The 72,089-nt window shown below is 33.3% G+C and overlaps 1 long non-coding RNA gene across 1 annotated transcript; it reads right to left on the minus strand.

Moving 5' to 3' along the window:
* Positions 1 to 18,568: 18,568 nt before the first annotated feature.
* LOC145303546 (uncharacterized) lies at positions 18,569 to 54,758 on the minus strand. Its single transcript, XR_013873733.1, has 2 exons — positions 54,565 to 54,758; positions 18,569 to 18,809 (listed from the first exon to the last, which is right to left on the minus strand). It is a non-coding gene; the product is annotated as an uncharacterized LOC145303546 (long non-coding RNA).
* Positions 54,759 to 72,089: the final 17,331 nt, after the last annotated feature.

Consider the following 72,089-nt stretch of genomic DNA (forward strand, 5'->3'; position numbering starts at 1 on the left):
AACATTGTGTCTGTTAATCGAAACAAAGTGACGACAAAGCAGTACTGTTGGAAAACAAAAAGATTTAGAGTAACAGACTTAAAATTGACAAAGTTATTGCGTAGGGAAATGTACACAGACACACAGACATGTTCACTTTTATAGATAGATTGGACGAAATACGTAGTAATGATTGAAAAAGTTTCTAATAAAAAAAAAAGACCCTTGCGCCACCACCGAGAATCAAAACCAAAACATTCAGCTCACGATTTATTCTTGCCTCGTTCGTCAATGACTGGGCTATGAAAACATTTATAATGCAAGGCTAAAAATTAAAACATGAACCAATATCAACTACATTATGCATTCGTAATGCTGGCGTTCGACCTTCACCTGGCAAATTTTTTTTTTTTTTTAATTTTCACACTTTTGCACCGATTTTTCCCGGTTAAAACCCAAATATAAAGTTTTGCATGGATTCAAATACTTTATATATGAAGTTTCATGTCTGTAGACCAAAAACTCTAGGAGGAGTTTGGTAGGCAAAATTTGTTAAACAAAAATATATACATATACATGAGTATATATGGAAACAATTTTGTGTTTACTATAAACTTTTTACGCAAATATTATGCAAGTATAAATCATGTAGAATATCTGCATGGATATAATTACACATAATAGTTTACTAAAGATGATTATCCCATTAGAAAACCGAAGCAATTAATAGGGAATTAATTAAAATGAATGTTTAAAAGAATATGCAAATTAGCTTGATCTTCTGCAGATGAATGCAATTCCACAACCCATATATTAGAAAAAAAATTGTATTTTCTTTTTAAATAATTAGAAAAGAGGGTTTTTAATATGAATATCAATACACACAAAAGAAAAACGAATTTATAGGAGTAATGTACATATATATAAACCCTCTTTTCTAATTATTTAAAAAGAAAATACAATTTTCTTATATATATATATATATGTTTATTAGAGACCGTTAGAATCTTAAAAATAGATCTCAGAGTGTCTGTAATAACGTGTCAATGTCTGACATCCAGTAGCATGTTCCATTCTCAGCAAAAGCAAAATAAAAAAATAAAAAAAAACTAGCTGGCTGTATACCTATTCAGCAATGCCTGTGCAAGGGTCTGAAGTCACGTGTAACTTACACAACATCCAGTTAATTTCACTCACACCATGTGTACATAACTACATATATTTACTTATTGAGATCTATGCATGTGTATAGGTGACCTCTTTTGTCCAGTATAGTGACTTGCTAAATAAAAAATATGAACCGTTTGGGCCCTCCATCGATTCTCAAGATTACATAATATGCGTATATTGTATGTGTATATATGTGTATATTGCTTCATGTTTTACCAAGTTATTTACCATTAGATCTACATGTGGAGATTTTGCTTGGTTTTGAGGATGCTTTTTATTGACATTGTTACTGTTTTCCTGGCTACACGTCAGATCGATCCTGAATCCTATTCTGAAGAAAGATGCTGTGATATTTTGTATAACTAAAAATAAATATCGTCTGGAAACAGCTGTAAAGGACATGTACATTATTTTTGTGTACTTTTCATTTGGAATATGATTTGAAAATAATTTAATATATAATGTAGACATGTTTTGTTAATGAGTGCATCCACTCTGTGTCAATTCAGTCTCTTTTATATGCTTTGAAAATGAATGCCAAAATAAGCTTCTTAATGTCAGATTAGAACTGGTTAAGTCAGACTGATGGCGTTGACTGTTTACTTTAGTACTTTTCAAATCAAGAAACCCTCTTGGCGTGCAGCTTATTAATAAGATGTGCGTGAATTGTAAAAAATAAAAAAATAGTGCCGGGGGGGGCATTGCCCGGTCGTAAAATATACTTTAATATGATATTTTAATTTATGCAGATTATGCAGATGTATCTATTATTATAGAGTCAATTTTCTATCGATTATTATATATTTTGAAAAGTAAAAACAAATAACTTAGGTGCCATCAGTTAGAACCGAAACCAAAACTTATAGCACTCCAGCCTGAGTTGTTACCATTTGAGCTATTGTTGGTTGGACAACCTTAATATATATATATATATATATATATATATATATATATATATATATATGCATGCAAGAGAACTTCAACTTATCTGCCAGATTCCAATTTCTTTCTGTTTTTTGTTTGACCCCTTAGCAGCTAATTTTACCTACTGAAGTACCCATAAAACATAGTCCACAAAAAATGTGATCATTTGACCTGCCCATCACTGCTCTGTGATCTTTCATCTTGGAGGAGATGCAGTTTGAAAATATGGAGACACAGACATAGTGAGTTTTATAAATGAAATTTTATAGTAAAGCAGGTAAAGGGAAAATGTACCAAGTCTAATAGATAAATAATATTAGCAATAGTATTAGTATAAATAGTTAAAGGAATTTTAGTATACTATTGCTGTGCATACTTTATTGCGTAATCTTAAGAGGCTCTTGCACATTTTCTGGATACATAATTTTTTTTAATGGAAATCATCCCAGATAAGGTAGGAAGCCACTTGCTGTTAGGATCTAAAAAAATTACAGTTTCAAGGTCAAAAATTAGCCAAGGATAAGTGTTAAATGGATAGATTCTGACTCAGGAAACAGCAATATTTCCCCTTTGTCAGAAATATCACTAGTGGAATATGAGGACTAAAAGGCAAAATAAAGGGAACAAGAGTTATGAGGTTGCTGAAAGTAAACCCAATGTCTATTTTATACTTTCTTTCCATATTGGAGGTCTACTGTAAGGTCTTTTATCAAGAATTCTTCCTTGAATGTTTGGTATATATATTGCTTTCAGGACATGTTCTGATGAGGTGGCCAAACCAGTTTATTCTTTTCTTGTTGACAAAAATTATAGTTTGAAAATAAAAAGTTCTTCTGCTTTGGGTTATCCTATAGCAATCCAAATTGGTTTTGCTGACGACGGTTCTTTATAATGCTGAAACACAGACAATCTGCATTCATCCTCTGCATTTAACGTTCAAACTGAAAACACAAATGAAAGAATCATTTATTCATATATACTTGAAAATGGATGACGTCATCAGAGATGAATGGTGTGTATGATGTCCTCCATTCCCCCTCTCTCTCACTCATTCTCTTTCTCTCCACTTTCTCTCTCTTTTCATTATTTACATCATTCACATTCACCCACTATTTCTCTTATCGTTTGCTCGTTATTTACGTTTTTTGGCCTTCTATGACATCATCCAGTGTGCAAGGTGTCCACATACAAGCAAGATTAACAAAGCTTTCATAGTATTTTAATATGCATATGTATATGTGCATAAATGCCCACTAGATGCTATCCTCGAATATCTGTCTATCTGTACAGGGGTTTGTCAGGACTACCTGGCATAGGGATACTTTTTCCCTTACAAGTAAACGCTGGCTAAATATTCCAAATCACATTTCGTATTCATGGCCAAAATAAGATTTCCTCCGTATCCCTCACCTGCACTAGCTTTAGCGAGAAATGGTGCGCCTTCTCCAAGCGATGTTACCTCAACTAACAGCATGAAGCTGGATACTCCACCAGACTAGATGAATTCTTGTCCTGGAATTCGATAAGACCAAAAGGCCACAAGAAAGATATGCTATAACCTATTTAAATGGTCTGTTAAGGAGAGAAAAATGATGTTCTGAACTTCTTTATTAACTCACTGTTTGAGATCTAGAGGAGAATTTTAACGGAATATCACTCAGAAATCAAGTGTTAGTCCATGGATGAAGCCCCTTCATTTCTGAGAACTTCGAAATAAACTGAAACCAAAGTATATGTATATAGAGGGAACTTGAATGCCTACTAGACACTATCCGTGAGTGTCTAATGTCTCTCTTTATAGAAGCTTGTCAGGACAGCCTGGCATGACGATACTTTTTCCTACAAATAAACTCTGACTAAATATTAAAAATCACATAGTCCCAAATAAGATCTCGGTATAGCTAACCCACATTGGCTTTTATGAGGAATGATACACCTTCTTCAAGTGATGCTACCTTAAGTAACAGCACAAAACTGGATACTCCATTAGACTAGATGAATTCTTGTCCTGGAATCCAGTAAAACCAATAGACCACAAAGAAACATATACAATGACATTTGATTAGGGAGAGGAAAATAATGTTTTCAACGTTTTTTTCTTTTTTTTTTTCTAATTTGTTTGAGAGTTAAAGGATAACTTAAGTGGAATATTAATGTATCTGATATATATATATATATATATATATATATATATATATATATATATATATATATATATATATATATATATAATTATATCTGATATATATATATATATATATAATTATATCTGATATATATATATATATATATAATTATATCTGATATATATATATATATATAATTATATCTGATATATATATATATATATAATTATATCTGATATATATATATATATATATATATATAATTATATCTGATATATATATATATATAATTATATCTGATATATATATATATATATATATATAATTATATCTGATATATATATATATATATATATATATATATATAATTATATCTGATATATATATAATTATATCTGATATATATATATATATATCTGATATATATATATATATATAATTATATCTGATATATATATAATTATATCTGATATATATATATATATATATATATATATCTGATATATATATAATTATATCTGATATATATATATATATATCTGATATATATATATAATTATATCTGATATATATATATATATATCTGATATATATATATAATTATATCTGATATATATATATATATCTGATATATATATATCTGATATATATATATATATATATATATCTGATATATATATATAATTATATCTGATATATATATATATATCTGATATATATATATCTGATATATATATATATATATATATATCTGATATATATATATATATATATCTGATATATATATATATATATCTGATATATATATATATATATATATATATCTGATATATATATCAGATATATATATATATATATATATATCAGATATATATATATATATATATATATATATATATCTGATATATATATATATATATATATATATATATATCTGATATATATATATATATATATATATCTGATATATATATATATATATATATATATCTGATATATATATATATATATATATATATATATATATATCTGATATATATATATATATATCTGATATATATATATGTATATATATATATCTGATATATATATATGTATATATATATATCTGATATATATATATATATATATATATCTGATATATATATATATATATATATCTGATATATATATATATATCTGATATATATATATATCTGATATATATATATATATCTGATATATATATATATATATATCTGATATATATATATCTGATATATATATATATATATATATATATATATCTGATATATATATATATATATATATATATATATATATATATATCTGATATATATATATATATATCTGATATATATATATATATATCTGATATATATATATCTGATATATATATATCTGATATATATATATATCTGATATATATATATATCTGATATATATATATATCTTATATATATATATCTGATATATATATATCTGATATATATATATATCTTATATATATATATCTGATATATATATATATCTGATATATATATATATCTGATATATATATATATCTTATATATATATATCTGATATATATATATATCTTATATATATATATCTGATATATATATATATCTTATATATATATATCTGATATATATATATATATATATACTAGACCACCCGTGACCCGTTGGGTCAGTACGTTATATTAGCTATGGAATTCATGTATGAGCGTGACACTTGTGGCATAAAGAAAATGGTTTTTTTTTACATAACAGAAGCATTTCTATGAAAGTATATTAAAATGAAAAAAGAATATAGATAGATTTCTATGAGTCGTTCTGTTTATTATAATTGTTATTTTTTTTTAAATTACAGTTACTGAATTATAAGTGGTTGGTCATACTTATAGGTAAATATGCACTGAACAGGTATCATAATCCTTATTATAGTTAAATTCAAATTTTGATATATCATCTTTTAAATGAAATTGTTAGTTGAAAGTACAGAATAATAAAAAAAACACTCTCCACATGTTAATAATGGCTTTTTAAATAGAAAATGAAAATAAAATATAACTTTTTTCATTTAATTTAAGCAAACATTCAGTACCCATTGTGTAAAATATTTAATTTGTATGTTAATAATAAGGTCAATAAAATTAAGACAATTCTTTTCTATTTACATTTTTTGTACAATTAATTTTTTTTAAAGAAAACTTTTGTTATCCTTTTGCTTAATTGAGACTTCTTATCAGGTTCTAACTCTCTTATATCCAGATTAATTATATTAATCAATTTATTTTATTGAATATGTATCGCTGAAAAGCACGGGTGCTTAAGCACTTATTGTACAGAAAATAAATATTGTATTCATATGCTAATAATAAGGTCACTAAAACTAAGACAATACTTTTCTATTTACAACATTTTTTGTACAATTTGAGTGTTTTAAAAAAACTTTTATGTTTTCCTTTCGCTTAACTCTACTGAGTGCAACATATAGTTGACCATGTTGAAAGACAGGTTTGTCTAGATAAACTAAAACTTTATGTAAGGTCTGTCCTTGAGACTTATGAATAGTCATAGCAAATGCTAATTGTATAGGAAACTGGACTCTGGCAAACGGAATATTGTCACCTTCAGATAAGACCATTTTCAATCTTGGAATTAAAACGATTTCTCCTTCAAACTGTGATGCAATAATTTTAGCAACAATCAAATTATTATACAGCTCCTCTATTATTAGTCTTGTACCATTACATAAGCGTGGTGGATCAATATTCCTCATACATATGATTGGAGCTCCTTTCTTGAGTTCAAGTTTATGTGGAGGTAATCCTGATAACTCTATCGAATCAAGAAATTCTGTTGGGTAATGTGTAGCTTCTGTTCCTTCAAGAACAGAATTAAATGACAAATATTCTTTGACTTGTCCAGGAAATTTTTCAATACAATTATGATTTATTGCTCTAACTGTATCATTAAATGGTACTAATATGCAATTTTCCGCGAACATTTCTAGATTGTCAAACGAAGGATAAATGTATTCAATGCATTGGTCAACATTATCTGCACGGATTATCAAATCTTCAGGCAGTTCAATCTCACCATTTTCATTTTTTTCAAGTTTGTCTTCACCAATCTTTATAATAAATTTAGAGTATTCATCATCATCATCATCTTGAACTCTCATGTTTTGTTTTAAATAAAATTTCTTAAATTTACACCACAAAAACGACTCTTTGATGCAAGCATTGTAAATGTCAGCATCATTTCCTCTTTTTATGACTGGTAGTAGTTGCCTGAAGTCACCACTGCACACCGTCAATATCCCTCCGAATGTTTCATTGTTTCCACATATATCCTTGAGAGTCCTATCGAACGTCTCTAAACTCTCCCTTCTTATCATTGGACATTCGTCCCAAATAATAAGTTTTGCTGCCCTTATCAAGTTGGCTGTTTCTGATTGTTTATCAAAATTACAAACATCATTTTCTCTTACATTGAGAGGAAGCTTGAATCTGGAATGAGCAGTGCGACCACCAGGCATCAATGTTGCAGCAATACCTGATGATGCTACAGCCAGTGCAATTTGTCCTAAGCTCCTTACTTTTGAAAGAACAAGTTTTATTAAGAAGGTCTTTCCTGTGCCTCCTGGAGCATCGACGAAAATCAATGAAGAAGAGTCTGTGTTTAAGCAACTGCATATAAAGTTGTAGATGATCGATTGTTCGTCATTTAATAAATGTTGATGCGTCTTTACATATGTCATTTGCTCTGCTATATTGTAACTTTGCTCATCCATTATGGCTCTATTTATGTGAATCACATTAGGTAAATTCTGAGGCAAAGGCAATCCAAAATCTTGCAGTGATTTGTCAGCAGCACAAAGTTTATCATTTATGTACCTCAACGTGTTGTTGATGGCATTTTTATTGACCATGTTCTGATTGTTGACTTGGATTTGCATTGCATTGTAGTAATCCATTGCCATGGAGTTGGAAAATCTTTCCCACAACTCAAGAGGATTTGAACATTCTGTGTTTAAAAGTATCACAATGAACAGATCCCTTATCGCTCTTGGCATTCTCGTTTTATCTGCATCCTCCATTGTTTGTATCCAGTGGTTGTCATGAAGCAGTAATCCTCTTTCTTTGCAAGCAGTTTTAAATAATGGACATATATGACCTGCTACAGTTCGCAGAGATTCAAAAGAATTAGGTCCTTTTACATGGTGAAGTAGTAGCCGCAAAAAGTACAATTCACCACTATTTGGTGAGACTGTGTACATACGACCAAGAATATTTGCTTCAAAAACTCCTGGGTGGTCAACTATTCTTCTACCCATTTTTCTTCTTTGCCATTTCTTATTTTGCCACACATAGTATTTTGGGACATCCGAGTAATAGAGTGTTCTGGCAAATTCATTCTGGCAAATATTGAAAAACTCTGTTAGAGTTGTGCAAGAAGCATTTCTATTAAGGTCTCTGTTGCTTGTCCTTTGAATATAGATCATATGTTGATCAGGGAGATGTATCTGAAGACGAACAACTGCAGGTTCTCTAACATGAATTGGAAATCCCAGTATCATCGAAACTGCTTCTGATGGTCCAATATATCTTCCTGTCAAGTATTGCTTAATTTCGTCTTTGCTTACACTGAAAACTGCCTGATCGCTTCCCTTTAATGTATATTTAATTACATATTTAATGGATTTTACAGAAGTGCATATTTCTACATTTAAGTGACAATTAAATAACTTCAAGAGAGTCATGTTGTAAGGTACAACCCATTTGGAAGTTATAGGTTCATTTCTACCTTCTTTATAGCCTTGATGACCTCCCATTTCTGGTGACCTTCGCCTATAAATAGGGTAGGAATCATATCCACATCTTGTTTCATCACTATATGGTTTTGGGTACCTCTTTGAACAGCTCTCATTTTTCCAGCACAGAGATGTACTGTTGCAGTTTGGTCCATGTATCATATGCGTCAATACCAATTCATGTTCTTCTGGATGTTCGACTTTATTTGGTATTTCAGCTTGAACAAAATCATCATAATTCTGGGGTCTGGGTTTAGATTCTTCTTCCATCCATAGCAGGCAATGTAGGTGTGGTAAACCTCTTTTCTGGTATTCAACACTTATAACGTAGGCAATACAATTACCCAACAGACCTTGTGTTCCTGTTAAATATTTAATGAAAAGTTTTCTTTTTAAATCAAAAATTCTTGCAATTATGTCTGGTCGATCGTGAGGAAATTGGTTCTCAATGAGATTATCCTTAATCTCAGGCCAATTTGGATTGCATGTCATTGTGATGAAGTAAGTTGCAGTCCCATATTTTCTAACATACATCATAGCATCTTGACATCTTTCCATCATATATCGTGGACCACCAACAAATGTTGATGACAAAATAACTTTTCTGCCTATGTTACTAAGATCATCATTATCATGTAACGCATCGACAAAACCTCTGTATGTTGTAGATCTAAGAGAGGATTGATTCAATCTAATGTAGTTCAAACGATCTACTTCAATTTTTCCTGCCATATCCACAACATACTGCTGAAACAATCTCCCACCTCTTAATATTTGGTTAAATTCATCATCACGGATCATAATGCGGTAGGCATAATAACGCATAGCAGTTAATTTCCGGTTATTTGTCATTGTCATCTCGGGATGCCAGCCATCCTCACCATCAGGGAAAAACAGTACATACTGTAGTGGATCATATGATCGATGATATTCCGATATTGTTTGAAGCTGACCACCTTTTTCTCTCAATATTATGTGGCGTGATGTTGTTTGCTGTTCATTGTTATTTTGAATAATAATTCCTACTTCATTAAAAATCTGATTATTGTATCGCCTTTCATACTCATTAATCGGTTTCCTCGTAGGATCTATAACAATAACTGCATTAGGTATGTTGTATATCATGTCCTTAGTTTGTTGAAATGCAGTCACATAGATATTAGCACGTCTTAGAATATACTCAATATTTTCTATGATATTCCGACGTAACTCAATGTTCGGGTACATATTCATCCGAACATCAATACTATATTCTTTGTCAAGAAAGTATATCTGAATAAACTGAGCTTGATTGTCTGGCTCAGGTAATAATGATCCAATATAGTGATGAATCTGCCCTTGAATAACTATAGATGGATTCCATCCGTGTTGTGGCTTGATTTCTTTGCAACCAAAAGATGTCATTTGAAACAGGCTATTATATTGTCTCAGGTGTCTTCTGAAGTGGCGAGCTTCTTCACCTTGATCAGCATACAAATAATAGAGTTCATGTGGCAACTTGTGCAACTTTGGCAATCTAACCTTGCCATTCATGCAACAAAAATGTGCAGTTTCTCCAACAAAAAGTTTTGCTTTACAATGAGAACATAGCTTATTCAAATTTCCAACATTTCCCTGTAAGTTTGCTCTGCGCTGTAAATTATATTGACTATTTCGCAAAGCAAGTATGTTGTTTATTTCCACAACATTCTCGTCACCTCGGTTTCGTTCATCTCTTATTCTTTGGCTACTCAGTCTCTCTTCTCTTTGTTGTGCTGTCTCGCTAGCTCGTCTTTGCTCAGCTCTAATTCTCTGCCTGTTCAGTCTCTCTTCTCTCCTCTCTGTTGTTTCATTATTTCTTGTCTCTTGTGTTCGCATTCTTTGCATGCTCAGTCGGTATTCTCTTCGCTGCGGCGTTTCTAAATTTCGATATCTATAATCTTTTTCCCTTTGTTTTTTCAAGCGAATTTCTCTTTGTTCACTTGTTTCAGAAGCTCTTTGAAGTTTATACGTTTCTCTAGAAGGAATCAGTCCAGTTCGTCTTTGTTGTTCAGTTTCAGTAAGTTGTGGCATGCCAGAGGGACCAGCTTGTTGCTGATCCACATTGGTTTCGTCGTTGATTTTGGGTTTTTTACTTTTTATTTGGTTGTGTGACATATTAGTAAAGTTCTACAAAGAATGTAAAATAATTTGTTACAGCTTTGTGTAACAACTTCTGAAAAATTTAAAATATTAAATGTGTTAAAAAATGGATGTAATATGTGTAAAACATATGATTCAAGTATTTGTTGTTAAAAAAACAACAAAAGGAAACACTATTTAATGTAATAGAAACGTGTGCATTTAGCAATGCGGCTTTCCGTTTTTGTGTAAAAACTTCTGATGAATTTAAAATATTGGATTTAAAAAATATATTGGATTTAAAAAATGGATTTAATATGTATAAAACATATGATTCAAGTATTTGCTGTTTAAAAACAACAAAGGAAAACACTATTTAATGTAATAGAAATGTGTGCATTTACCGATTCAGCTTTCCGTTTGGAAATGTAAGCAAACGACTTTAAAAAACATGGGAAGAAGAAAAAGAAATTTTTTTGTAATAACGCCCTCTAGTAAAAAGGTCTGCATTAGTTAAGGGGGATAACTCTATCCAGTTTTACATCGCTCCCTTTTTCTCTCTCTCACACATACACGTAACTATTTCTCGCGTACGTAACGAAAACAGAGGGAGTAGGAGTGTTGAAATCTATGAGAGTGAAAGTGAGAGGTGTTTTCTTTCACCGCCGCTGCTTCTATTAATAATGAGTGTTGTTTTTCTTGTTTGTTTACTTTTGTTTTTTAAAAGGGAGAAGTTTTTTTGAAACTGCGACAGACTTTACGAAGTTGAATGTTTTTAGTCGCTAAAAAAAAACAAAAAACTATTTGATCAAATTAAATGAAATTGTTTGTATTAAAAGCGATATAAAAATTCCGAAATTGGAATAACGGATTGAAGACGTTGCTATTTACGCATGCGCAACCGGATGTTGAAAACCGGAAATCTGATTGCAAACATACAAGATCCATAGAGTTTTAGTATTATATAGATATATATATCTGATATATATATATATCTGATATATATATGTATCTAATATATATATATATATATCTGATATATATATATATATCTGATATATATATATATATATATATATATATATATCTGATATATATATATATATCTGATATATATATATATATATATATATATCTGATATATATATATATATATATCTGATATATATATATATATATATCTGATATATATATATATATATATATCTGATATATATATATATATATATATATATATCTGATATATATCTGATATATATATATATATATATATATCTGATATATATATATATATATCTGATATATATATATATATATATCTGATATATATATATATATATATATATATATATATCTGATATATATATATATATATCTGATATATATATATATATATATCTGATATATATATATATATATCTGATATATATATATATATATCTGATATATATATATATATCTGATATATATATATATATATCTGATATATATATATATATATCTGATATATATATATGTATCTGATATATATATATGTATCTGATATATATATATATGTATCTGATATATATATATATGTATCTGATATATATATATATGTATCTGATATATATATATATATGTATCTGATATATATATATATATGTATCTGATATATATATATATATGTATCTGATATATATATATGTATCTGATATATATATATGTATCTGATATATATATATATGTATCTGATATATATATATATATGTATCTGATATATATATATATATGTATCTGATATATATATATATATATGTATGTATCTGATATATATATATGTATCTGATATATATATATATGTATCTGATATATATATATATATATATATATATGTATCTGATATATATATATGTATCTGATATATATATATATGTATCTGATATATATATATATGTATCTGATATATATATATATGTATCTGATATATATATATATATATGTGTGTATCTGATATATATATGTGTATCTGATATATATATATCTGATATATTTATATATAAATATGTATCTGATATATATATATGTATCTGATATATATATATGTATCTGATATATATATATATGTATCTGATATATATATATGTATCTGATATATATATATATGTATCTGATATATATATATATGTATCTGATATATATTTATGTATCTGATATATATATATATGTATCTGCATCTGATATATATATATATGTATCTGCATCTGATATATATATGTATCTGTATCTGATATATATGTATCTGTATCTGATATATATATATATGTATCTGTATCTGATATATATATATGTATCTGTATCTGATATATATATATGTATCTGTATCTGATATATATATATGTATATGTATCTGTATCTGATATATATATATATGTATCTGTATCTGATATATATATATATGTATCTGTATCTGATATATATATATGTATCTGTATCTGATATATATATATGTATCTGATATATATATGTATCTGATATATATATATATATGTATCTGATATATAAATATGTGTATCTGATATATATATATATGTGTGTGTGTGTATCTGATATATATATATGTATCGTATATATATATATATATATATATATATATGTGTGTGTATCTGATATATATGTGTATCTGATATATATGTGTATCTGATATATATATATATATGTATCGTATATATATATGTATCTGATATATATATATATATATATGTATCTGATATATATATATGTATCTGATATATATATCTGAAATATATATATATATATATGTATCTGATATATATGTATCTGATATATATATATATATATATCTGATATATATATATGTATCTGATATATATATATATATATCTGATATATATATATGTATCTGATATATATATATGTATCTGATATATATATATATATATGTATCTGATATATATATATATATATGTATCTGATATATATATATATGTATCTGATATATATATATATGTATCTGATATATATATATATGTATCTGATATATATATATATATGTATCTGATATATATATATATGTATCTGATATATATATATATATGTATCTGATATATATATATATGTATCTGATATATATATATATATGTATCTGATATATATATATATATGTATCTGATATATATATATATATATATATGTATCTGATATATATATATATGTATCTGATATATATATATATGTATCTGATATATATATATATGTATCTGATATATATATATATGTATCTGATATATATATATATGTATCTGATATATATATATATGTATCTGATATATATATATATGTATCTGATATATATATATATGTATCTGATATATATATATGTATCTGATATATATATATGTATCTGAAATATATATATATATATATCTGATATATATATATATGTATCTGATATATATATATATATATTTATGTATCTGATAATATATATATGTATCTGATATATATATATATGTATCTGATATATATATATGTATCTGATATATATATATGTGTATCGGATATATATATATATGTATCTGATATATTTATTAATGTATCTTATATATATATATATGTATCTTATATATATATGTATCTGATATATATATATATGTATCTGATATATATGTATGTATCTTATATATGTATGTATCTTATATATGTATGTATCTTATATATATATATGTATCTGATATATATATATATATATGTATCTGATATATATATATATGTATCTGATATATATATATGTATCTTAAATATATATCTTATATATATATATGTATCTTATATAGATATATATATGTGTATCTTATATATATATGTATCTTATATATATATGTATCTGATATATATATATATACGTATCTGATATATATATATGTATCTGATATATATATATATATATATATGTATCTGATATATATATATATACGTATCTGATATATATATATGTATCTGATATGTATATATGTATCTGATATATATACATATTTATGTATCTGATATGTATATATGTATCTGATATATATATATATGTGTATCTGATATATATATGCATCTGATATATATAAATATCTGATATAGAAATCATGTGTTAGCCTCATGAAAGGCCTCCCCCTTGATTTCTGAGAACTTTGACTAAAGTATAATGAAGCAAAATATATTGTGCCGCAATGTTTAACACACGCGACTATAATACATATGGTCTGAGGTCCGAATCCTAGAATTGTCAAGCTTCGCTGACGAGAGGTAATACCTGTAAACAGGTGTTTGTAGAATACTGTTTAGTAAGTAAAATGATAAATAAATAATATTTGTTTATTTGTTTACGCCAAAAAAGAAAAAAATATGGGCGTTTTTTTTTCTAAGGAAATTTTTTTTTATTATCTCCAAGGTTGGAGATGCTATTAACTGTATTATTCAAAACGTCGACATAAGTTTAAAGGTGATAAAAATAACACACACCGTCATCTAGGATTTTGTGGTGTAACGGATAACGCACGCGACCATAATGCATATGATCTGAGGTTCGAATCTTAAAACAGTCAAGCTACGCTGGCTGACGAGATGTAGTACCTTGAAACACGTGTTGTGTTTGTAGATTACTGCTTTATATTTTAATTTTTTATTTTATTTTATTTTTTTTTTAGAGAGAGAGGGAAGAATGTGATGTTTATGTTCTGCTCAGCTACTGGTGCCTTGATAATTCAATACCCCCTCTCCTCTGCAACAAATACTTAATATTTAGCTTCAATTGTACAAACCGGATATTCAACAAGTGATCTATGTCCACAACAAATATAGAAAGCATAAACTCTTTTTTTTTCTTTTTGATGTTTCCTGTTGATAACTTCGGACTCTTCAATTAATGAGTCTCACTCTAAGATGTCAAGAAAGATTTTCATTTATATAAAAGAGGATGAGAAGAAAAACGAATATTTAAAAATGTAATAAATTAGAAAATGATCCTTATTCGATTTATGTATGAAGAAATATCAAAAATATATATTAAGATGAATAAATGTGAATAAAATCATCACTTGATCAGAATTTAAGAATTTACTTTCCAAAGAATGATTGTGCCTACGAAGCTGCTCTTGGTGTTTCGCGGTGAAAGGGAAAATAAGATTTTGAGATGAGAATCCTTGTTTTTAACCAACAGTATGTAGAGCCAGTACATTTATTTCCTTGATCCTTGACATAAAATTAAATAGACTAGTTACAAAGAAATCTGTAGGTATGTTAGGGTGTCTACCCTTATAGTTAGTTTGAAATAATTGTGAAAAAAAAGAAAGAAAAAGAAATGGAAGTTAAACAAAAACCCACATCCATATTTCTTGTACCGTTTTTCTTTTGTTTTTATTTAAAAACTAAAAAAATCATTGCATCCTGAGTAAGATTTGACTGCTACCTTAGATCTTTATACGTCACTGACGTAGGATGTGTAGCTGTCAGCATCACTGTCTGTCTGTCTGTCTGTCTGTCTGTCTGTCTGTCTCTCTCTCTCTCTCTCTCTCTCTCTCTCTCTATATATATATATATATATATATATATATATATATATATACTAGCAAAAGTACCCGTCGTTGACTGGGTTCAAAAACAGCCTACAGAAAATGGACTCTGACTTATGAAAGCATGATAGGTTATGAAAAGGAAGGGTTGTAAAGAGATAGCTTCGAATTTGGGGGCATCAAAACCAAAGCAAAATATGATGAAAGTAAAAATAAAATACATAAACCCCATAATTTATTATACCATACCTGTTCACACTGAAACACTTATCACAATATTCTGTGGATCTACATTAAAAAACCTTCTTAAACCAGGCGCGAACACAGACCCCAAAATTTTAATGAACCCCCGTTCTGCCAGATCAAACATACCCATTCCTATCTCGATACATCTTCTATCATTATATGTAATCAGGTTTTTAAAATAGTCAAACTTATAGGAACCTATTCGTGACCAGACACGGTATTTATTTGCTCCCCCACCGAGCAAATTAGGCACAAGGCCGATTTTTAATGTGAGGAGTGAAGGGGAAATGAGGACCAACTCCCCGGGGAGTAGGGGAGCTGGATAGTGACAATTAGTATGAAGGGTTGCCCCTACATTGACCAAGGTCTTATCTGTGAGGTCGCCCCCACGTAGGGTCTTTGCTTGCAGTATCTGTTGGAACAGATACTACACTTTGATCTTGGCCCGAAAGCCACGAAAGTGGCCTATTCGTGACCAGAGACACACACACACACACACACACACACACACACAGCTTTATATGATATATATATATATATATATATATATATATAATTTCCTCAAAACCTCTGACCTTGATGGAGAGGAGACTAAAATTTGCTGCTATGGTTTCAGATGATTTGAAATAACAGCAAGAGGTAACTTGCTTCCAAATATTTCTCATATGTTTTAGCTCCCCTCTTTTGAAATAGGGTACAATTATGAATATCTCCAATATCAAATAATCCTATAAACTGTGAAGTTTTCTCTATGTATGAAAAACAAAAGTGTTTCATGTATTGCCACAGCTTTCTTTGCAATTGTACAGACAGTAGATTGCAGTTTCTTTCTGTCCGAGCAGTGCCCATACTGGGTAATTGTTCTGACCATTATATTCAGAAGGATCTGCTCGGCACGACGAAATACAAAATCATGACCAGAATTATTCCTGATGGCTTCCGTATTACATCAGTCACCTGCTTTCTATGATCTCATGTTACTCTGATCGGGGGTGGGGGCACTCAATCTTATTGATCAATAAAAGATGTTATTTGTATGCAGTGGTGTCGGGTGTTATTTCATTGGCTACATTTTTCATATGGGCACTATCTTGGTTAGGAGATTAAGCAAAAGTAAAGTCGTATGAAAAAGTTATTTGACCTGATTACAGTGATTTTATTTTTATATATATATATATATATATATATATATATATATATATATATATATATATATATATATATATAAATAAACGAAAAAATGGTAGGAATGACAATAGATTCAAGTTTAAAATTTAGCAAAAATAAATATATATATACATGTGTGTGTGTGTATATATATATATATATATATATATATATATATACAGGGTGGCCCCCCCAAAAAAAAGAAAAGCTAAATGGAGGCCATCTAGAACATATGCTGTAGAACGGAGAAAAAAAAGGCTAAAGACCTTAGTGTTTTGATGTGATGTTTTGAATATAATAAACTAGTTATGACCAAAGTTTCATTTCATTCAGACAAAACACTAAGAAACAGGGCCTAATTAGAGTTGGGGCCCCGTTTTTTTGGGTCACCCTGTATATTTATAAAATATTTTCTTAAACAGATTCAATGTTTATTATTATTACTCACAAAGAGTTCTCACATGTCATCATCAGAAATTGCTCACTGACAACAATCAGTAGTGTTACCTGTAATATGGGTAACAACAAGTTTTCCCAGATTTCTAGTGTGACCTCTGGATCTCATCGGAGTTACTATTCTGATCAACAATGATCAGATGTGACCTTTTCCATGCAGTAGGGCCCATTAGTTGCGTTGGTCAATCTTTCATTCATGGTCAGTGCTTATTAGTTTCTCTTGCGTCAGGGCTGATATGTTGTCTCGTTGGTCAGTCGCCTGTTAAAGAAAAGAAACAATAATTCACAATTCACTTTCTGGTAGGAAGGCACTCGATGTACAGAGGAAAGAAAACCAACTCAGCTTCTGCTAGTCTACTGAAAAATTTTCAAACAAACAGATATATATATATATATATATACAATTCACAAATATTGAGTTCATATAGTCGACAATTAGCCTTTAGGCCTTTCCCTTTCTTTCTTTATTTATTAATAGTGCGGTGTTAGTGATATAGGGCGTCGTGGAGATGAGGGGTAAGCGATCACTCTCAACTGAATCACTGTCTGACTGAATGAATAATTCTTTTTTCGGCTTTGCACATGATTAAATAGTGCGTAGCAGGGTAGCGTGGGGTGTTTTCCCCCAACCAATCAACCATGACAGCATCACTTCTCCATGTTTAGATTGGTCCCTTTTTAGAATTCCCCACAATCGCACCTGGAAAGGTTGCGAGCTGTTTATCAAACTTTTGGGGTCACACTCGTGATCTCTAGGTCAGATGACTGTCTTTGAGGTGTAAACATTCATTCTCCAATATATGGATTCACATGATTTGCACCAGTTCACCGCATATGTTTTCGCTCAACCTTTAAAGTGACATTGTTGTTGACGGATAAACCCAAGATGAATATAACACAATCATTTATTATATTCTGATTTTCTCTCAGCAGGGATTTTTGCTGTCGTCTGGGCACACCATATTTAATAAAGTGAATTTTAAGTTTTTGCTCCCTTCCTTGGGGAGCTGAACTGCCCTTCAGGTTATGTCATACTAGTACTCTTTGCCTCTTATAGTGACCTTGTAAATGAATATGCATCATCGCAACAGCTGCTTGCCATTGACTTCTTGCTGGCAATGATCATTAGTCATCACTGGAATTTGGGTAGCAATAAACCTCTCCAAGGTTCTAGTTCTTTTTCTCACTCATCCAATGGGAGTCTGTTTGGTGCTTTCTTTCTTTTGTCTTTCTATCCTCCTCGACCCTTTTGTACTATTTGGTGTGGTTTCAGTTAATGCTGGCTTCCACAGTTTTTTTTTTGGGGGGGGGGGATGGAGATAATGTACAAGTATACAGTTTCAATTTCCTTGGTTCCATGTGACGTTTCTCCATTTTTCTGTTTCACTTCCATTGCTATTTTCATGTTTTTAGTCTCCACATTCAAGGATATTCCTTAATATTCAGCCTTTTTCATTGCTATCTGTTGTATCTTCCCAGTCATCCTTCCGATTCCCATTTCTCCCATTCTTTTTTTTTTTTCGGGATTGTTCCTAGTGCTTCTACGATTATTGGTGTTATCTTGACTTTTTCATCTTCCTTATTCTTTTCAGCTCTCTAGCCAGTTCAGTATTTGCTTTACTTTTCAGTCTCTTTGATATTCACCTTTTGGACTAATGAAACGGCCAAATTTATGATCTAGCAAGACTTTTCCTTCTTGTTAACTATTATGGCATCGTGTCTCCTTGCTTGGATGGGTTTATCTGTTTGTACGTCCATATCTTATGAGTTTCTGCTTTCAAATACTGCTTGGTGTTCAAAGCCCAGTTATTTGCATAATTCTTAGTGTACTTCTTTCCCCATCTGGTCATGTCTGTTTTTATATTCTTTTTGGATTAGCTTGCTGCATTCACTTATGTGGTTTATTTTTTTGTATCTTGTCGATCTTTGCTTTGATGTAGTTAGTTCTAATTGTATTATCTTGTGTGACTGTTATTAGAGGTTCAGTTTATCTGGTTAGGTATCTTATTATTATTATTATTATTATTATTATTATTATAAAATTTTGTTAATCAACTTTTGTTCCTGTAAGTTTTTTTGTATTTATTTTAATTGCACAAAATACATGTTAAAATCTTCGTTTTTGTGATTAAATTATGTTTGAAATAAAAAAAATCCATGTTCTAATTTGCTGCAATTTGTAATTAATTCATCAAGTTACGAAGTTACTATCTATCATTTTCACCCTTTCTCACTGCATGTTGTTTGAACCTATCTCTGCTCTTATTTTTATCACTCTCACTCCGTCTCTCTCTCTCTCTCTCTCTCTCTCTCTCTCTCTCTCTCTCTGCTTAGATAAAATGAAAGAATGAAAAGATTGGAATAGTCCATTATAAACAAAAGGAAATATCACCAGAAGAAGTAATATTATCTAATCTGTCGAGACAGAGACTAGTTTTGTATTTTATGTTATGTCTTTTTTATTTTTATCTCTACCTGACTTATTAACTCACTTTTCTACATATAAACAATCTAATCTGAACTTAATGGTTGACCCAAGAGATCACATTATTATTATTATTATTTTTATTGGTGTGTGTGTGTGTGTGCGTGCGTGTGTGTGTGTGTGGAAACAGCTTTCACATAAATTTATTTCAAAAGAGCTGATTCATAAAGAAGGAAATTGCCATAGAATATAACGACGTCGACGACAATGATGGCGGCGGTGGTGGTTGTGATGGTGATGGTGGTGGTGTTAAAAAAGAGGCTGACATTTAGTTCTATCAAGTTGTTATGCTCTGGGAGAAGTAACCAGATCTATCATGGAGGACTTAAATACAGGAAGTGGGGTTGCTGAAAAGATTTTCATTGGCTGAAGTTCAGCATCCATTTTACACTTTGTTGTTTGGGACAATTTTATTTGCAATGTTCTATGTAGTGTATAACATGGCATAGCATTTGAGGGGGAGCCATTTTTTTTTTTTTTTTTTTTTTTGTAAGCTAATTAATCGGTTATCATGAATTTTGCAACACAGATGCTAGGAATAAGATTGGATAATATGGGCTATGTTCAATTTAATTTAATTTATGCAAAAGGGGCAAAAAAAAAACTTAATTTCAGTGAATCTTGCTAAATAGTGTCTAATGACTATGGATAAAATTTAATTCAAATCTGAAATATTTATTTTAACTGATGTCTCATGCTTATTTTTAAAATTTCATAAAAATCAGAGGTATCTAAATTTTTACAAAGGTTTTCCACGCCCTCTTTATTCCATTTGTAGAAAACTGAATTAAACTAAATATAGTTCGTCCTTACTACTTGCAACTGTGTTCCAAAATTCACAATCTGTTTAGGAGTGAATCCTTGTATGCAAATTGTTCGGGTGGCACTCCTACAGATTCTAACGATGGACTATTCCTGTTGTCATTTCTGGTAAGCAGGTTCTGTTTTCCAGTCAGTCTGGACCAAAGACTCAAAGGGAGAGAGTCATAACTTGTCCTTCAGTCGAGTGGAGTTTCCCACTCAGCTAACGTACTTGCCTTTATGTCTGTTAATATATTATTCATTTCATTGTTTTCGAGTCTTCTCATTATTCCTTTCAACATTTACCCCACAACACAAATATATAAGCATATATACATACCTAACACTATATTAAAATATACAGGTTGTTTTGCAGCAAAATCCGACACTTGGCAAAAAGTAAACAAAATACCAGGAGTTGATGAGGAATATAGTTGAAGCTCCAGATGGATAGGATTGCTGCCGGATTCCTATATATATCTTCCAGTATGGTTTTGCTCCGACACAGAACTGAGCCATCATTGAGGTCAAGACCAACAAGCATACCCACAACAAGGTCTACTTTAAAGGTTACCTTCATGGTGGCGTTTGCCGCTTATAGATAAACATGATCACTAAAACAAACGACTCATTTTGTACCTGCCGTAAGATGGTCATCTTTGTCGGTGGGGATTATATTGAAAAGCAATGTAATAACTCTTAACGGTTTAAAAAAATCTATCGGGTCTCTGCATATACATATATATAAATGTTTATTTGTTTTTGCCAAGTATTGAATTTTGCCGTAACACCTTTGGTATTGATTTATTGTATTTATTTGCTTCCCCACCAAAGCAAATTAGGCACAAGGCCGTTTTTAATGTGGGGTAAAAACCAGCTCCCCTAAAAGTAGGCAAAAAGGGGGCACTCTGGTTACCAAAAATAATAATTGTCCCAGTATAGAGGGTTCCCCCTCCATTGACTGGTACAAATTATCTTAAGTGCAGCATCTGCAGAACAGATACTACACTTTGATCCTGGCCCAAAGGCCAAGAACAACAGGGTATTTATTTGCTCCCCCACCGAGCAAATTAGGCACAAGGCCGATTTTTGAATGTGAGGAATGAAGGGGAAATGGGGACCAACTCCCCGGGGAGTAGGGGAGCTGGATAGTGACAATTGGTATGAAGGGTTGCCCCTACATTGACCAAGGTCTTATATGTGGGATTTCCCCCACATATGGTCTTTGCTTGCAGTATCTTTGACCCCGGCCCGAAGGCCAAGAACAACAGAAAAAAGGGAAGCCTCTTTTTTATTTATTTAAAAAGAAAATACAACCTTTGGTATTGATTTATGAATCATGTCTAATAATGAGAATCTTGCATTCACTACCAATGGTTTCCCATATTGTTGCAGAGTCCAATTTGTGATTATGCATTCCTTGAGCGCTTGTTGACAGAGCCGGTAACCAGATGTCTTTGAGTGGGCTTGCATTAAGACTGCATTTTTATATGAGTCCTTAACTGATCTTTATAGTGTTTACACATATATATATGTTTACACATATATGTTTATGGGGAAAAAATGCTTATTCAATTATATTTCACCCTTTATTTGTACCAATCTTTTTATTTATGAAGCTCGATGTATGTTAGGTATAACTACAAAGTATATACTAACCGGTTGCGATAGGAGCAACTGCCTAATAAAAAAGAACCTTCAGAAATACTTAGAAGCATCATTGGAAGACCAAGCTGCAAGGAAATACATATAGCAGCCATAAAGGAAACAGTGTTTATTCTTAAAAGAGCCCTCGGATATAAATTTAAATTGAAACAGAATCAAGTGTTGGCCCCTTTATCTCTTCAAACTAACAAAAGTAAAATAAAAAAATAAAAAATAAATGACAAAAAGTCTACATTCCAAATTCCAAGATGTTGTTCAGCTTAATTGCTTATTTCCTTCAGTGTTCAATTCTTGACAGCACCTATTTCGTAGCACAGAAACAATCATATAACTATTATGTAAAATTTTGAATATTTTCAACTCAGACTAATCAGAAGAATAAGAACTCATTAACTTTAAAAGAAAATAAAATGAATATGGGCATGAGTACATAAATCTGAAAAAAAATCCAAACAGTAGTTACAATTGTGTTTTTTTATTATAATAATACTTGCACCATCTTTGATTATATATATATATATATATATATATAAATTGCAATAAGTTTACCAAGGTAATCAAAATGGTAAACTTAAAATATATTATAAATATTAAAGAGTTAATATTTACAAGTAAAGTAATCTCAACCATATGTAAAAGCTCAATAAAACCGAAAAGGAAATAGAGCTTATAATATGAACAAATGATTAATAAAATATGTTAAAAGACATCTTGAAAAAGAGTTAAAAACATATTTAATTTTAAAAAGGAAGCACAAGATAAGTGGATAGCCTTGATTCCTTCGGCCTTGGCAGATGTGTTTTTAAATATTCTCTCCAGTGCTTTTTCTGTGCACATTTGAACTTTTCTTTTAATGATTTGGAACTCATTCGATTTGTGATTTTTTCCAAGGAATTCTGCCTTTTGGATCATTTTGGACCATTTGGAACTTACCTGTTGGATTGGAAATTTTTAATTCTACCGTGTTTGGATTTTACCATTCTTGGATTTTTTACCCTTCACCGGACTATCCATTCATGTGAAATCTTTTTATCATTTTTCTTTTACTTCCTACTCCCCTTACCTCACCCTTTTTTTAACCAAGTAAGATCTGTGACTTACTTGTAGTTTTACTAAATACTTTTACATGCAAAATCCGATCCCGCATTTTGCTAATTCCTGCCCTCTGATGAGAAGGAGAGTATTTCTTCGAAACTCCGCGGATTAAGGACTATCCACTTATCTTGTGCTTCCTTTTTAAAATTAAATATGTTTTTAACTCTTTTTCAAGATGTCTTTTAACATGTTTTATTAATCATTTGTTCATATATATATATATATATATATATATATATATATATGTGTGTATTCTTGTATTTTGATTATTCAGACTACTGTTCTCATCTTGAGTGTTATTTTCACGTTTCAATTACTGTAAACTCTGACTCCACGTGGTATTGAATAATAAAGTAGTTGGTAAAATTCAGATGTATGTTACACTCTTCTGGAGGTTGAAGGTTCAATCCTCAGTGTGGTTAACACTTAAAATACAATTGCAAATTACTTAAAGCTTTCTACCCAGTCATGGCTGACAGAATTACAGCATTCTGACCCTGTAGATTAAATAAAGAGCTCCGTTAGATATTTTTTTGCAGATTCCCGAATTTGACAAGATACACCTAAAGAAAGTTGGAGATAACATCGACTAAAATGTGATAATAACACTCAAGATGAGAACAGTAGTTTGGAGAATCTGGTCGAAATAATAAAAAATTATATATATTCTAGCAGGGGGATGCCCGGCTTTGCCCGATTGTAAAATATGTTTAAATATGATATTTGAATTTGTCCAGATTTCATATATATTATTATGGAGTCGTGATTTCAAAAGTAAAAAAAAATGTATTTGGGTGCCATCAGTTAGAATCGAAACCGAAAACAAAACTGTAGCATTCAAAGCTGGTGATGTTACCACTGTACTAACGTGATATGCATACAAACTGATTAAAAAAAATAAACTAAGAGGAATGTACAAAATGTATAATAATTTTTTCAAGTTTGACTCCTTTTTGAACCCTTATAACTATTTTAATCAGCTAAAAACCTATAAAAGAATGGTCCATAAAAAAAATCCAATCATTTGAGGCTCCTAGTGCCGCTCTGCAATTTTAGCTTCAGAAGAGATAGTATGAAAATATATATATATATATATATATATATATACTAGCTGGGCATCTGACGTTGCCCGGTCATACAATAAGCTTAAATATGATATTTTAATTTATGCAGATTACGCATGTATTATTATAGAATCAATCCTCTATTGAATATTATATATTATGAAGAATAATTTGCCCGGTGAACTAATTCACAAAAAAAATAAAAAACGATAACGATAATTTCGTTCATCAAATTCTGTCTGTGTTTGTTTACAATATCAGATCAGCTAATATTTGGGCTTGACGATGAATGCCCTGGAAAAGTCATTCTGATTAATGTTTAGTTTTAAAATATGCAAACAAAGAAATGATTTGCATCGATTTTAAATGGTACCTCTTCTTTTATCGTAAATTGAACTCATTAATAAGAAAAAATTAAAATATAATGGTGAGGTACATCTGGGCTATTCCCCTGTAAAAATTCTTCTTTTTTATCTATAAGAGAGAAGGACTATTTTTTAGATCGGATTTTGTTTCAATTTTGATACTTATCGGATGAATTTCTGGACAAAACGTATCTAAGAACACTGCCAGACATATAAATTAGCTTTCTGTGAAATTTGCAAAAGATAGGCTTAGCCATTTCGAAACCTATGAGGAAGGAACTCTCTCTCACACACACACACACACACACACACACACACACACACACACACACACACACACACACACACACACACACATTGACTTTTATATAATAGTAAAGATAGAGATATATATACATACACACATAAAGATGCAACGTAAAATATTCCCCTGTAAAACTTTTTTCTTTTTTTATCTCTCTCTCTCTCTCTCTCTCTCTCTCTCTCTATATATATATATATATATATATATATATATATATATATATATAATCTATTTATCTATCTATATATTTTTTAAATCTCTCTCTCTCCGTACACACACACACACACACACACACACACACATTATAATCAATCCAGCCAGAGAAACTTTGGGGAATCAGATTGGGAAGTCCATCTTAATTTCACCTTTTTTTTTTCTCTCCATTAGCCAATTACATAATCATAAACCTTGCAACAGTGAAAATTATACAGATTGACATAAAAAGCACCATGGAATTTCCTCGGATTCTGCTAGTAATTATTGTTATTCTTTTACTCTGTATTTTACTTTCGAGTTGAATTTGCTTCAGTATAAAAAACACAAAAGAAAACTTTTTTTAAAGTTGAAATAAATTGTATTAACCTCTGATCCATAACCTTCTCTAAGCTTTACTTTCCAAGCAAATGACAATATAATCATTTGAAAGATATAGTTAACTTGTCATATCCAGTCAGCTGTCTTGTTTTTATCTCCATTGTAACTAATAGCAACCAGACGGTCTTAGTTGCTATGGTGATGTCTTTCTTTTTTTTTCTTTTTCTTTTTTTTTTCCTTTTTTTTTTTTTTTTTTGCCGGTTACTCATCCTCATCATTTGCTTCCTCCTCCTTCAAACTTATGTAGGAATATTATAATCAACCAGAATTATACTATATTGATCTGTGTTCTCCGCACATTTCTCATTAGCATTCATGATATGGTGTGTCTGTCTGGTTTCCCAGATGTAGTTACTATAACAACCAGTCAGAAGATATGATGAGGATGCTGGTTATTGGGGTGGTGGTGGTGGTGGTGGTGTTAACAACAGTGATCGACATTGTTACGTAATGTCCATGTAAAGGGGATAAAGCTTTCTTCAATCATTTTTTCTTTCTATTTTTCCTACACACACACACACACACACACACATACACACAATTATTTCATGTATCTGTTTTCGGTATTTACTTTGACAATGCTCAATGGATAACCTCACGCGGATGAAGTGTGGAATATTCTCAAAAAAAAAAAAAAAAAATCACGACAGTAAAAGACACCCAAGACTAATGATAATTTGATGTATCCAATGGAAAATGCTCACAAAAAAAAAAAAAAAAAAAAAAAAAAAAAAAAAACGAAAAATGGAACAAAAAACCGCCTGAACACATATATACCATTTTGACGGAAATAATAAATAAATTATTCAAAAATTGACAAAATAAAAGAAAATCTAATCAAGCAAAAATACCATGTTATTTAAAAACGTTTGGCTAAATAAAAATATGCCTGTTAAATACACTGTGGTCGTGTGTATATATATATGTTTATATATATGTGTGTACTTATGTATGTATACATGTTTGTATATAATCTGTATATATGTATATACATGTATAATGTATATACTAGCGGAACCTGTGTAAATTTCACAGGGGACTCATTCATATGTAATATATTGATGTTGGCATTCTGTAGATGTTCAGTGTAAATGGACACGCCCTGATATTATTGTAGATTTTTTGTTAAAATTGCAAAAGTATTTATCTAAGCTAGCAAGAACGCCCGACAAAGCCCAGTCATTATGCTTAAATATGATATTTTAATTCTTGCAGATTTCGTAAATATTATTATAAAGTTAATTTTCTATCGCTTTTTTATATTATAAAGTTGCGATTTCAAAAATAAAAAAATATATATCCACATGACTTGGGTGCATTAGTTTGAATCGAAACCGAAATAAAAACTTATGAAAAAAAAAAATATATATATATATATATATATATATATATATATATATATATATATAACTTGAGTTCCTTCAGCCGTAATCGAAACCAAAACTTATGAAGAATTCTTGATAAAATTATTTATAAAAAAAAATAGATTACTGGAGTGCCATCAGCTATAATCGAAACCAAAACCCAATCTTATGAAGAATTCTTGATAAAATTATTTATGACAAGAAATGGAAGTACATAACAATTAAATGACCCGGATGTAAGTGCGGCACAGAAAATAACACACACACAGACTAATCAGAAGAATAAGAACTCATTAACTTTAAAAGAAAATAAAAAGAATATGGGCATGAGTACATAAATCTGAAAAAAATCCAAACAGTAGTTACAATTGTAGGTTTTTTTTTAATGATATTTGCACCATCTTTGATTATATATATATATATATATATATATATATATATATATATATATATATATATATATATTGCATATTACATTAAGAAAAATCGATTTTACTAAATAGCTGTATGTTAGTTACTGTTTATAGCGAGAAAATTGTTTTAAGTGTTCTATTTGAGATTGTAACTTAAAGTTGATAATATATTAAATTTATCTTGAATTATTATTACCGACATGAATTTTTTTTAAGGAACAGGTTTAGAATTAATTCCCCTGTGTCTTATCTATTATCTAAATCTCAAACGTTGGTTTGTGTGCATATGTTCGTATATCTGCTAAAAACTTTCGTCAGCCGCATCAGACCGAGTCGAAACCAGTACCATCTGAAAGAGCGATCCCATAGGCGCATAATATCTTAAAATTAGAAAAAATGATTAATTCTGTGGTGGTCAACTGGACTATTTCTTGCACGCCATTTTTTTTTTGCAAGTCACGTACACGTTTATGTTTATAAACATTATTTTTTTAGGGTCATAACATCGTAAGTCGTCATGGTACGGTTGACAAAATCGTTTGCCACTTACCCTTTTCCCTTCTTTTCCCTCTTTTGCATTTCAGGTTCTTTTGCATTTCAGGCACTCACTATTTTTATTGAAACAAAAGTTGTTTTGATTCATTTTTTTTTTTTTTGGTGGTGGGGGGGGGGGCTAAATTGTCACCTACTTCTTCCGTTCTTTTCCGGAGAGGGGGGCGTTGCTTAATATCCTTATTATAGCAGCTCTACCCAAACCAATTTCATGTCCATCCAGGTAACGTCGGGTATCCATGCTAGTATATATATATATATATATATATATATATATATATATATAAATTAGTGGTCTGAAAAGACCACAGGGGAGACAACCAAGCATAAAAACCCTTAGCAAAATTCATCCCAAACCAGGGCACTATATATACAAATTTAGGAAAATTTGGGCATATTTTATTGGTTTGAAAAATATAGTTTCTTTTTTACAATTATTTATGATTTGTTACCACTGTAGGCTTAAAGCTAATTCATCAAACAAGTTTGAAAGAGATACAGTTTTAATTTCACTTTGATCTTGACTCTCAACAAAACTTGGAGAAATGTACCCTACTGATTCTGCTTCATTATCATTAGTAGAAAGTAGATGTAGAATCCAATTCTTAGTGTTTCCCATGTCAGTCTTTTATAATTTAAATTTGAATCTTGGATCTAAGAAAGTAGAAAGTTTTTATCATTTAGGTATGATGAAAATCTTGTTTCCATTGATTCATTTAATTGTCCAACAGTGGTAAGGTTCCACTAAAGCCAGAAATACCAGAATTAGATTGGATAGCTTTTGAAAGAAATAACCTCAAAGCGAAAATTGTAGGTATTATCATTGATATGGTTCAAGTTCAGTGACTTGCTTCTTGGGTGATTTCTTTAACTGAATAATTTTTTGAACAAATTCCCATTGGTAAATTGTTAAGGTACGAATCTTATAGTGTCCCAAATTATTGTATGAAAAAATAAATAAATCTCTTATTAAAAAGTTCCGGTTTGTGTGAATCATTCTGCTTCACATATATGCCATAAAAAAGTCCTTTCTGATTAATGTTGTCCAGATCAAAAAATATACTATTATTCAAGTTCGTTTGCTTATTTTAAATCCGGTAAACATTAACCAGAAGGGACTTTTTCTGGCCATTCAATGTAAATCAGAACAGTTTGCACCAACCGGAAATAAATCATTTTAAATAATCACAGCGTTAACTTAAACAATGCCAATCTATCTATATATCTATAAAAGTGAACATGTCTGTGTCTGTCTGTGTACATTTCTCTACGCAATATCTCTGTCAATTTTAAGTCTACAGACTCGAAATTTGATATGCAGGGTACTGAGATTTGGGAAAATCTTTGTGATCAGTTTTCGGTCAGAAATTTGGCTGTTAAGGGGTCAAAGTTCAACGATTTGACCTTTAAGAACTCTACCAAACTCCTCCGACAATTTTGGGTCTAAACACTTGAAATTTTAGATATAGGTTCCTTGGACATGGATCTAACTTAATAACTTGATTTGAGCCCAAAACAATAAATGTTAAGGGGTCATAATAGGGGTAAAAGTTAAAAAAAAAATTGACCGTTTTTTTTTTTCTTTTTGTTTTTTTCTTTTTTTTGCTCAGCATACACCTCCAAACACCCAGGCATCGCCGGGCACTCATGGTAGTCTATTATATATATAAAAGTGAACGTGTGTCTGTGTCTGTGTACATTTTCCCACGCAATAACTCTGTCAATTTTTAATCTACAGACTCGAAATTTGATATACAGGGTATTTAGATTTGGGAAAATCTTTGTAATCAGTTTTCGGCCAGAAATTTGGCTGTTAAGGGGTCAAAGTTCAACGATTTGACCTTTGAGAACTCTACCAAACTCCTCTACCAATTTTGGGTCTAAACACTTGAAATTTTTTATATAGGTTCCTTGGACATGGCTCTAACTTAATAACTTTATTTGAGCCCAAAACAATAAATGTTAAGGAGTCATAATAGGGGTCAAAGTTAAAAAAATTGACCGTATTTATTTATTTATTTTTTTTTTTGCTCAGCATACACCTCCAAACACCCGGGCAACGCCGGGCTGAAATGCTAGTACAAAAAATAAAATAAAGATGTTAAAACAAAAAAGAAAAAAACAATAGTACTTATGCAGATAACTTTTTTGAAACCCATTTCTTAACATATGGGGGAGAGGGTGTTTTTCTAACTAGTCTGTACTTTCTCCTAACAATTTAATAAACAATACAAAGCAAGTGATTTATGCCACAAGCATTTAAGAACAACTGAAGTTTTTTTTCTCTGTATATGTTTGACTGTCGAAGGGGTTGAGGGAACCATCCCAAATGGACGAATGTAATCTGTGCCAAGCGAAGAATTTAACAGAATCACAAAGAAATACCAATTGTATAAATAACTATCCTGATACATGCAGCTCTTTCTTTTATTAAAGTTAAATTGATGTTGAACATGTACGTTTGCTTGATTAAATCGCCATGATAAACAAAGTGAAAAACACTACATAAAATTATTACATTTTCTTGCTTTTTATTTTTAGGTAAGTACTTTCATGGAACTAAATCAAGCCTATAAGCCACAGTTGTCATACTTTTGTTAAGCCATCCTGAGAACCAATCAAAATCTCTCTTCATTTTGCTAAGCAATTTGCTTCTAAATTATCGTAAGTAACCAAAAGCAATTGAGTTTTTTTTTTTTTTTTTTTTTCAGATTGAAAAAAAAATTGTCTGAAACAAAAGTGTTTTAATCATTTAAAAAATGTTTTTCTTTTTTGGTTAGATTATATTGTGACTATGTTTGACTGGGGCTGTTTAGTGCTGATGAGATAGGAAAATATCAAATGAAAATGAAGTAGGTTTAGTAAGTAATAAAAAAGACTTATAAATAGACAATGGATAGAAATTTGTTCTTAACGCAGACAAAGAGAAATAAGGATAGGGTTTAAATTATAGTGTGATGAATGGCGATAGCAAAAGGATTGAATAATGAACTAATGATCGAACAATAGGAACAACACTTGATGGGGTGTAGTCGGACGTTTAGTTAATTGAGGCCTGAATACTGAGGTGAACAATTCGATTTTGGATACGGCCGAGGACAGTTGATCACTTGGAGATTCATGAAGGAAATGGGAAGATGAACTGACGGCAACAGACGCACTCAGCCTCAACAGGTCGTAGATGTTAGTTCTAGCATGTAGAAAACACACACACACACACACACACACACATAGTCTAACAAACATGAAGCATTGGCGTCTGTGTTTTTCTTGTGTTTGTTTTATTTTATTTTTATACTTGTGGACCCATGCATCCTCATCAACAGTTGCCAGTGAGAAAATGGCAATACGGCCAAAACTAGAAGATGAAGGAAAATGCCATGACACATAACGTTTGGGGTCGGCAGCCTGTCGGTGAGGTTACAATATCAAAACTCCTTGAGTGTTGATCTTACATAGAATCAAGTTTTAGACATCTTAGAATGTAACTATCTAAATGAGAATAAAACATTTTTGACCCATCTGCATGTTGGTTAATCATGGACTCTAAAACCATTTTACAGAACCAAATTTGGTATGAAACATCCTCCTTTTTTTTTTTTTCTTTTATAGATGAAAGAAAAAATGAAGACAGATATTTGTAAAAATAAATTTGAAAATAGCTAACAGAAATATATTCTTAATTAAAATAGATTAAGACAGATGGTTCATTTTTAACCAAATAGCAAACATTTAAATTTTGTAAGAAAACAAAACGATTTTTGAAATGAATCGAATGATTTATTGTTGCAAATTACATTGAAAAGAATTTTTTTTTTAAATTCAACATTTCACCTACCACTCCTTGATTGAAGATTGTCTGTTTCTTTCCAAAAAATTTATTGCCGATTTTTACAAAACATTTTTTTCATAAGATTAAAATACCAATTTTGTGAATATCTGTTTATGGTTTGAAGAAAAAAAAAAATCGGTAATACCTTGTGTGGTATTAGCTCTAGGTAGACTATGCTGGCTTCCTCCAGAGGAAGAAGTTCACAGGAAATATCAAAATCACAAGAGGCCCCATATATATATATATATATATATATATATATATATATATATATATATATATATATATATATATACTAGCAGGCTGCCTGGCATTGCCCAGTCATAAAATAGTCCTGGATATGACCTAAAACTATATCCGATGGTGAGGCCCCACCTTGCGGGCTTTTGGGAGTGTGGAGCCACCCTTTAATTGCCATTGCTCCCAGGTCCACTCTGACCCAGAGTGGTAGTACCTGTTAGGGTCCCAACTATGGGTTAAATAGAATATGACGTAAAAAAATATATATATACTCCATTAAAAATCATTTCTCAAAATAACTAGATTCGGCATCAAATAACCTGAAAAAGGTTGATATGCCGTAAAACAAAAACAACCAACCAACCAGTCATAAAATACGCTTTAATATGATATTTTGATTAGAGCAGATTTCATATTTATTATTATATTATATTGGACCCAATTTATAGTAATGATTAATGATGAGTAAAGTTTAAAAAAAAAAAAAAAAATGACTTGTGCGCCACTACTGAGAATCAAAACCAAAACATTTAGCTTACGATTTACTTTTTCTTTTGACGTTAATGCGAGAGCTATGAAGACATGTTTGCTGCAAGGCTAAAAATTAAAACATGAACCAATAGCTACTAAATTACGTATGCATATTCGTAATGCTGTCATTTGACCTTCACTTGGCAAATTCCATTTTTTAATTTTCACACTTTTGCACCGATTTTCTCCCTGGCTAAAACTCAAATACAAAGTTTCACATGGGTTCGAATACCCTATATATTAAGTTTCATGTCTGTGGACCAAACATTGACTGAGGAGTTTGGTAGGCAAAACTTTTTAAACAAATATATATACATATACTAAAATGTATATAGAAAGAGGTTTGTGTTTACTATAACCTTTTTATGCAAATATTATGCAAGTGTAACTCATGTAGAATATCTGCATGAATATAATTATATGTAATAGTTAACTAAAGATGAGTAACCCATAAGAAAACTGAAAAAACTAATGAAGAATTAAAATGAATGTTTAAAAGAATATGCAAATTAGCTAGATCTTCTGCAGATGAATGCGTTCCATGTTTAAAAAGGATGTGTCCTCCATAGTATCAGACCTGACAGAATGGTTAATTGTAGGTATAGACCGTTTCATACCCTCGAAAAAGTTTCAGCAAAAACCTAACAGCCATTCATGGTTCTCTCCAGAATGTGCTGCTGCCATTGCGCACAGAAATCACTTTTTCTATTGCTTCCAACGTAATAGATGTATGGAGACTAAAGCCGCTTTCAGGACCGCCAGCAACCATTGTAAGAAAGTAATAAAGAACGCAAGAGAGTTGTATGCTCAATCCATTAAGTCCAAACTAGCTGAGAGCGGCTTGGTTCCCACCAGTTTTGGCAAATAGCAAACAGAATCCTGAACAGAAGTGTGTGCTCTATCCCAATTATCATTAATGGATCTGAAGTAATCTCGTCAGCATCAGACAAAGCCAAACTCTTAGCCAAGAACTTTGCAGCTAATTCTACCCTTTGCGATATAGGCCGCCAACCCCCAATATTTCCTCCTGTATCAGAAAACACGCTATATATATAATATACAAATATCTGTACATGATGTTGCCAAGCTAATCAAAAACCTTGATTCCAGTAAAGCAACCGGCCCTGACGGTATTCCAATTATAGTACTCAAAAAACTTCAAACAGAACTAGCGCCCATACTTACAAAACTGTTTAAACGTTGTCTTAAGGAGAATTGCTTCCCATCACCCTGGAAAATCTCATCAGTATGCCCTGTAATTAAGAATTCAGGTGATCACTCATGTTTTCCTGATCTACATTAATGATCTTTCGAATCACATCCTTACATCATTCATAGACATTTATGCTGATGACCCTACCATCTATGGTAGCACATCTAAGACCATAAGCCACCTCTGATCTTGAGCACGTGGTACAATGGGGAAAGGAGTGGCTGGTTACTTTTAATGCATCTAAAACCAAGCTCCTATCTTTACATACTCAACGTTCTGATCCCCATCTGGCATCAATTGAAATGAATGGCTCTCGTCTTGGGGAGGCTTCATGTTTTGACAAGCTTCTGGGTTTGACCTTTACTCCTGATCTTAAATGGAACACATACATCAAATCTGTTGCCAAGGCCGTTGGAAAAATGGTAGGATCCTTCTATCGATCCAGTAAATATCTCACTACTGATGCAATTCTTTATCTATATAAGAACCAGGTATGTCCAAGGATGGAGTACTGTTGCCACATCTGGCCAGGAGCTGCTAGAAAGGATTTGTCCTGCCTTGATAGAGTTCAAAATAGAGTTCGTAGCCTCGTAGAGATGTCCTTTTCTCTTCTCTGCAACCTCTATCTCACAGAAGAGATGTTGTGTGTTTGTCTCTGCTTTATCGTTATTTTCATGGCAAGTGTTCGACTGAGCTTCAATCTATGGTCCCCCCTCACCCAACTTTCACAAGAAACACTCATCTAGCTGAAAACGCTATCAATAATTCCCCCCACTCTTTATCTGTAAACGTAGATTCCACGAACAAAGCTTCTTTCTTAGAACTGCACGCCTGTGGAATTGTCTTCTGTTTTTCTGCTTTTCAGCTGACTACAATATGGTTGTCTTCAAGTCCAATGTAAACAAGTTCTTGATGAGCCGTTCCACTTAAGTTAAGAAATTTACCAAATTTCTATTACTAAAGATTACTATATTGTCCAATTGACTACTTATACATTCGTAACCTTTTATCCTCAAGTGATCTCTGAGCCTTGATAAGTGGTTATGCCTATTTAAAAAAAAAAAAAAAGAAGCAAAGTTGTATTTTCTTTTCAAATAAATAGAAAAGAAAGGGTTTTTGATATGAATATCAATACACAAAAAAGCCAAATTTATACGATTATAGAAGATATACACCCACTCATGAGAGGATAACATACAGCACCTAGCATTCTCAAATGACTACTGACCAGATTTAACATTGCTTAACTTCAGTGATCTTATGAGAACTGGTATGTGAATGTGATTATACTGTATTGGAGGAAAGTATCAATTTTATTTATTGCAGTTTTTTTCTTCTTTGGAACAGCCATTCCAACTCCATATTTTTGCTTGTCAAATGGTATTGTAGGAAGTGATGAGGAGGGGAGGGATTTCCCATTCCAAATGATGTTTCAGACAGGAACTTTTTTTTTTCCTTTTCAGTTAACTTATTGCTTACTAGCAGGGGGGCCCAACGTTGCCCGAGATTGAATTATTTTACTTCGGAGTCACTCGAAGGCCACTCAAGGATAAGGGTGGTAGTGAAACAATCCCTAAAGATGCAAATTAGGTGGAATTTGATTATTTATGTGACGAACCTAACAGGAACCTGCTTACATTAGTCTTAAAGGCTACCATGTTGCATCCAACCGAGAAGCATGCCAATGGAACAGTGCTCCAAAGGCAGGCAGTTCTGAGAAAGAAGCTTTTTTTTTATTATTACATTTTCACCCCCAAACAAGGCATATTGCCACTTTGTTGTAGGGGCTACTATCAGGGACATGAGCATCAGGGGTACTGTGTAGGGTCAGCGAGATGTCGGTTCACGCTGCACTTGAACTTCTGCATGTCAGTACAATTGGGGAAGCAGGGACCCGGCAGGGAATTCCAAAGTCTAGCTGTTCTGGGGAAGAAACTACTGGAGTAGAAGGCTCTCTTACATCTAGGGATCTCTACTGTGAAGGGGTGGGATTTAGCTGCTTGTCGGGTTTGTCTGGGGTATTTACGTCGAGGGGGCACAAGTGCTTGCAGTTCGTCAGAGCATTCACCATTAAAGTACTTGTAGAAAAGGCAGAGGGATACAACATTTTATCGATGGGACAGGGGCTGAAGTTTAGATGACAGTGCAGGACCTATCAGATTGGCGACTCTTTTTGATCCTTTTCTAGGAGCGAGAGACTAGTAGTAGATGCACCAGCCCAAATATGACAACAATACTTCATACATGGGCGAATGGTGGCTTTATAGAAGTATAGGATACTTTTGGGTGTTAGTATCTTTCTAGCACGGTAGAGAGAACCTACCTTCTTTGCAGCTGTCCTGGCGATACTCTCAATGTAATTATTCCAACTCATGTTTCCTGAGAGCGTTAGGCCGAGGAGTTTAAAGGATGTACTTTCAGATAACGAGTCATTGGTCATTGCTATTGGTGGTAGAGAATGTTTCTTGTAATTATTGAAGAATACGAGTTTAGTCTTGGCAGCATTGAATGTGACCATCCATTTATGTCCCCATTCCACTACAGATCGGAGGTCATCCTCTAGTGCTTCTGCCATTTCTTTAGATATGTGTTCATTTGTTTTCCTGTGGTGTCGTCAGCATATATACCCATCTCACAGGTAATTTTATCAGGGGGGGTCATTTATGAATATTAGGAATAACAGAGGTCCCAGGATAGACCCCTGAGGCACTCCTGCATTTATATTGTATTGTTTAGATGTACGACCGTCGAGGACAACCTGAATTTTTCTCTTATCTAAGAAGGATTTCATTATGCCATGTGTTCTTCCAGTGATACCATATGATCTGATTTTCCTGAGAGGACCTTCATGCCATACCCTGTCAAAAGCCTTAGATATATCTAGAGCTACCGCTCTATCCTCATCCGCTTTGTCCAGTGACTGGTATATACGTTCTGAGATTACAGTTAGGATGTCTGCTGTTGAACGGGCTTGTCTGAATCCATATTGTTGGTCAGTCAGAAATTTAGCATCTGTAAGGTGATGAACTAGAGCTTGGTTAATGATTGTCTCAAATATTTTGGCGAAAAGTGGGAGGAGGCTAATGGGGCGATAATTTTATGGGTCAGTTCTTTCACTAGAATTCTTGAAAACTGGTACTACAGAAGCAGTTTTCCAGCAGGCAGGAAAGCAAGATTCATTAAGGCATTTGTTGTAAAGTTTGGAGAGAACTGGAGCTACTTCGGCTGAGCACTTTTTTAATAGCACAGCTGGGATGAGATCAGGTCCACATGCTTTTGCAGTGTCAAGATTTCTTATGATAGCATGCACCTGAGAAGGGGTGATTTTCAGATCGTCTAGTGTGGCATCTGTTTGATGTATGTGTTCCATTTCAGATCAGGAGTGAAGGCACTCCCAGAAGCTTGTCAAGACATGGAGCTTCCCCAAGATGAGATCCATTCATTTCAATTGGGGCATGGTGAGGATCCGAGTGATTATGATGAAAGGAGATAAGCTTGGTTTTCGATGCATCAAAATTAAGCAACCATCTTTTTCCCCATAGCATCACATTCTCAAGATCAGAAGAGAGAGAATCGGAAAGATCTTTGTCATTCCTGGCCTTTGAAGTGTCGTCATAGATTGTCGTGTTGTCTGCATAAATGTCTACGAATGATCTAAGAATGTGATTTGGGTGATCGTTGATGAAGATCAAGAACAGGATTGGATCCAGGATGGAACCTTGAGGGACACCAGCGTTAATACAGTGAGTTTCTGATTTCTACCCATCAACGACTACTCTTATAAGCCAAATCAGAGAGAAAGAATTTTTTAACTGAGAGGATATTCTGAGCTATTCCATAGCTGGTGATCTTGTGGAGTAAGGTTTTATGCCACACTCTATCAAAAGCCTTTGATATTTCAAAAGCTATTGCTCTACAGACAAAGCCTCTGTCGAACGATTCGCTAATTCTTTGTAATATAACAATTAGTACATCAGCTGTAGATCTCGCAGAATAAAAACCCTATTGCATGTCACTGAGCAGGTTACTTTTGCCGAGGTGGTTGACCACTTTTCTGTTTATCATAGTTTCCAGCAACTTACTCATGAAGCACAGGAGACTGATTGATCTGTACTCAGAGGGAGATGATTGATCACCGGAATTTTTAAATACAGGGCAGACTGATGAAGTTTTCCAAGGTGTTGGGAAGGATTTCTCATTGACAACATTTAAACAGCTTTATAAGTATGGGAGCTAGTTCTGGTCGAAGCTTTTTGGGCACTATGACTGGAATGCCATCAGGACCAGTTGCTTTACTAGAATCAAAGTTTTTGATAAGCTTGGCAATATCACGTACAGAAATTTGTATGCCGCTTAATGTGTTTTCAGTCACAGGAAGGAATACAAGGAATAGGCGACACTCATCGCAAAAGAGTAGAATTTGATGCAAAGTTCTTAGCAAAGAGTTTTGCTTTGTCAGATGCTGACAAGATGACCTCAGGTCCATTGATGATGGTTGGGATAGAAGACACGCTTCTGTTCAGGACCCTGTTTGTTATTCGCCAAAATTGATGGGAGCCAAACAGCTGCTCTGCTACTTTAAACTTGATGTACTGAGCATACAAATCTCTTGCATTTTTTTTTTTATTACTTCTTTACAGTCCTAAAGCTGGCTTTAATTTCACAACATCTATTTGGCTGGAAGTAATGGAAAAAGTGATTTCTATGTGCAATAGCAGCGGCGCATTTTGGAGTGAACCATAGCTGGCTGTTGGGCTTTAATTGGAATTTTTTTGGAGGGTATGAAACGGTCTATACTACAGTCAACCATTCAGTCAGGTCTGATACTATAGAGGACACATTCTTTTTGAACATGGAATGCAGAGGTATATCTGATATTAATGTTCTGAAGTCATCCCAATCAACCATAGTCAGTTAGTCATCTCCAATACACAGTACGATGGAGAGGTACATCAGAGGACTGATTACATTTTGTTTTTATCTTAACTGAAACAACTGAGTGATCGGAAGATCCCAATGGAGACAGAACGGAGGATGAGCACATGTCAGGGCAAATTGTAAGAAACAGGTCAAGGAGTCTTGCATATTGTCTATCGGAATCAGGCATACAAGTGGGTTCGTGAACAATTTGCGTAAAGTTATAGACAATTGAGAAATCATGAGAGTATCTCCTCTCATCATCAGTCTTGTTTGAGTGGACTAGCCATTCAACGTTGTGAATATTGAAATCTCTGCAGATGTGAATGTTAGCTGAGGGATGGGTAGACAGAATATGGTCAGTTTTTTCAGATATAATTTCAATGATAGTAACTTCGCTGTTATGGAGTCGATAGAGAGCAAATATGAATGCTGTGCTGTGAGCACGTGTTACTCTAAAGCACATATAGGGCAAATTTGAATCTTCTCTGGAGATGTCCTTACGACGTAGAAAGTCATGCCCATGACGATTTTAGAGGTCAGGTCAGATTTGAATATCTGGTAATTGCGAACTCATCTAAGCAAATGGTAGATCCAATGCTATTTTCACATAGGAACAATAAGTCTGGTTTGGTCTCCTGTAATTGGATTTCGACTTCTGGAAGGTTGGAATGTAGACTCTCTGATGTTAGAGAAGGAGACCTGGTAGCGGGGGTCTACATTGGGAATTGGAGTTCTGGGTTGAATCTTGCTTTGTTTCTTGTGATTATTCATTTTTGAGGATTGAGAGATGTGGAGAACGTTGGCAGTTGTTTGAGCAATGCAGAAAGAAAAAAAGACTTTGTAAGGTGTCAACTTTGATTAAAATCACCTGTTCCATCTTACATCAGATTATTTCAATTATAAATATTTATCAAAGACATTCTGATACAAAATCTATCTAAGAACACTGCCAGGCACATAAAGTACCTTTGTGTGAAATTTTATAAAAATCGTCCCAGACGTTTTTGAGTCCATAAGGAATGAACTCCCGCACACACACACTTCCTTTTATATAATAGTAGAGATATTATTTTTGCTGTTTTTCTCTTTATCCAATTTACCATAATTCAACAGATAAAATATATGTTTTGCTCAAAAAGGGTTGATATGCCATAAGATATATCTGACATAGGAAATAAATATTACAAAACAATGAAAACTTATAAGTTAAAAAACTATTGGTAAGATTTGCACTAAAAATCCTTGGCAAGTGTGTGTTAAAGGCTGTCAAAATTCTGCTGCTATTTTTGCTATTGCCTATAATAATGCTACTAATTATAAATACCTAAACTGTCAAAACTATTGGCAAATATTACACTAAATTTAGCATGAAGAGCTGTTGAGATGCCAAGTGTTTTATAGTAGGACGGTGACAATTTTCATCTTTGTGCCAGAAATGGAGATATTTGCCAGCTGTCTAATGTTTTTACCTTGATTTTCAGACTTTTAACATTATTTTAGATTTTATGTTTGGAGCATTTTACAATACTTTGAAAACTACGCTTTTTCTTTTTAACCATTTTTTGCTGAACATTTTTCTCTATTTAATGATTTGAACTCTCTCATCATCCATGTACCAGTTTTTTTCTGCAATTTTCTCTGAATTACAAAGATGTCTTTTGCTCAGTTTTCTGATGAAAGGGAGTATTGTTGTATGGAGTAAATAGCCTGGATTACTTGTGTTTGCTGTCAACTGCTCTAGAAACATGTGTAAACGTACTTTTGTTATGAAATTGCTATTAAATCACAGAATGGTTTAATTTGGAATTCAGTATTTTTATCAATTCTAAGCTTTATTGAATATTTCAAAGATTAAATTTAACTTTCGCATTTTGAAACTGATTTCTATTGATTTGAACTATATAAAGTTTGGTTTTTATATTATTATGTACATATACTAGTAGGGCTACCCAGCATGTTCCGGGGCAAAAGTGTAACATATTTTTAGTTTTCGCTATCTTTCTTTTTTTTTTTTATCTTACCCATTCCTCTCTCTGGAGACACACGCACATGCATGCACACACACACACACACACACACACACACACACACGCACACATGCACACACACACACACACACACACACACATACACACACACACACACACTTTTATAGATTGCTTGAGAAATAAATCTGTATAAATAACTCTATGAAAAATATTAGTTACTTCCCTTTAGTTAATGGATGAAAAACAGATCCCTCATTCCATGATGAAATCTGCACTAGTTTAGGATGAAAGAATAAGTGTTCTTTTTAATTTTAGATATTCATTTGATGCAATGCTGATCAAGAAAATATAAACTTTGTGGGTATTTGTTTTGTTGTTTTTTACTTTTATCATTTTGTACATACATACAAACAGACAGACAACTGCCCTTTATATTATAGTAAAAGATGATGAAAGAAAAGGATAAAAAAAAGACGTGGTTGGGAGTTTGCTCAGCTTTACCACAACTGCATCCTATCAAAATGGTGACGTCTTACTTTGTTATTGACGGGATCTCTAGAACATTCTTGTAATTATACTTAGAGTAATGACCTAGTTGTTAGCAAAACTGAGTGGAGCCAAACAAAGAAACCAATTCTATTGGCTCAGTTAAATGATGGGACATCATTAGCATTTTGGACAAATGCCTACTTATTGACTCTGTCCTTAAATTTATCTTAATTCAAGTTCGACTAACCTTTAACCTTTTACCCCCAACATCATAACTACATTTAACGGCTCACTTGTCTCCATGTTGCAAATGAAAGTTTCTCACTCTCGTGCTTTCTAATATATCTAAAAACAGAACATATTTATAAATTATTCATTTTGTTTTTTCTCAGTTTATATGTCAGCTGAAATTACTAAGTGTTCCTTCCTTTCTTTCTTTTTCCTATTTCGTATATTTTCTTTTCTTTTTTTTCCATTTCAGAAGCTTCTGTTATTACTAAGTGTTTCTTTCTTTTTCCTATTTCTTATCTTTTTTCTGTTCCCCCCCCCCTCTTTTTTCCATTTCAAAAGCTTCTGTTATCTATAATAACAAGAAGCTCCTGACTATTTCGCATATATTGTCATCGATAGCATACAGTCTATAAACTCAATATAATTTTTTATTCTTCAGTTTCAGGAAATTAGGTCTATGTTCTTAACATCAACAATTTTATTCAATTTTTGTTAAATAAAATTGTATCCCACTCAGAATTATTTCACACTGATGACATATTTCAATCTTATAATAACCCTTATCGCTGAGTGGCTTCCGGGCCTTGATAAAGTGGTGACCACCATGTAAAAAAAAAAAAAAAAAATCAGGGTTCGTATAGACTTGAAAAGTCCTTGAATTTTGAATTTTGCCTTGAAAAGGCCTTATTTCTATAATTACCTTGAAAAATATGGAAAATGTCTTGAAAATTTATGAAAAGGCCTTGAAAACTGCATTCTTTATATCCAGTAAAAATTTGTGTTGAAATATTAAAAATAAAATCGAAATACTATTAAATTATTTTTTAAGTATTAATAAAAATACCATTAAAATATTTTTTTAAATATTGAAAACAACATCCAAATACATTGTTCTGAAATTGCATAGTTTTATTGTGGATACAAAGGTTACATCCTTGTATCACAAAACTGCCTCAGGTAATTTTGTGATAGAGATTCAAATTTCCATCTATTTGACAGCCATCTTGATTGGAAATTAAAAGCTGTAAAGATAGTTAATATTTGAGATGAAACAAAAAGCATTTAAAACTACTTAAAAACACCCCCCCAAAAAAAATGATGCACATAGATTGCAAAGTAACTGTTATTGGCTCTGGTAACATTTATTTGTTGTATATTTGAATTTTTACCACTTTTTAGAATCGCTGTGGATTGTAAAACAAATCCCAAATTTTGTTTAGAATTTGAATTTTATCTGGAGAAGGCTTTGAAAAACTTTGAAAATTCCTTAAAAAGGGATGTTGAAAAGCCATACAAAATTTTTGGACTGCTAAAAAATGATGAGAAAATAGATAGCGGATGACAATAAAAAGACCATCAAATTCATTGAACTCCCCAGACAGAATGTTGTCCTGGCAGTTGTTATATGTTGGATGGCCAGATAACAATAAGCTGAGAAAAGAGCAGATTTGGCCAATTCGAGTGATCAGCTAGGAGTGACTAAAAAGACCGAACATTTAGGATTTCTGATCAAGAGGAAATATATTTCTGATACTGGCTATCAAAGAGTTAAATCAGCTCAGGGAGTGAGGCAAGTTAGAATGCTGGAGATGAACAGGCATGTTGAGGAGGGGGGGGAGCGATAGTTAGCTTAGATTCTGAACTTAGAAGATGGGAATTTAACTTGGATGTAAACAGTAGCAATAGCATTCCAGCATCACACATAAGTCAAATACACCATGTACAGGGTAGAACATAAGTTTGTTGCCCTAAAGAAAACAACACTACAGTTTTATGTGAAAACTTTTATTGAAAAAATCTATTCAGGTAACTTGATTATGTAGTAGAGCTGACATCTAGTCATTCACCATTTCAGTATGGGTCTGGAACTGGGAGTGTGCATTTTCCACAAACGCTGGTGGAAGCTTGACGAATACTCAGCAGATGGCGGTGATCAGGCTGGCTTTGGTGTTGTGGGAGGTCATGTTGGTGATGTTCTTGACATATGACTTAATGCAGTAGTCCAGCATGTTCAGATCGAGGGAGAAGTGGGGTGCCAGTAAGAGAAGGGTATAAAGACATAGCACTCTTGAAAACCAGCCTGTGTCTCTTTGGACTTGTGGGCTGGTACCGAGTCCTGCTACCACACCTGCCACCTGATTGCACCAGGGGATCATCTAAGTACACTTTAGTGTTGACTTTCAAGCAAACTTTGAAGATGTGAAGTGGCATGATATAACTCTCACTTGAAACTAGGATCGTACCGATTAATCGGTAGCTAATCGGTAATTGATATAATCGGCCACTACACAGATTAATCTGTATTCAGTAGATTTGTCTATTAATCGGCCGATTTTTTACTTTTCTCTTTCTTATTCCATCACTGCCAAGTGACCCATTGGATAGCTTTGACACATTAACATAATAACTGCTAATTTAACTTTACATTTGTTAAGTGTCTGACTACTATTATGGCTTTTTGTCTTTATTAAATAAAATTACAAAATAAAATTTCTAATTCTTAAATGAATATAATTAAACAATTAGGTAAGAAAAAGAAATTACAAACCAACTACAAAGTACAAATTGTAATTTTTTAAGTGAATAACTATAAGCTGAAGTTCTGCACCTGTTGCTGCTCTACTTCCTCTTCTATTCTAGTTGCTTGCCGCCTCTGCTTTCATAGTCTCCTCAATATTTAAAGTTGAATACTTTTAAGTTGTAATGTAGAAATATTAGACTTTCTCTATTCTCATAACACAGCCTCTCACTCTCCAAGATAAAGGTGTGGTGCGCTTAAATATTTTGAGGTGAGTTTTCTCAGCAGTAGTAAGATCTCCTGTGTTTACTTCCACCACTGAAATGGATCATCACCTCTAGTTGTAAAGCTATGTAATGGTCAAATTCTTTTGTGCACTTAACTGTAAGGGATTTACTCCTTTTGAGTTTAGATTGTGGTTCTTGTATTTTTGTTCTAGTTGCAGTTTCTGGGTTTAACTCCGTTTCTACCTGCTCTAAGTTTTCATTTGTTACTGTAGGCTTATTTGTTACTGTAGGCTTATGTGTTACTGTAGGCTTATGTGTTACTGTAGGCTTATTTGTTACTGTAGGCTTATTTGTTACTGTAGGCTTATGTGTTACTGTAGGCTTATGTGTTACTGTAGGCTTATTTGTTACTGTAGGCTTATGTGTTACTGTAGGCTTATGTGTTACTATAGGCTTATTTGTTACTGTAGGATTATTTGTTACTGTAGGCTTATTTGTTACTGTAGGCTTATGTGTTACTATAGGCTTATGTGTTACTATAGGCTTATTTACTGTAGGCTTATGTGTTACTGTAGGCTTATTTGTTACTGTAGGCTTATGTGTTATTGTAGGCTTATGTGTTACTGTAGGCTTATTTGTTACTGTAGGCTTATGTGTTACTATAGGCTTATTTGTTACTGTAGGCTTATGTGTTACTATAGGCTTATTTGTTACTGTAGGCTTATGTGTTACTGTAGGCTTATGTGTTACTGTAGGCTTATTTGTTACTGTAGGCTTATGTGTTACTGTAGGCTTATTTGTTACTGTAGGCTTATGTGTTACTATAGGCTTATTTGTTACTGTAGGCTTATTTGGTACTGTAGGCTTATGTGTTACTATAGGCTTATTTGTTACTATAGGCTTATTTGTTACTGTAGGCTTATGTGTTACTGTAGGCTTATGTGTTACTGTAGGCTTATGTGTTACTATAGGCTTATGTGTTACTGTAGGCTTATGTGTTACTATAGGCTTATTTGTTACTGTAGGCTTATGTGTTACTGTAGGCTTATTTGTTACTCTAGGCTTATGTGTTACTATAGGCTTATGTGTTACTATAGGCTTATTTACTGTAGGCTTATGTGTTACTGTAGGCTTATTTGTTACTGTAGGCTTATGTGTTATTGTAGGCTTATGTGTTACTGTAGGCTTATTTGTTACTGTAGGCTTATGTGTTACTATAGGCTTATTTGTTACTGTAGGCTTATGTGTTACTATAGGCTTATTTGTTACTGTAGGCTTATGTGTTACTGTAGGCTTATTTGTTACTGTAGGCTTATGTGTTATTGTAGGCTTATGTGTTACTGTAGGCTTATTTGTTACTGTAGGCTTATGTGTTACTATAGGCTTATTTGTTACTGTAGGCTTATGTGTTACTATAGGCTTATTTGTTACTGTAGGCTTATGTGTTACTGTAGGCTTATGTGTTACTGTAAGCTTATTTGTTACTGTAGGCTTATGTGTTACTGTAGGCTTATTTGGTACTGTAGGCTTATGTGTTACTATAGGCTTATTTGTTACTGTAGGCTTATGTGTTACTATAGGCTTATTTGTTACTGTAGGCTTATTTGGTACTGTAGGCTTATGTGTTACTATAGGCTTATTTGTTACTGTAGGCTTATGTGTTACTGTAGGCTTATGTGTTACTGTAGGCTTATGTGTTACTATAGGCTTATTTGTTACTGTAGGCTTATGTGTTACTGTAAGCTTATTTGTTACTGTAGGCTTATTTGTTACTGTAGGCGTATTTGTTACTGTAGGCTTATTTGGTACTGTAGGCTTATGTGTTACTATAGGCTTATTTGTTACTGTAGGCTTATGTGTTACTATAGGCTTATTTGTTACTGTAGGCTTATTTGGTACTGTAGGCTTATGTGTTACTATAGGCTTATTTGTTACTGTAGGCTTATTTGTTACTGTAGGCTTATGTGTTACTGTAGGCTTATTTGTTACTGTAGGCTTATTTGTTACTATAGGCTTATTCAAACAAATTTGAAAAGATGCAGTTTTATTTTGACTTTGATCTTCTTGACCCTCAACAGAGCTTGACAAAGTGTATCCTGCTGATTCTGCTTCATTATCATCAGTAGAAAGTAGAAGATGTTGAATACAATTCTTAGTATTTTCCATGTCATTCTTTCGAAATTTAAATTTGAATCTTGCATCTAGGAAAGTAGACACACAAGTTTTTTTCATTTATGTATGATAAAAATCTTGTTTCCATTGATTCATTGAATTGTTCAACAGTGGTAAGGATTCCGCTAAAGTCAGAAATATCAGAATTAGATTGGACAGCTTTTGAAAGAAATAACTTCAAAACTAAAATTGTAGATATTATATTGTTGAAATTCTATAGCTTTTTTCTGGTGATTTCTTCAAATGGATTCAGTAACTGGACGATTTCTTGAACAGGTCCCCAATGATAAGTTAAGGTAGGAATTTTATAGTGTCGCAAATTCTCGTATGAAAAATAAAAAAATGAATGAATTAAAAAGTTCCGGTTTGTGCGAATCATTCTGCTTCACATATATTCCATGAAAAAAGTCCTTTCTGATTAATGTTTACCAGATAAAAAAAATATTCTGTTATTCTGAAAAACAGCCAAGTTCATTTGCTTATTTTAAAACTGGTAAACGTTAATCAGAAGGGACTTTTTCTGGGCATTCAATGTAAAGCAGAACGGTTCATACAAACCGGAAATAAATCATTTTAAACAATCACAGCATTAACTTGAACAAAGCCAATACAAAAATAAAATAAAGATGTTAAAACAATAAAAAAACAATAGTACTTATGCAGAGAACTTTTTGGAAAGCCATTTCTTAACATGTGGAGGAGAGGGTGTTTTTTTAACTAGTCTGTACTTTCACCTAACAATTTAGTAAACAATACAAAACAAGTGATTTGTGCCACAAGCATTGAAGAAGGACAACTGAAGTTTTTTCTCTATATGTGCTTGACTGGGGAAGGGGTTGAGGAACCCACCTCAAATGGATGAATGTGATCAGTGCCAAGCGAAGAATTCAACAGAATCGCAAATAAGGATCAATTTGTATAAAGAACTCTATCGTTGATAACATGCAGTTCTTACTTTTCTTAAAATTAAATTGATGCTACACATGCACGTTTACTTAATTACATCGCCATGGTTAACGATGGGAAAAATACTACATAAAAGTATTACACTTTCTTGAGGATACTATTTAAGAAGTACATGGTGTAAGGAGCTGACATTTGGATATAGCATTCTACAATGTGCATTGATTAGGTATGCAAAATTCCAGATCTTTTAATAGTTTAAGTGATTTTGAAATTAGTATATGTTTATGACATTTGATACTTTATTTCCACCATGAAAAATTGAACATAACATATCGACTTATAATGAAGTAAGTTGCAGCTGGAATCGTTTTAAAAAATAGGCATAATAATCATTGTGTATTTTTTTTTTTTTTTTTTTACACAGGAATCACTACTTATCAAGGTCCGGAAGCCACTCGAGGATAAGGGTTAATGGATATACATTAGTTAATGTAATTATAGCATAGTAAACATAAGTAGTGGAAATTTTGTAAATTGGATTACTTAGGGGGATGGTTCATCAAGAACTTGTTTATGTTGGACTTTAAGACAATCAGATTTTAGTCAGCTGGAAAACAGACAATTGGAAGAGAATTCCACAGGCATGCCGTTCTAAAAAAAAAAGCTTTGATCATGGAATCCACATTTAGGTTTAGGCACAGATAAAGAGTGGGGGAAATTATTGATAGTGGTTTTGGTTAGACAAGTTTTTTTTGTGAAAGTTTGGTGATTGAGGGGGGGGGTCATAGATTGGAGCTCAGACGAGCACTTGCTATGGAAATAACAATAAAGACAAGACAGGCTGGCAACGTCTCTTCTGTGGGGAAAGAAAAGAGGTTGCAAGGAAGAGAAAAAGGCATCTCCCACTAAGCTACAAAGTCTATTTTGAACACTGTCAAGGCAGGATAAGCTGCTTCTAGCAGCTTCTGCCCAGATGTGGCAACAGTACTTCATCATTGGCTGTACCTGGCTTTTATATAGGTAGAGAATTGCATCAGGAGTGATAGAAGGATCCTACCATTTTTCCAGCGACCTTGGCAATTGATTTGATATATGTGTTCCATTTCAGATCGGGAGTAAAAGTCAAGCCCAGAAGCTTGTCAAAACATGAAGCCTCCCCAAGACAAGAGCCATTCATTTCAATTGATGCCAGATGGGAATCAGAGCATTGATGATGGAAAGATAGAAGCTTAATTTTAGATGCATTAAAAGTAACTAGCCACCTCTTTCCCCATTGTACCATATGCTGAAGATCAGAGGAGAGAGAATCAGAGAGAACTTGGTCATTTACGGTCTTTGATGTGCTACCATAGATGGTAGTGTCGTCAGCATAAATGTCTGCTTATGAACCTATCAGAGAGAAATGATTTAATAATTGAGAAGACATTTCCAGGTATACCATAGCTGGAGATCTTGTGAACTAGACTTTTATGCCATACCTTATCAAAGGCTTTTGGTATGTCGAGAGCAATTGCCCTAGAGAGGAAGCCTCCGTCGAGAGATTCTTTAATCTTATGAGATATAACTGTAAGCACGTCTGCTGTAGATCTAGCAGAATGGAAACCATATTGCATGTCACTAAGAAGGTTATTTTTGCTGAGATAGTTGACTACTTCTTTACTTAACACAGATTCCAGCAACTTATGAGGCACAGGAGACTTATTGACCTGTACTGAGAGGGAGATGAACGATCACCTAAATTCTTAAATACAGGGCATACTGATAATTCTATTGAATATTCATATTTACTGCCTTTTCATTCAGTTTTATTTGATGATACTTTAGAAATTGTCCATCAGTGCAATTTTGCTATTATAAATGATGCAATACTCACTTTTCACATCTTAAAAATGAAGACAAAAATCAGACTAGAAATAATTGGACTTTTACTTCCTACTGTCATTTTTTATGACATTTTTACTGGTTACTTTTTTGTCAGTTGGTTTCAAAGTTGACATGTTGTAATTTACACATGTTCGTGCTTCTTCATTCTGTAGACTGCTGATGATCAGTGAAAGTAGATGTACAATCCAATTCTAAATATGTTTTCTATATCAAACTTTTAAAATTAATATTTGAATCATGGATCTAGGAAAGTAGACATACACAAGTCTTGTTTCGATTAATAACTTGAATTGTTCAACAAGGGTAAGAAGGATTCCACTAAAGTCAGAAATACTAGAATTAGATTGGACAGCTTTCGACAAAAATAACATCAGAGCTAAATTTGTACGTATTATCGTTGATGTGGTTGATGTTCTGCAACTTGTTTCTTTGGTGATTTCTTAAAATAGACTCAGCAACTGGATATTTTTTCAAACAAGTCCCCATTGATATGGGGACTTGTTGTTAAAGTAGGAATCTTATCAACAGCGCACATTACAAGAGCTTTTCATTGTTCTTAATTTATTTTCAGCATATAATATGTTGAATTCCATCATGTGATCACATTTTTGAATGAGTTTATTTTTCTAAATTAAGCTGATCCTGTATTTCAGTAAATTTACTAATTGCTGATAGAAAGCTATTAAAATGAGAAACTGTATTTCTGTTAGTCGTAATGGTTCACAGCCTGAGTTATAATGTATGATAGTTATTCTAAATCACATTCTCTGACACCAGCAACTATATTTGTTCCTGAATTTGAAGGTTGTTGTCTGTATATAGTTAATTTTTTACATATTTAAATTACTTATGTCTGATATCTAATTAGTAATTTATCTCAATAAAATATGTTACCTAAACCAGAAAAAATATATATGTAATGGTAGCAAGAGTCCAAAACTGAAAGGTGAAGTAATAATTTTTTTGCACAGTGATTTAAAGTAAAAAAAAAAAAAAAATTCGATCAGACGAGAAAGGAGGGAAATTTTTCATATGCTTACATCAGTCTGCCTCAAATTCAGTGCAGTTGTAAAAGTCTACAGGTTAACAGCGTGTCATTTGATAATATGGTTCAGCAATGCATGTCTCTTCGATAAATTTTCACTGGCAAGCAAAAGAGTGAGTTAATTTGTCTTCCTCTCCAATATAATTAATATCATATCATTTATGACAACAAAATTTGCTGATAAATTAGCATTAGAAAATTTATTAATTGACCGATTAATCGGTAATCATCCGATTATCAAAGGCCGAGTAATCGGTAATCAGTCAATTTGATAATCGGTACACCCCTACTTAAAACCACACCAAAGATCATATCCGTGGCCAGAAACTTTGTTGAGTTGTGTTCTCGAGTGTTGAACCGTCTGGATTTGCATTTTGAGGATGCTGGCAATGGTCCTGGTGTCATAACTTGGATCATTAGAGAGCATGAGTTGTACAGCGGTGCATTTTCGATCTCGCTCATTGAACATTGTGTCACTTTCAAACATGATAGAAGGCTCCTATTGCTCTTGAGATTTGTACACAGCTGGATGGTTTGCAAAAAAAAAAAAAAAGAAAAAGGAAAACTGGTTTCATCAAATGGAAATGGAATCATGTTGTCTTTTCTAGAGCAACAATTTTATCGTTCCATTCTGTATATATCTTTGTGCTTTTATTAAGTTTGTCTGGTTTGTTACTTGTGTTGAATAGAATTTGTAAAGCAGTGCTTGTGCCTTTAGCAATCATTGGGGCTAAAGTTGACATGGCCAAAACAGTAAGATGATGAAGACAAAGAGAAAACTATGTTACACATGCATTTTGAAGGTCAATGAGCTTTGGTGGGTGGGACATCATTATGCACTAAGTATCCCAAACCAAATTTGTATTTCCATTATATCTAAATATTTTTAATGTAGCCATAGATCTCTGCAAAACATAAACAATGATACCAAATTTATTTTGGTAACACAATTAACCATTGAAATATGGCTGTTTAAAGTTTTGTTTGAAATGAGAAAAATTCCCATTTTTTTTTTATTATTGGTTCAAAAACCAAATTTCACAGTATACAACTAAAAATATATGCTTTTAGTAAGTGAAAAAAAAAAGTCTTTACAAATGTATTGTCATCTTGTGGAAAATGAAAATTAATCAATGAAATGAAACAATAAAAAGCCAACTTAATATTAAGCAACATCTCATTACCTCTTCAAAAAAAAAGTGTATTTTGGTAATAGGGCAAAAAAATTGATTCACTAAAAATTTTTTTTGTAAAAAGACAAATTAACATCCTATATTAATCCCACCTATGGTGATACTTATACCGTGATCCCACCATATTGACTAATGATCCTTTTCTATTAAAATGGGATTGTGTATATGCATAGATGGACTATTTTGTGCACATTTAGTTAAAAAGAAGAAAAACATTAAATAATAAATTGCTTGCCACTGAATTTAGCAAGCAAACTTGAAATAGTCTGAGAAAAAGGATATTAATAACACAAATGAAACAATTATACATACATTTATATATATATATATATATATATATGTATATATATATATATATATATATTATATAATTATAAAACTCAAATGACCTTGTAACGATGTATGTAACCCACTTTCCGGTTTATGACATCTGGTTGCGCATGCGTGCATGACCTGCGCACTGAAATATTAACGTTATTATTTCGAAATTATTATTTAACATGGGAAGAGTGAGGTTTAAAATAACTTAAACGTAATACAGAAATTAACGATGTAAAAAAAAAAAAAAAAGATGCTGATATATCAAAATTTGAATTTAACTATGAGTATTATGGTATCTGTTCAGTGCACATTTACCTATAAGTATGGCCAAGCACTTATAATTCAGTAATTGTAAAAAGATTTTTTCAAAAATAATCAATTATAATAAACAGAACGACTCATAAAAATCGATCTATATTCTTTTTTCATTTTAATATACTTTCATAGAAATGTTTCTGTTATGTCAAAAAAAACTATTTTGTTTACGTCACAAGTGTCACGCTCATACATGAATTCCATAGCTAATATAACATACTGACCCAACGGGTCACAGGTAGTCTAGTATATATATATATATATATATATATATATATATATATATATATATATATAAGTGACCTTGTTTGTCTGTGTGAGGAACGGTCTGTACCAAACTCCTCTGTCAATTTTTGATCTACAAACTTAGCACTTGATATTTAGGAGATTTGGATCTGTGGAACAAATTTGGTTTGGTCTTTAACTGCTAAAAATAACTACTAAGGGGTCAAATTAAAAAAAAAAAAGGAACTTGACAGGCTCAAGTTGACTTAAATGCTTTTCTATGCATGCACAAATATACTTTTATTGGTTAAACATTGTTTTTATAAGTTTTTATATGCATATGGGACGTGGCTCAGAGTATAGTGAATAAGACTGGAGAACTATGTTTTGGTTTCGATTCTAGCTGAAGGTACTTTTTTTTTTACTTTTTAAATTGCTACTATATATTGGGTACAATATAATAATCAAAAGAGAATTGGTTCTATAATAGTAAATATGAAATCTGCATGAATGGAAATATATTTAAGCGTATTTTATGACTGGGCAATGCCAGGCGGCCTGCTAATACATATATAAAGGGAAAAAATTAATTTTGGAAAAATATATTATTATGTTTCACTATCTTCTGTTAAAGCAGATCGTGCACTGATGATGAGCATTCTCATGACAATTTTTTGAACCTTACTACTTCCGTGCTGGCTATTGACGGATTGGATGAGCTATTATTAGTTGCATATCATTTTTGTACTGACTGGTTTGTGATGCCTGCTGACAGCCAATAATGACTAATTTTGTATCTGTCCGAATCTTAGATTTTTGGGGGAATAAAAATTCTCACTATAAACTGACCTTATGTCTAACTTTACTACCCTGGGAGGAGGCAGGTAAACCAATTGACTCGTTATTACCATCAACCTACCTAGTAACAAGTGTGCAGTGGAGCATCTCGAAGATTGCGGCATTAGCATGAAACGTTTTCCCACTTTGTAAGTGAACTAAGTAATTTAGATGAAAATTGATAGGTACAGAATTTTTAAAAATAGGTTTTTGTCGTCTACTAACCTGGTCGCCAGCTGCATGTGCATGCTTGCTACGATCCTGCTTGGCACGGGGACTTGTAGCAGCACGATACAATGTCAGTTGTTTTTGGTTGGTGGACATACTTGTTTTTATTTATTTATCTATTTTTTTTGCGGCCACGTGTTTTCAAGATATGCATTTCAAGTCACGAGAATATGTTCAGTTATAAAAATACTAGCATGGCTACCTAGTCTGGCTGAGAGCCATACAAAAACTAAATAGAAGATTTTAAATAGTGTTAAGTTTTTCAACCCAACAGAAGAGAAATTCCCTTTTTTATGTGAGGAGTGAAAAAATAAAACTTAAGAGGCCTTCAAAGCTCTACTGAAAGTCTAATTTATAAAACTCATCATGTCTGCCTTCATATTTTCAAACTATATCTCTTCCAAAACTAAAAGTCGCAAAGCGGCGCTAGGGGCCTCAAACAATTGGATTTTTTATGGGCCATTCTTTTATGGGTCTTTAGCCAGTTAAAACAGTTTTTAAAGGACTAAAAAGGAGTCAAAATTGAAAAAATCCTTATACATTTTGTACATTCATATTAGTTTATTTTTAATCAGTTCATATGCATGGCACATTAGTACAGTGGTAACGTCACCAGCTTTGAAAGGCTACAGTTTTATTTTCGGTTTCGATTCTAGCTGATGGCACCCAAGTACTTTTTTTTACTTTTGAAATCACTACTCTATAATCATATACATGAAATCTGGACAAACTAAAATATCATATTTAAGAGTATTTTACAACCGGGCAAAGCTAGGTATCCTCCCGCTAGTGCCGTATAAAATTAAGGATATCTTCAGAGCACAACTAAAACTAAGTTTCCTTCACCTTTCTTTCTCGAGAAATGGCAATAATTAGGAAACAGGCAATTAAATCTGAAGTTAGCGTCTTTCAATTTGAAAAAATACTTACTCATTTCCTAGGCTGTATTGATACATGACAGCATTAAAAATCGAAGTTTAATGAAAAAAGTCATCTTCCCTTTATACTATTTTTGGTAAAAAATCGGATTTATAGAAACTAGTGGTGACATTTTTATGTTAAACTTACTTAGCAAACTGAATGCTCCTCAAAAAGTTTTAACAATTTTCTATGATCTTAAAATCTTATGTTACTGCAAAATGTTTTTTTGATATGAACATTCTTTCAATGATTTTTTTTTTTTTTGTATTTTGTAATATTTGAAAATTTTTCTAAAGTTTTTTTTTTTTGTGTCTTGGAATTTCTTTGGATTTTCTCATTCCCTCATAATTTAACTGTTTTTTTTTTCTATCAACTTTTAAATGTCTTTTTTTCTTTTTTTTTTTAAAAGAATTTTAGGAAGTCCTTTTAGAATGTTTTGAATATTTATTTATTTGTATTTGTTTTTTTTTTGTTTGTTTTTTTTTTTTTTAATAATTTTGGTATCTTAGAAAGTTTTGTGAATCAGTTAGTAATTGTCACAGCCACACAGATAATGCATAATGATAAATGTATGAAGTGAATTTAATCGTTTGTTTGGGACAATTTTAATATTTATTTACTGACTATAGCTAGGTTGGATTTAATATGTTCTGCAAAATATGAAATTGATTATAATTACTAATTAGAATACCCAGAAAATATAAAGGATATGAGTTCTCCGTATTTTGATGACATGCTACCTTTTTGTTGAATTCAGAAAAGGCAGATTTCTACTTAAATGGCAAGAAACTTCCCATTAATATGAAATCTCTTGTTTTTGGTCAAAATATGCTTCATTTTTTTTTTTTTTTTTTTTTTTGTAAATGAGAACAAGCTGATTTCTGCCAAATTGTTAGAACCTTACCTTATTATTAATTATTATTTTTTACCTTGCCTTACTTTTTTTTTTTTTTTTTTTTTTGCTGCTATTTGATTTATTTTATTTCTCTCTTTATCTTTATTCCGTGCTCTGGTTTTATCTTTCTTTGGCTTTTCCTGTTTTTTTCTCTCTCCCTCTTCCTCTCTCTGTCTTGCCTTCTTTTTCTTTCTTACTAGTCTGGGTGTCCGGCGTTGCCGAAATGTTTGGAGGTGTGTGTTGAGAAAAACAAAAAGTGATAATAGGCAGGCAAGCTCGAACCCGTACCACGAAGGAGGAAAAGAATGTGATAAAGAAAAAAACGTGACGTCTTTGCTGTTGCATCCATCGCCAAACCGGAAGTGACAAAGTTTTAAATTAAGGCTAGTCAATCGAAAAGAGGGGATGACTTTCAAAAATATCAGTGAAAAAAGCAACCCCTCCCTGTAGAAAAGTGCCCAGTTTAGGGCGAAGGAATTAATGTTTTTAGCCAATTTTTCAATATTTGTTATCCAAAGGGCCGAGTATCAAAACAATACCAATCATGTGAAAATCTGTCGCCTCTGTTGAAAGTTTTAGGCATACATACATACATACATACATACATACATTTAAACAGACAGGTGAGATTTATATTATCGATGACAGTGAAAACTGAAAATATTAATTTTTACAATGGAAGATTAATACTTTAAACAATTCATGATTGAGGTAGGGAGCAGTTAAATGACTTTGTTTCATTAAATAATGACTTCCTGTCTCCTTTTCCCACGTACACACTTTGTGTTAGGTATTGTCTGAGGAAATGTTTTTTGCACTGCATACATACATACGTACGCACGCGCGCGCACACACACACACACACACACACACACACACACAAACAAACAAACAAACAAAAAGGGAGTTGTGAGAAATTTATCTCAATCTCAGTTTTTCTTTGTCATTGGATATTCACATTCCTGAAACATACATTTTGTTAAAAATCATTACTTCTGATGTTAACATGCAAACTTACCCTCACCTCCCACCCAATGGATTTTTCAGCCTCCAAGATACGACTCACTTGAGGAATCCCAGATTTAATGAGCCTTACTCTGCTTTATACTTTACTTTCAAGGGAGAACATCACTTTTATTCCAACTGCCAAATAAATATTTTGTCACCACATAAACTATCATATTTCTTTAATTCGTGAAAGAAAAAAAAAAGAAGCTACAAAAGGATGGTTTGATCGTAAATGAATCTACCTTTTCAGATATGTTCTTCAATCTCTTTGAGAAGCTGCCTTTCTAGGTTGAACTATCACTCTTCATTTTGAAATTTTTTTTTTTGGGGGGGGGGTCTGAAGCTTGAGTTTAAAATAGAAGTTTCACCATTAAATTCACAGAGTGATAATATCCCTTCAAATCGATATCTTTACCAACTCAATTCAATATATCTTTAGCAAATTTTAAAGGCTTTTAGGGAGGGGCATTATACAGGCACAACTGCCCATTTGAAAATTCACATACTTCGTATTTGCATTGAATTTAGTGTCATTAGTCACAAATTAATCCAGATTCCATGAATTTCAATTTCTTAAGCTTAAAGTTTAAATATATGACATTTTCTAAGGTCTAAAACATGTAATGGATTTTGATGGAAATTGGAATAAGGATTCTAAGCATAAGGTTTTATACTATTATATCTGGATTTTAATCTTGTATGGGAGAGCATAAACATGATGCAACACTGTTCTGTTTCAGGAATACATTTTACTCCTCCTTGAACAGGTATTCTAGTGTATGTGTGTGTGTGTGTGTATATATATATATATATATATATATATATATATATATATATATATATATACTAAGGTTTTGTTCACTCATTTAAAGTATATTAACATCATTATAGGTTTGGCCTTATTTAACAACATAGTGTTTTGAAATACCGTCTATATCGTGAATCACTTACACTGAAACAATTATAAATATATACTTAATTTGCATGCTTATTTTTGAAACAGTTTCTAATAACTTATTTTTCTGTTATTCATTTGTAATTTTTATTGTTCTATTTTATATTTTCTTGTGAAGTTAGAGCTTGTTCTAATAATTCAGTAGTGAAAAGTATGTGAAAATTTCATCATTTTTCTTTTCATATTCAATCTTGAAGGCATTATTTGATTTACACGGGCTAATCTCTGTTTATTACAGCTGTATTATGGTATTTTTATCGGATTTGGGAATTGGAAAAATCAGAACTTTTTGGGGTATCAGAATCAGAAAAATTTAGTGCCTATTTCCCAATGCCATAAACGATTCTTTTAATTATCTTTTTTATTTAATTTTCTTTAAAAAAAAAAATGAATACTATAATAGTAATAATAAAATAAATATTTATTGATTTTCAACTATTAGTAAAAGTAAATTTATGACTCATCCCACCCACCAGTCTATTTTATGCTTGAGAAAATATTTGCACATTTAACATGTTTTTTTTTTTTCAGTAATTGGCAAAAAATTTACTTCTACTTGTGCAGCTGCCATTGCTCAAAGACAGCATGCATACCACATATTCAATCAACATAAGTGCGGTTCAAGCAGTATAGTATAGAGAGAAATAGCGACAACTAAGACAAAATACACTGAAACCACCAGAAAACGCATCGAAACACAGAAATTAGGAACCTGTGATTTTTGGAAAATCTACAACAGTGTAGTAAATAATGGGCAGTCAACGATTCCCCCATGATCAAACAATCAGGAGGTTGTTTGCACGGCAACCGAGAAGGCTAACCTGCTTGTCAGTCGGTTTGCCTATAACTCCACATTGGACCCAGCACACCACTCCCTTCCTGACTTTCTGTTGCGGACAGGCGCCACATTAGATGATTTGAAAATCACCCCTTCTCAGGTACAAGGTATCATAACAAACCTAGACACCTCAAAAGCATGTGGATCTCATCCTGGCTGTGCTCCTGCTGGGGTTGTTCCAGTTCTCTCCAAACTTTTCAACGAATGCCTTAATGAATCTTGCTTTCCTGCCTGCTGGAAAACCGCTTTTGTGGTACCAGTTTTCAAGAATTTTGGCAAAAGAACTGACCACTTAAATTATCACCCCATTAGTCTTCTTCCGCTTTTCGCCAAAATATTCGAATCCTTAATTAATCCAGCTCTAGTCCACCACCTTAGAGCTGCTGGACTCCTGACCGACAAACAATATGGATTTAGGCAAGCCCATTCCACAGCAGATATCCTAACTATAATCTCTGAATGTATATACTATTCACTGGACAAAACAGGGGAGGGTAGAGCGGTAGCCCTCGATATATATAAGGCTTTTAACCGGGTATGGCACGATGGTCTTCTAAGGAAAATTGGATCATATGGTATCACTGGAAGAATACATAATGTAATTAAGTCCTTCTTAAGTAAGAGAAAAATCCAAGTTGTCCTTGACGGTCGTACATCTAAACAATATGATTTAAATGCAGGAGTACCTCAGGGGTCTATCCTTGGACCGTTATTATTCCTGATATTCATAAATTACCTACCTGATAAAATTGTTTCTGAGATGGATATATTTGCTGATGACACCACTCTCTATAACAGGCATGAGGGGAAAACAAATATATCTAAGGAAAGAAACTCTAGAGGATGACCTCAAATATGTAGTGGAATGGGGACAAAAATGGGTGGTCACATTCAATGCTACCAAGACTAAGCTTGTTTCCTTCAATAATTACAAGAAACCTTCTCTACCACCAATAGCAATGGCCAAGAACATATTACCCGAAAGTACTTCCTTAAAACTCCTCGACCTAACGTTTACAGGGAGCATGAACTGGAATAGATACATTGAGAGCATTGCCAAGACTGCTGCAAAGAAGGTGAGCTTTCTTTACAGTGCTAGAAAACTACTTACACCTGAAAGTATCCTGTACTTCTATAAGGCCACCATTTGCCCATGTATGGAGAACTGTTGTCACATTTAGGCTGATGCATCTGCTACTTGTCCTTCACTCCTGGACAGAGTTCAAAAGAGAGTTACCAACCTGATAGGTCCTGAACTATCATCTAGGCTTCAGCCTCTGTTCCATCGATGAAATGTTGCATCCCTCTGCCTGTTCTACAAGTACTTTAATGGTGAATGCTCTGATGAACTACAAGCATTCAACGTGAATACCTCCGACAAACCCGACAAGCAGCTAAATCCCACCCCTTCACAGTAGAGATCCCTAGGTGTAAGAAAGCCTTTTACTTGATTAGTTTCTTCCCCAGAACTGCTAGACTTTGGAACTCCCTTCCAGGGTTCTGCTTTCCGAACTGTACTGACATGCAGAAGTTCAAGTGTAATGTGAACAGACATCTTGCTACTCATCTCCCTTCATAATATCCCTGCAACTTATGTCCCCAATAGTAGCCCCCTACTTCAAAGTGGCACTATGCCTTGTTTGGGGTGAAAATTGAATAAAAAAAAAATAAAATAAAAAATAAAAAAAGCAACTTTACAGTTAAATATTTATTTTCTTTATAAAGAATTGGAATCAGGAATTTAGTACGAAATCAGTAATTGTATTGGAATCGGGGAAAAATATTGGAATTGTCCCATTACTAATTTTTACATGATAAATCTGTTCTTTCTGGATTTGATTCATTATTATTTATTTATTTATTTTGTTTTTTACATTTTTCACTTTTGTAGAATAGAACATAGTTAACAGAACTTTAATTTGCCTTCCCTTTAAAAGTGATTGCTTTCCTAGTTTTTCAGCATGTGGTATTATGCGATAGTTTAAAAACAGCCTTGATAGTAAAATTTCTATCTTTATTTATTTATTTTTTTTTTCTAAGAACATACTTATAGTCGAATTTTTATGGTTGACACCTTTCTTTCTACTAACCCATCGGATTGAGGGTGATATGGTGGTGTCTTAGACAATTTACATTTTATTTTTTACAACCATGGATCTTCATCACAAAACTTTGGTATAATCATAAAATACCAGAGGTCTTCGTATTCTGTTTCTAGAAAATATGACCTTTAGAATCTGCTTTATCAGAACTTTTCTTATCTGGGACACGGATTACATCCAGCTATCCTGAAAAAGAATCTATTATGCCCTAGATGTAAATACTCCCGACTAACCTGACAAACAGCAAAATCCCATCCCTATAATGTACAGATTCCTAGATGCCGCGGAAAGCTTTCTACTCTAATAGTTTCTTCCCTCAAACTGCTACTTTGGAATCCCCCCTGGTCCCTGCTTCCCTGATTGTAATGACATGGAAAAGTTCAAGTGTAATATGAACGAAAATCTTGCTGCTCAACTCCCTACATAGTGTCCCTGTAGATTTGGAAAATGAATGTAGATTAATTTGTGTAAAATTTCTTAATTCTTTTCATTTTTGTTTTTTCATGTTTTTATATATTCTTGTGGATCTCCTAACCACCATACTTCTAATTTTATCCTTTTTTTTTCCGGTAGCCATTACTCTGCAGTGTATTTAAAGACTTTTAAATTGATTTCATTTTTCTTCAACTTTTCAGCATTTTTCTTTTTTTTTTCTTTTTTGTTTTTAATTTTTATGCTGTTTGAAAAATTATTTGCAGTAAAGATTTTCTAAATACTGTGCATTTTACCTTTTTATTTTGTGTCCACATTCCAAAACACCAACATTTTTCAATCCTTTATAATATCAGTATCAGCAAATATTTCTTCATCGGGTTTACTTTCATACTGGTTGTATTTTTGTATCAGTTCTTGTTATTGGTGTTGGAACGATTAATCGTAATCGGGAATCCGGAATCCGATAAATCGGAACTTTTGGGAGTATCGGAATTGGTATCAGAATCAGAAAAATTTGTGCCTATTTCTCAATACCAAAAATGATTCTTTTAATTATCTGGGTTTTTTTTTGATTTTTGTTTAAAACAAAATCTTTCATTGCTAATAGTAAAAATAAAATAATAAATATTTGTGAATTTTCAACTACCAGTAAAGCTAAAATCTATACATCATCCCCTCATAAGTGTGTTTTTATGTTTGAGAAACTATTTGCACGTCTAATATGTATTTGTATGGTAATCGCAAAAAATAGCAACTTTATAAGTAAATATTAAAAGATTTATAAAGAATCAGAATCGGTAATTGTATCAGAAATGGGGAAAAATATCGGAATCGTCCTCTCACTGTATGTTATATATAAATCAGTGTGGTACATTGTACGTACCTTTTAATCGACTTTAATTCAATTAAGTCTTCTTCAATCATCTGTTTTTGTCCAAGTTTTTCAAACTTGCAATATCTACTCTCATTCTGTAGACGTTGTAGATATTTTATGATTAGTTCACCAGTTTCTTGTTCCATTGACACACATTTCGTTCTTTCTGTCATGACCAGCCTTTTCTTGAGTTTCATGTTTCTTCTGATCTGATTTATTTTTGCAAATGTCTGCTTTTCTAGGTTTGTGCACAATGTCACATTGGAAACTTTTATTATAGCCTTTGTGTTCAGCTGTAGCCAAAAATAAATCCATTATTTCACTTCTCCCCCTCCCTTATATTAGTCTTTTTAGTTTCCACACAGGCAGTAAAACGTTGTTGCTGTACATTGACAAAGTCGGATCCTCAATAGGCAGTTGAAATCTTATAAGCGAAACCATTATCTTGAAGTGAAAGATTAGCACTTGTTAGTGACTTGACAAGCTTTGTCTCTATTCTTAATTTTGTCATTATTATTATTACTTGCTAGGAGTTCTCACACATGTTGTCATCAGTGATTGCTCACTGGCATTAACTGGTATACCCTGGAATTTAAGTGACAACAAGTTTCCCCAGATTTCCAGTACTCTCCACCATTTTCAATAACCATTTCAAATGATTTTGTATTATTGCAACAATCGTTTACAATTATTTTATCACTGGCCATGAATATTGGCCATCTGAAATTTGGGCAGAAATAAGTGGCAGTCTTGGTTAATGTTAAGCGAAGTTCAATCTATTATCATTTAGTATTCACACACACACACACACACACACACACACACACACACGTGTGTGTGTGTGTGAACATATATATATATATATATATATGTGTGTGTGATTTTTTATAAATCTGTAATCATTTAAATATAAGATTGTTATTTTCCCCGATTTTCATAAAAAAAACACATGTTAAATATACAGATATTTTCCTAAACGTTAAAATACACTTGTGGAGGACGATCTATTGATTTTAGCTTTACTTGTATTTTATAATCAATAAATATTTATTATTTTATCAATATTACCAGCAATGGAAGATTTTACTTGAAACAAGATTGTAGAGAATAGGAACGACCATTAAGATGGGACACACAAAAGAGTGACACCGTCGTCGGATTAGTAGTATATATAGAGCACGCACGCAAGCACCGGGAGAAGAACGACGACTACGACGATAGTCGACTCGGAAACTTTACATGGCGCTACGAACAGGATTTATTTTTCAACATAATTTCTTTTGCACAATTTTTGGAGTATAATGGCGTCAGGACAACACGAGGACGGCCAATACATGCAGTTGATTCAACAACTAATAAATCTGCAAAGAGAAAACAATGAGCTTCGCGGAGGGAGTGCCTCGAGTCGGTCTAACACCAAGAAACCAGACCGGCCACGTATCGAACATGGATTCACCGACGCGGACTGAGCGCTTTTCATCGACTCGTGGGCCCGATACAAACAAATGTGCGGCCTTACCGACCCCGTGGAAATCCGCAATGAACTAAGGACAGCCTGCTCAAATGAGGTAAATAAACTTTTATTTGACTTAGTTGGGCCTGAAACCCTCAATTCTGTCACAGAGGAACAACTCTTAAGGCATATACAGTTCATTGCGGTGAAAGGTCTACACTCGGAGGTGCATAGACATAAATTTCATAACATCAGACAACAGACGGGGGAGGGACCCGCACAGTTCTTGGCAAAGCTTCGGTCCCAGGCACGGTTTTGCAATTTCACGGTTCTGTGCCCCAACGAGAACTGCCGGCAAGCTGTAAACTATTCGGAGGACATGGTAGCTGGCCAACTCGTAGCCGGTCTGGCAAATGCGGAGTACCAGTGTAAATTGCTGGCCGAAGCAAATATTCTAACCACTGTGGAGCAGAAGCTTCACAGGCTGGTTAGTTTAGAAACTACAGAGACGTCTGCTCCTCAGTTGCAACGAGGCTCAGAGGGACACTCGACTTTTGGCCTACTAACAACCGAAAAAAAACCATCTCGGAAGGAGCAGCCGCTCAAAACCCCTCAGAATAGTCCTTGTGAAGGGTGTGGGAGGACCTCACACCCCAGTGGGTTAAAAGGGCGGAAGAACTGCCCGGCGAGGGGGCTGAAATGTTTTAATTGTGGCGTCACAGGCCACTTACAAAGAGTGTGCCGGAAAGAGGAGAGGTCGACGGCGGAGTCAACAAATGATACCACACGTCAATCGAATATTTTCGGCAGCAGAATGGAGGGGGCACCGGCATGTTACAATCAAAAAGGTAGAATAGCAGCAGTGCCACACCTTGCATGGAGCAGTGGTGGGTTCAGGAGAAGTCCCTCTGAACCACCACCCTCATTAATGGTCGATGTGTCCCTGATACCAGAGTCCCAGGCTAAATTCGGGTGCGCTTTGGATAAGGGAGTAATCCGTCGAAAACACCGCATCCAGGCCATCGCAGATACCGGTGCCCAGACGTGTTCGAGTGGCCCAGAAATATTGAAAATATTAGGGTGCACCAGAAGGATCCTGATACCTACCACCCACAGGATACGGGGAATCACAGACGAACCCCTAGATATCAAGGGGGTGGTCCTGACTCAGATTAAGCTCGGTCAGAAGGAAACGCGACAAGTGGTCTACGTTTCAGAAAACATGTCAGGATTCTACTTGTCAGAATCGGCCCTCAAAGACCTAGGAGTAATCAATCGCGACTTCCCACATCGAGTATCAAAGGCCGATTTATCGGCTTCAGAAAGTGGGACAGCACCGTGTGGATGTCCGAAAAGAGAATCCGTCCCGGACAAGCCAGCGAGGATCCCGTTTACCCCCACTGAAGATAATAGGGAACGGTTAGAGAAGTGGTTACGTGAACACTTTAAGTCCAGCGCATTCAACACCTGCCCCCATCAACCGTTACAAGTCATGTTAGGGAGGCCGCTGGATATAACTTTTACCCCGGGGGCGAAACCATCGGCCGTACACACACCCATTCCAGTCCCTCATCACTGGAAGAAAAGGGTAAAGGATGATTTGGATCGAGATGTTGCATTGGGTATTATCGAACCGGTACCAGCAGGCACACCTACGATCTGGTGTTCAAGGATGGTAGTCGCTCCAAAGAAAGACGGGTCACTAAGAAGGACGGTAGACCTACAAAAATTGAATGCAGCAACGATGAGAGAGACTCATCACACACCGTCCCCTTTTAATCAGGTGTCCGTGGTGCCTGCCCAAACCAAAAAGACTGTCTTGGACGCATGGAATGGGTACCATAGTCTGCCACTCTCCCCAAAAGCCCGGGACGCGACCACGTTCATAACGGAATGGGGTCGTTATCGGTATCTCAGGGCTCCCCAGGGTTTTCACGCATCCGGGGACGGGTACACGCGCCGGTTCGATGACATCACAGTTGACATGCCTCGAAAGACCCGATGTATAGACAACACACTCCTATGGGACAGGTCCTTAGAATTGGCTTTCTGGCATACTGTGGACTATATTACCCATTGTGGTAAAAGTGGGATAGTCTTTAACCCTGACAAATTTCAATTTGCTGACGATGAAGTTGAATTTGCCGGCTTTGTGATAACCTCGGACGGCGTGAAGCCAACTAAAAAAATGACGGAGGCTATTCTCAATTTCCCGATCCCAACGAGCATTACTGGTATCAGGTCCTGGTTTGGTTTAGTTAACCAGGTGTCGTATACATTTGCACAGGCCGATATAATGGCCCCTTTTCGAGAGTTGCTGCGGACAAAGAACCGTAAATTTTACTGGGATGACACATTGAATAGACTTTTTGAAGAGTCGAAGAGGAATATCGTTCAGAAAATCGAAGAAGGGGTGAAAACCTTCGATATGAACAGAGCGACCTGCCTTTCAACCGACTTCAGTAAGGTTGGCATTGGGTATTTTCTGTTCCAGAAGCATTGCCAATGCCCAACGGAATTAGGTCCCAACTGTGGTAAGGACCACTGGAAGATGATTTTGGCCGGGTCTCGCTTCAGGAAAGATGCAGAATCTCGTTATTCCCTATAGAGGGGGAGGCTCTAGCGCTGATTTATGGCTTGGAGTCTTGTAGGATGTTCATCCTGGGATCCCCAGACCTATTGGTCACCGTGGACCACCAGCCCCTAGTGAAAATTTTCTCGGATCAGATCCTTGAGAATATAAAAAATCCCCGCCTGTTCTCATTCAAGGAGCGGTCATTGATGTACAGGTTCCAGATTAGGCATGTTCCTGGGAAACTCAACGCAGCACCGGACTGCACATCCCGATACCCGGCGCCGTCAAGACACAGCAGACTAAAGGGCACTGACACATCCCAGCAAATCGAGGGGAGTATACAAGCATCCATCATAGCTGCATACGCACATGACCCCAAGTTCCGAGCGATCACCTGGGATAGGATAGTCGCAGCTGCAGCCACCGATGAGGAGTGCCGAACGTTGGTGTCATACATTCAAGACGGGTTCCCAAGGTCACGCCACGAACTACCACCAGAAATCCGGCAATTCTGGCTGATGGCAGACCAACTATATTGTCTGGAAGGGGTACCCATAAAAGGAGACAAAATTTTGATACCAAAACGGCTTAGAGCCGAGGTGTTAGAGGCATTACACTCCGCCCATCAAGGGGCGAATGGTATGTTGGCTAACGCCAGACAACGGTTATTTTGGCCTGGTTTAGACGTCAGCATCCGACAAACAAGGGCGCAATGTCGGAATTGCAATTCGATCGCCCCATCCCAGCCTAGGGAACCACTAATGCCACCCATAAACCCGGAATTCCCATTTCAAAAGACAGTCACTGACTTACTAGATATGCACGGGAAAAGTTACATGGTATACGCGGACCGATATACCGGTTGGATTGAGGTCGCACCACTACCATCAGGAAGGGCTGCAGTGGTGTGTAACGCCCTGAGGGTTTGGTTTTGCACGTATGGTGCGCCGGAGGAAATATCATCCGATGGAGGGCCACCATTCGATTCACTAGAATACAAATCGTTCCTAGAAGACTGGGGCGTAAAAAGGCGCATATCATCTGCACATTATCCCCAGAGTAATGGCCGAGCTGAACTGGCCGTAAAAACGGCCAAAAGAATGCTGATGGACTGCGTTGATGGCTACGGACACCTACATCATGATCGGGCAGCACGGGCGATGATGACTCATAGGAATACGCCCAGTCAGGACCTTGGATTGTCGCCGGCGGAAATGCTATATGGTCGAACAGTAAGGGACCATCTCCCCGCACTTCGCAAAAAATACTGCATCCACAAGCGTTGGACGGAGACCAGAGATTTGAGAGAGAGGGCGATGGCGAAAAGGCACGTACTTAACAAAGAACAGTACGACATAGACAGTCGCCCCCTCCAACAGCTACGAGTCGGCGAGTCTGTGCAGGTGCAGAATCAGGAGGGACCAAATCCACGACGATGGCCGAAAACTGGGAGAGTCGTCGAGACAATGGGTAACAGGCAGTACAGGATACGGTTGGATGGTAGCGGCAGGATCACATTACGCAATCGCCGTTTCCTCAGGAAAATCAAACTGGTCATGGATACGCCGGAGTATCCACCCAATCAACAACCCCATCAACCACCTCCCCAAACACCAAGAAGGGAGGACAGCAAACCACCGTGCAACATGCATGAGATGATGGAGGTGGAAGAAGCTGATTGTGACACATCAGAAACAGATATGGAGGTGGACCAAGATCCGATCAACCACAAGCCAATGCAGACGAGTCCGGTCCCACGACGCAGCATGAGGGTAACACGAGCACCAAGGCCACTTTCCCCTCAAATGCAAGGACCAACTCACTACTACACGGAATTCTCCAGTCACATGACCACAAAACGACAGTAGTGTGGTCACATGGTGGAGGGAGGGCATGTAGAGAATAAGAATGACCATTAAGACGGGACACACAAAAGAGTGACACCATCGTCGGATTAGTAGTATATATAGAGCACGCACGCACCGGGAGAAGAACGACGACTACGACGATAGTCGACTCGGAAACTTTACAAAGATCAGATAAAAAAAGACAATAGAATCGATTTGGCATTGGAAAATACCCACCAATATTTCCGATACCAATTCGGATACCTCCAAATGTTCTGATTTTTATGATTCCTGATTCCGATTCTGATTAATCGTCCCAATACTAACATATATATATATATATATATATATATATATATATATATATAATTATTTTTTACTATAATAATGAAATACCTACAGACACTAGTGTTTCATCCTTTCGGGAATTTGAATACCTTAAAAATTGTTATTTTTATTGCTATATTGGAAACTATAGCAAATAAATAATGAAAAACAAACACTATTTTGATAGAGCTTAATATATAGTCAAATTTCTCCATATAAAAGTCCTTGGACTAACATGCTGGTCTTAATTTCTGACTCAAAACTTCAACTGTAATATAATGATGCCTTGCTTCAAAAGCTTCTGTTAACTTTACCCATTTCACGCTCTGAGAATGTGAGGGCAGATCTGGCAGGTCACACCTGGTCGTATTTATCAATGATTCTCACACAATGCAAAATCTATTAATTGTGTCCGAAGTGTGGGATTAAAATTAATTGGTTGTATTTTTTTTTTTAAACTTTTCCTCGTTGACTCCTTACTCCTGAATGAATATAAACATTAATTAATTGAATTATTAAAAACTTCCAATCTCTACTGTTAGTGAAATTAGATAAAAATCTTTAAAAACGATTCTGTAAATTGGAAGAAATAATTAAATCAAAGATATATGACTTAATATTTACCTACCTAATGACGAAAATTCTTTTTAAAACTTTTTATCTTATTTCAACTTTCTCAGATTTGACCATAGAATATAGGTTTTTAGGTAGTAAACAAAAGGTATTGTATGTTTCTTTATGTGATCTGTTGGATTTCATGAGGCTGCCCCTTAATCCTCTGGATCATATTAAAAATTTGCACTTGCTGACTGTGGCATTTATTATTTCTAATTTCGAACTAACAAGTGGCATACATATTTACAATAAAATTTATTAAATAGTGTTTTGTTGTGACTCTTTGTGAGTATGCACCACGAGTTCATAAACTGATAGTCAAAGTTAACCCTCTTGCTTGGTTTAAAGGAACAATTAAAAGGCATATCTAGAGTCAACCTGACTGTTAGAAATACCTATTGTGTATTCAAACAGGAGTTTTTGGTCATAACTGATGTGTTTGATCAATTTTCAAAATTGACTCTAGAGAACAGCTAATAGTGAAAAATGATATTTGGGGTTAACCATGCCAATCACTTGAGCATAATTTCTCCAGGGATGAGGGGTCACTGAATGTTGTAGGGTCTTTTACGCAACCATCCATGTTTTTATAAAGGGCTCTGAAAGGTAGTTCATCATGGTGCAAAGAGCAACCAATTCTGTGAAGAATTTGTTTTATATTATTTTTCTAAAATTGCAACCATTCAACCTTCATAACCTGCGTTGGCATTATTGTTAATAAGGATAGCCTTGACAGTGTTCTCATAGAAAACATTAACCACTTGCTCTACATGAACAGCACCTGTTGCACCACTATTAAGAAGAACTCTGTCTCAGAATATTAATTTCATAGGGTTTTTATTTTGTAAAAGTTAAATGATGTTCTGGTCCTTTTTTTTTCATAGTATTCTGTCCATTTTCCTCCACAATTTCCTTATAAAGAAATGTGTCCTTATCCATTCTCCCATCAACTCCAATACATATAAGATTTTCAATAATTCCATCATGTTTTTGTTAAGCAGCTGTTTTCACTTCAGTTTGGTTTGGTTTGGTTGTTTTTGTTTTACGGCATATCAACCCTTTTCAGGTTATTTAATGCCGAATCGAAAGATTTGGAAGAAATTTTTTTTAATAGAATATATTTATTGTTTTCAAGTCGGTTTCTATTCAACCCATAGTTGGGACCCTAACAGGTACTACCACTCCGGGTCAGAGTGGACCTAAGAGCAATGGTAATTAAAAGGGTGGCTCCACACTCCCCAAAGCCCGCAAGCTAGGGCCTCACCATCGGATATAGTTTAAGGTCATATCCAGAACCTTCACTTCAGTCTTTGCCTTATCAATTTTACATTTATCAATAATAACGCTTGTATGAGAAGGTTCATAACCTTGAAATCCAAGAGCAGGGCGTTTTATTTAATGATAATGTTGTGAAGGAACATAACTGGCTATACACCGGTTACAAACTGTATATATATATTGGACTGTTTGGCAGACAGCGGGAGACAAGCAGTCGCAGTAAGACGGATAGTCTTACGTGTTGATTATCAGACTTTCTTCCCCATACTTGTTACTATGTACTTCTATTTACCTTAGGCGAGCAGCCTTACGTTTCTGTATTATAAATAAACCCCATTACACATACCACTCGGTGTAACTCACGTTTGTCTTTATTTCCTAAGTATTTAGGAATATAACAATGGCGACGAAAGGATGTTCTTTCTCTTAACAGAGATAAATTACCGTACCAAGGACTGTGTACAATGCAAGGATTTTTTGTTTTACGAAAAAAACAAACTACACAAGGATTTTTGACCACGTGCGTCAATGAATTTAAAAAATTTTCCTACCTAAAGTAGCGAAAAGTACGGATTTTTCTTCGTAAAGAACTCACAAGAAATTATAGAAACATGTTCAAGGTAAAGTGGAATTTATATTTATTTTGACAAGTAAAAAAAAAAAAAAAAAAAAAAAAAAATGGTCGCAAGTTGAATTCGAAACTACACTAAAGGATTACGAGTTTCGAAAGAAAAAATATAAATACAACGACTATTGTACCATTTTATGCCACGTGGGAACGGCAGCCATATATTTTTTTTTTTGGAAAATTAATTGTTTGTTATTGCCTTTATATAAATAATTGGAACTATTTGTCGTGGGAAGTAAGAAATATTTTGTGTATGAACTTACGTTGTTGAAAAAAAAAAAAAAAAAAAAAAAAAAAAAGAATTATTTTACAAAGCCTGTTGAATTACTATGGATGAACTTTGTTGAAACGTGTTGTGTCTGCATATTGCTACTAATTTACGATATACGTAGATTTACGATTTTTCTTTGGAATTATTGTGTAGAATTCGAAAAGACATTTTTGTACTAGAAGCTAACATGGAACAATTAGCAGAGTTAACTAAGGCTCTAGCCCTTAGCATCCAGGAACAGACAAAAATGACTCAACAATTTTTAGCGCAACAACAACAACAACAACAAATTCAACAACAACAGCTACAGCAACAGCTGCAACAACAACAAGAAAGAACACAAAAAACTTTAGAGGCACAACAAGAACAAACAAACATACTACAACGACAAATGTCGACACAGCAAAAGAATTTAGAAAAGCTAATTCTAACATCGACCGGGAAGAAGACTAATTTTTCTGCCGAGGGTATTTCAAATTCACTAACGGAATTTCGTTACT

The sequence above is a fragment of the Euprymna scolopes genome, chromosome 19, assembly GCF_053919585.1.
Source record: "Euprymna scolopes isolate OS-2025 chromosome 19, ASM5391958v1, whole genome shotgun sequence".
Lineage (NCBI taxonomy): Eukaryota > Metazoa > Mollusca > Cephalopoda > Sepiida > Sepiolidae > Euprymna > Euprymna scolopes.